This window comes from Podarcis pityusensis, assembly GCF_964106645.2.
Source record: "Podarcis pityusensis genome assembly, chromosome: 3".
Taxonomy (NCBI): domain Eukaryota; kingdom Metazoa; phylum Chordata; class Lepidosauria; order Squamata; family Lacertidae; genus Podarcis; species Podarcis pityusensis.
Genome location: NC_138026.1, coordinates 14,543,306 through 14,594,603, shown reverse-complemented (window position 1 = coordinate 14,594,603; position 51,298 = coordinate 14,543,306). Strand labels below are relative to the sequence as shown.

The following is a 51,298-nucleotide window of genomic DNA, read 5'->3' as shown; positions in this document are numbered from 1 at the left end:
CATGTTTTGAATTTTGATAGTCCTGGGGGCACACATAACACAAGATGGCTGCTGCAGAGTGTGGCGTAACACAAAATGGCTGCCATAGGGAGCAGGACAGAACCCAAAATGAGAGAGACTACCACCCCAAGTGACCGTTTGCTTACAGTGGGAAATCATCTGTGTCCAGCTGGTCCTCATTATGAAGGTCTCTCACATATACACTCTGACTAATCCTATTGGTGTCTATGACCATCATGGAGCATTCCTCAGTACCAGGAACAATAGACAAAGCAACCACACCACGCTCATTTCACATGAATCACTAGGTACCTCCACACTTTACCTCATAACATCCTAGGAGGGCTAGAGACTTACTTTTTCAAAATGAGAGCTCAGTCTTCATGGGTCCATGGTGCCTGCAGGTGCTGGATTTGGGTTAACTTATCTTTCTATGGCAACTTCTTATCACTTTCAAATATCAATAGTGATGCTAGCTGAATGAACTGACTGTCCCACGATGACCCAGTTCAACTTCATGGTCTTCCAAAAGGACAGATGAAATTAAGTGTCAATACAGTGATGCACCCTGAGGACTTTAATGGGTGTCTGTAGAAAGGGGGACAGGGCAGAAACAATTCAATGTTGAGTTTTAATTGTTGTAATTCACCCTATTACATTAGGGAAAGGGCATGTAATAAATGGAATAATAATAATAATAATAATAATAATAATAATAATATAAGCATAACATATATTTCAGAATTGATCATAGGTTATTTGATTATAGGTAAAAATCAGATTAGGGATATGTGCCTGTCCTGGAAATTTGATGTCCCTCTTGCTTCCTTCCACAATAATAATTAGCAGCCATCTTAAGGTCAGCTTTTTAAAAAAGAGGAACAGGATAGAAATTGCATTAGGCAATCTGCCTTAGGTTATGAGAAAGCATACAGAGCAAAAGTTTAAACAGCATTCTTTGTAAATAATTCATAAGCAAAGACAAGCTTAAAATGAACTCCTATTGAAGAGGAAATTTAATGGTCACTTTAATTCATGTTTATAACACATCATTTCCCTGCCAGCTCAGTGTAGATGGTCCTTGATGCATGGAGGTCTGCTTATAAAAAATGTGTATATATATATATATATATATATGTATTAAAAAATATGGAAGAACAATGGCGCTGTAACACCGAGAAAGCAAGGAGCTAACCTTCCTTGCCTTTGATTGCAGATCTCCCTGGCTATTCCTCCCATCTACTTTCATAGGGTTTCATCCAATCCTGGATTTTCCTTAATGTGAAGCACTTCTGCTTGTACGAGAGAGAGCACCCAGTGTCCACTGATCCCTCTTAATCACTGCAGCCTCTGTCTCACCTAAAAGGTGGTTCCTGCGGGTTGGGGGACCCTCTGGATAAGAAGGCATAGAGGACTTGCAGTAGGTAGACAGGACCGAGGACAATTTGGTGCCTAGGATGTCCCTATTTTCATTGGAGAAATGTTGGAGGATATGTGCCTGCGCATTTCACTAGTGCACAGCCACCGTTGTATAAATCCTTGATTTCCAATGCTCAAAGATGTAGGGCAGGAAGTAAGGATAGGGATTTGGAAGATCTCTGGGACTGCAAGTGAATGCATGAGTGCATGTGTGGCATCCTGGGTGTGACATGTGACATCATGCTGGGTCATAAGGAAAGGGTTAAATGAGTGTGAAGTGATTGGCAAGTGGGAACCCAAGGGGAGGAGTTAGAGTTAGATTTAGTGTTGTTAAGGAGTCAGTCGGGTTGTTAGAGAAGAGAGAGGGAGGATAAATAAGTCTGTGGGTTAGGATAGTTTGATGTGAGAGAGTGAGAGAATCTGTTAAGAGGAGTCAGATAGACAGTTGGGATAATCAGTTAGAAGTTATTAGGAAGGTATTGGCCGGTAAAGAAATTAAGATTAAGAAACTGACAAGAAAAATTATCTGAAACCATAAACTTGTTAATGCTTATAAAATAAACTTGTTTATTTGGTTTAATATTAACAACTGTCTGGACTCCGTGTGTACCCGAGAGAAACGGGTTGGTGGCAGCGAGGAAGCAATCACAGTGGTGGCACAGGGATCAATAGACTGTCAAACGTCCGGGGACCCTGTGTGATCACCACAGCATGGTGTTAGGCAGCAAGCCTATACCCACTTACATGGGAGTAAGCCCCGTTGATTTCTGTAGAACTTCCTTCTGTACCATGTCTTCATAATACCTCACAGACGACCAGAATGTTAAGCAGATCTGTGCAAGAAACCATTTCAAAGCTGCAGCAGGCCACAGCTTTTGAGTCACCAGGTTCTGACATGTAACTTTTGCCAAGGGCGCAATTGCTGAAGGACATGCTTTCTTGCTCCTTTTGCTTACACAGGGCCTTGCCCAGATGGGCGTCTGTGGGGGTGGGCGAAAGCTTTCTCCCTATGGAAAATAAACATTGCACCTCTGCAAGGCACTAGCCCTTCAGGAATACAAGTCCCATTTCCAACTGTGAGCCACTTCTTGCTATAAGGGGCCTTTATTTTAGAGAGAGGAGTGGTGGTGATACTTGGTAGTGAAAATAAACATTGGAAAGATGAGGCTTCTACATGTGGCCCATCCAAGCAAATTCCAGGCAAAGAGAGCAGTGTTACATTCTGAACAAACAACACACTTGGTTGTTGTCATTTCTTTCAATTTATTATGTTCTCTTTTCTGTATTATCTACCATTCATTAAAGTAGAGCTATTCATTATTGTAATCTGACTCTTTTTTTTTTTTAACACAATGATTCAAACATTTAATTAATTGACTACCCTTCTAAATGTTCTGAAATAGAAATTTGATTTGGCAATGCCCATTGCTCACTTCTGTGCTCCGGGGTGCGGTAACGTTGATCAAGCCTAAAACTGAAAAAAGAAAAAGTGGAGGTGTGGGGAATGGAATTGACGATACGGTTTTACATTCTGGTCGCGAGGCAAAACAAACAAGTTTTGTGACTTTCCCGGTTGGGACGGGTCTATTTTTGGTCTGGATGTGGGAAAATGTGACCAAACTCTATTCTGGGTAAATTGCTTCACATGGCATTGAGTTGCCAGTGCCCAGGGAGTTTGCTGGAATAAGAAAGGACAACTGAAGCCAGAACTTTGTTAATATTTACAGCCTAAGACATTACGATACCTGAGACAGAGAAGCAAATGTCACACTCAGACATCCCTGCGCACCTGAGGTAGAACACCACATACGCCTTTATCTGGCATTAAAAATAAGAAATATCTATCCTTTTTGCTGGCCTTTCACGATGATCTAATCTCAGCTTAATAAACAGATATAAATTAGCTTCACATATCCACACATGCCTACTTTGTTCCTTCACATGAGTGGGTAAATGTGAGATGGGAAGCCACAATTAGCCATCACATCCTGCTATATCCAAATCAGGAACTATGGCTAATGGCTTCCAAACATGACACAGAAGCCAGATTTTAAACTATGTCTTTATACACTGGCTTGTTTGAAAGCCATTAACCATAGCTTCCCAGTTCAACATAATGGAAACCTATGGTTAGCTGTGGCTTCCTGACTTGTTTTCTTGCTTGCAGGACTAAGTGGCTGCATATGGGAGCAACACAGGCAACTGCCTTTTACAGAGTCAGACACTGGCTGGCAGCAGCTCTCCAGGGTTTCAGACATGGGACATTTTAATCTTCCTGGAGATGCCAGGATTTAACCTGGCACCCTGCAGGCAAAGCAGATGCCCTACCCTTGAGCTATGGTAATATATATAACTGCTTATTAAACTGAGATTTGCTTGTCCAAATGAGGCTAATGACTAGGCCAAGTCCAATAATGAATGTCAAGGATATGGGACTTGTTTATTGTTGGTTGGTTGGTTGGTTGGTTGGTTGGTTGGTTGTTAAGCATATGCGTGATTTTTCTGATTACAAAACTGCTCATCACAAATAAAGTAATAACGATACACTGAAAACATAACACGATAAAATAACCCTAAGAGCAAAATATTATAACCAAACAAAATGTAAACAGAATCTAAATGAAGCAGCTGTTCCTGTTAGACACAGCAGCAGAGATTAATGGTACAGTCAACACAGAAATGGTAAAAAATATTTTAAAAAACAGGTCGCAGCAACCCATCCATAGTCCTGGAGACCACAAAAGCCTTAAGTGGGCATTTAAATGACACAAATGTAGGTTCCATCCTGGGGAGGGCATTCCAGATGTGGCAGCAACACAGAAAGGGCCTTTTCTCTGCTTGCCACATGCCTGATATTTGGAAGGCTGAGGCACCCAGAGAAAGACCTCCGATGAATATCTTAAAAAACTGGACAGCTACAGGAGAAGGCCTTAACCTCAGAGGTGTCCATCACAGGCCCCACTCAGCTCTTTGTTATGGTACGTGTGCTGTGTTATGAACTCTGTGGCTGCCACTCTTCCCGTTAGCCAAAGAGTCACAGCAGTTGGGTCCATCACACACTCCTTTGTGGCAAAGGTTTCCTTTCCAAATAATCTGCCATACGGTCTTGGTCAGTGCTGGGACCATCTTCCAACAACCTTGTTTTGCAGGTCTCTAATACTTCCATGTTGCCTATTTTCATTTATTTATCAAAAACCGATTTTAGACAATGGTTTCACTACAAAAATGAAATTAAAAGCAAGTCAAATAGCAAGAAACAAATGTAGCAAGCGGGCTTTAGGAGTTTAACATATTTAAGGTATTTAAAATGAATTGTCATTTTTCATTGTTTTGCCTGGCACCTAGAGAACAGCTGGTGCCAAGACATACCTTACTGGGAGAGGTATTCAGTAGCTGAGGTGCCACTACCAAAACAGCCCTGTTCCCTGGAGATACAAGCGTCACCTTTCCAAAAGAGATCATGTTTGGAGAAGGGCATCAGTCAATGATTTTAGTGTGCAGACAGACTGATATGGGAGGAGGCAATCCTTCAAGTAATCTGGTGCTTTAAAGGTAAGTACCAGCACTTTGAATTGGACCCAGAAGCAAGTAGACGGCCAGTGAAGTTCTGTCAAAACAGGTGAGATACACAAGGAGAGAGAGCAGAGACTTTGGCTGCTGCATTGCGGGCTATCTAAAGCCTCTGAACCCCTTTTCAAAGGCGGCTCTATGTATAACACGTTGCATTAAGCCAGACAGGATGTTACCAGAGCATGGATAACTGTGGCCAGATGGAGAAAAGAAGACAGTGGAATTGTGGCAGAGCTTGGATTTGAGCACCATGTGTCTCTCCTCATTATGCCACATGGCCAATGGCTTGCAGGATCAAAGAACAGTTAATGAAATATATTTCTTGAGGTGATGGCAGTCATCTGCAGGGGGCAGATGACTGCCATCACCTAAAGTTCTTAATAATTTCTGACTGGGGAGGGACAGTGTACATACTTGGCAGATCCTTCTGGCTGGATTAAAGAATCCTGATCTGTGGCTCCATGTGCTTTTACTCATTAAATCACACTTTGATGCTCTTTATATACAAAAATAAGATGAATCAATGCAGGTGGCTGCTTCTGCTGCTGCCCTGAAACCTTTTGCAGCATTTTGAAGGTGGCATTTGGGTTTTGTGCAAGGCATGCTTATCCATCCTGTGCCTTGAACAGGAGATCAGGATGCACGTTTGCTCCACTGTAAAGTGGCAGCGGGGGGGGGGGGGCATCAGCTGATTGGACAAAAGAAGGCCATGCGAATTCTCCCATCTTCAATCTGTTCACCAAAACCATTTTGAAGTCTGATGCATCCCAGTCTGTGCCTGCTCTTTTATATAGCATGCTAATACCTCTGTTTACTGACTTTAAAGAAACAGTTTAGATCATTTGGCAACCGTTCATGATGGCCAGAAGCCAGCCTCTTAGTACAAGTTCAGTGCTGTAAAAATGTAAACAGTTCCAAATGGGTAACAGCTGGAAGACTGGGGATGTAAGAAGTGGATCTCTATTAGCTCACGGAAATGGGGTGAGGGTTGTATGGATGATGACTTTGTTCCACACAGGTTGGCCACATGTCTCGCTTTGCATGCTTTTCATATGTCCTCCGTACTTGCCCAACTGAAGTTTGGTTTAAAGATAAGCAAACATAAGAGTGGGGAGGCCTAGAAGTTGCGCATCAACAATGAGCACCCAGAGAGCAGGCTGAGGAGACACACAGGTCTCTTGCTGATAGTCTTGCCCACTAGGTACCCTGTTTCTATTTAAACCCCACTCTCTATTTCTAAATATGCACGTATTAACTTTGTTGTTCAGTCATTTAGTCGTGTCCGACTCTTCGTGAATTAGCATGCCCAAAATTTATACAAATCCATGCCCTCTTTTTCATTGATGCTTTTCCTCTTTCTTGGCAATGCAAAAGCGGCCACCCTAGTTCCACATCTGGAGTTTTCAAATATTTGTCATCCCCCATTGCCATGCTGGACAGAAGTGCTGTGTGTAATAAACCATATGCTAGATTTTGGTGGACAATTATGGTAGTAGAAAATCGCTTACGCTTTGCTTGTGTGATGGACTACATATGAGTCAAACCAACATGTCCTGCTTACAGAATGCCTTTCAGTTGTCCATAATAGGTATACTTCGGAAGTAGCTAGATATTGCCCAAAATGCCAAAAAACGGACTTCCAATACAGTGAAGGAAATGAAGCCCAAATTTTTATCACTTATGTATTACTTTGTAACCAGATCCTTGAATCCAGGTTTGATTGTCCCATCACAACCATTCCACCATCTTCTGTTCCCAGAATCTAGCCGCTGGTCATCTCCTTACTGGGCTCTTTCCTCCACACTTGTTGATCCGCTGAGCCTGAATCCTCTCAGCATTCAGATGTCCCTTCTCATGCTGCTGATTTAACAGATGCCTGGCTGTTCCATGTTAGTTACCCTAGAGCAGAATCGGGGAGGCTGTAGTCTTCCAGATGTTGGACTACAACTCTCATACTATTGGGCCATTGGCTATGTTGGAGTCCAACATCATCTGGAAAGCCACTGGCTGCTCATCCATGCTCAGTATACAGCATGACTGTAGAGTCCCTGAGATTATAGCCAATGGGTCTGGGATGACCCATTGGGCCAATGGGTCTGGGATGATGGGAGCTGCAGTTCAGCAACAAGCAGAGAGCCAAAGCTTCCCTGCACCTGCTCTACACCCATAGATCTTACTCTCTTTGTTTATCCCTTATTGGTCTTACAAAGCAGGAGCCTGTTCCCCTAAGGTGCTTTGAAAACGCCATCTTCCCATACATTCATTCTGCCAAAGTGCTGTGCCTTCCCTCAACCAAGTGCTCTTATAAAGATACTTGTCAATAAGATCTGTCCTCATCTTAAAGCAATTATTTCACCCTAAAGGTTTTGTATAGACATCAGACTTCCACTCTAAATACGCAGTGCATTTAGGAAAATAAGAATGGAAGCAGTCGTTCTCTCCATTTAACTTCTCTGGCATGGATTGGGGGGGGGGGGCATTGCATTAAAAAAAAAACCCTGAATGAGACTGTTCATTCATACGCAATAAGGAGAGCTGGAGACTGTATTTATTTTGTCCATTTAGATTTTAATCTTCGGCAAGCCACATGAGATGGCGCTCATCCAAGGCTCTAGTTCCCCTTGGAGCACATTTGTAGAAGCCGTTTGCAGAAGGATGGCTCATAAAACACTAAACAGCATAATATATCTGATAAAAGAAACCACCACCCCTGCCACTATTTCCTAGTGGGAAGAAATATTAAACCTCCCTCCTCCTGCCCTCAAGCACTTCCCATCCTACCTTCAGCCATTGCGGCGCTGGTCGCTTGCAATGGTTGCATTGCACTGAAAAGGAGACAGATAGGGTGGTGCTCCTGTTGACATTTCTAGAATAGTCACCACAGCATCGGCATGGCATTTATTGAGCATACCTGTGCCAAAACGTTGGACAAGAGGCGCAACAAGAATCTCTACCAAAGGGTCCACTGTTTGAGATCAAGTTGCTGGCGGGACCAACGTTTATGTTAACAGTTTTGATCTTAGAGCCAAATGTGACTGGGGAAACCAGAGCAGGAGGAACAAGCTTGCTCCATCTTCCATGTGACAACCATTGAGATATTTGAAGGTGGCTATCATATCTCCTCTCAGTCTCCTCTTTTCCAGGCTAAACATACCCAGTTCCTTCAACCATTCCTCATAAGGCTTGGTTTCCAGACCCTTAATCATCTTGGTTGCCTTCCCCTGCACACATTCCAGTTTGTCAATATCCTTCTTGAATTGTGAAGCTGTAAGTTAAAGAAGCTGTCCCTAACTGCTATGAAAAACTGTGCAAAAATGTTTTGAAGGTACCATGTGGCTGAGAGATCGTGACACAGAGATGTTGGTATTTCCAAATGGCAGGGGTGGGGAATCTGGGCCTCTCCAGAGAATGATGGACAGAAACTCCCATCAGTTCAACAACATCTGGAGGGCCACAGGCTCTCCATCCCTGCCATTGGACATGTGGATGTTATTGCAGGGCAACAGATGTGAAATAACTGTGTGACTAAAGGATGAGTTGTATGAATCTCTTTTCTTTTTGATAGAGACATTTTAAAAAACCCTTGATGAAACATTCTAGTCTGGATCCAAAGGGCTGATGCCCTTGTAAAGGAATTAAGAAAGTCATTCTCCAATGGGATGTTCAATCTTGAATGTGTTTTTTTCAGCTGATGTGTGATTTTCTTTGAAGACCGGGCAGCTGTAATGGAAATGCTAGGACCTTTAAAGAACATGGAGTTCTCTGCAGGACAAGCTGTGTCCGGGCTTTTTCTGATAGCTCAGAGAAAATCCAAAACTATTTATGCCTCTTTTTCTTTTTCTTTTTCTTGCACCAACTCAAATATAGCAACAAGAAAATGCCACATAACTCATGAAGTAAAGGCTGGCTTGTGCCAAGGGTAATATTTGCATTTGGGAAACATGACCCAGATTGTATGAAGCAGTAGCCTCCGCACGGCCTCCGAGGTTTCTTTTGGCTGGATGTTTATGTGGACAGTCTTTGCTGTTCATTCATTTAATGGCTGAGAGGCAGCTGAGTGTTTTTACATGAAGAAACTGGAATACCTCAGCTTTTACTATTTTGAACCACGCTGAATGCTGTCTTCACTGCGGCACTGGGGGAAATGTGGCAAAGCGAACACAGGGCTCCCAAGGTCCAGAAACAGTGAAACTGATGTGCTGGGCTCTGGGCAAACAAGTGCCCCTTGTGTTCTGTGGTTCTCAGCTTGGTTTTCCAGTGGGCTGAGCTCCACTGACAACTCTGTTCTGAGGCCTTACTCTGATGCATTTGTTTCCCTTGAGGGCTGCCAGGATTCAGTTGAAGAAGAAGAAAAAAAGAGTGGCATGATATGGCCTCTGACATTTAAATGATGCAATGCCCTTTAATAAGAAACTGATGTGTATCTTAAGAAGGCGGTCATGCATGAGGCAAAATCCTTGTTGGCACATGCATGTCCGGTGGGGGTGGGGTGGGGTGGAGGAGAGCGCCAGCAGGAAGAGGCAAGAGGTGTGTAATCCCCAAATTGTAAAACAAAATGGAGAGTTCTGCTGGGTTTTGATTCTGAGTTCCCTGACTTCCAGACTCAGCTCAGCCATAGAAGCACATGGAAAGCATGTTCTCCACCAATAACTTTAACAATTGCAAAACTGTGCTTCTCCAGTGATCTTCCAAGGGGAACCAAACCAAGCTAAGTTCTGTCTCTAAAACTGTTCACCTCTTCTGTAACAATATGGCAACTTGCCTAAACGCCTTAGTATTGAGAATAGGGCTTTTATCTTCTTGATTTTAACTATCGGTATTGAGATCCCTGCTTCTTGGGAGAAAAGCAATGACAAACCTTGACAGCATCTTAAAAAGCAGAGACATCACCTTGCCAAAAAGGTCCGTATAGTTAAAGCTATGGTTTTCCCAGTAGTGATGTATGGAAGTGAGAGCTGGACCATAAAAGAAGGCCGAAGAATTGATGCTTTTGAATTATGGTGCTGGAGGAGATTCTTGAGAGTCCCATGGACTGCAAGAAGATCAAACCTATCCATTCGGAAAGAAATCAGCCCTGAGTGCTCACTGGAAGGACAGATCCTGAAGCTGAGACTCCAATACTTTGGCCACCTCATGAGAAGAGAAGACTCCCTGGAAAAGACCCTGATGTTGGGAAAGATGGAGGGCACAAGGAGAAGGGGACGACAGAGTACGAGATGGTTGGACAGTGTTCTTGAAGCTACCAGCATGAGTTTGACCAAACTGCGGGAGGCAGTGGAAGACAGGAGTGCCTGGCGTGCTCTGGTCCATGGGGTCACGAAGAGTCAGACACGACTAAACGACTAAACAACAACAAAATTGAGATCCCTTACTAGGGGTGGGGTGGGGGTGAGGCTGGTGAGGAAGGGAGCTGGACTTCCAGTTGTCACCCCATCAGCTGAGTGTTTGTTTCAGATTTGCACTGCTTTTTAGTGCCAGTCTTTCTGCATTGTACAGGAGTACAGAGAACTGCATTCTGAGGAAGACCCACAATAAGAGTGCACATGAATTCTGACATGAATATTACATTGTCTGAAGGTTTTTAGTAATGTTGCAATGTTCCCTGGGCTTTATTGTTTTTGCTGGTGCTCTCGCCAGGGCCATAAATGGAGAAGTTATTTTGCTTCCTTAAATGAAATTCCATGTGGCTTCTGTGCCAGCTTTGTTCTCCTCACGTTCGTGTATGTTTACTCGACTCCTTTGTTCCAGATGGGTTTCTCCACACTGGTGTAAACTTGCCAAAAAATCATCAGAGGACACTGATCCTCAAAATGCCCAAATTCTCAAGAATGCAGCCCCTGGGGCCAGGAATGATTTCATCAAAAGTGACTTTCCAGCCACTCTGAAACCTTTCATGTCTCTTGTGAAATCTGCCATCTTCAGGCAAACAAATCAAGAGCCAGATGATTGTCAGAAATGCTCAGATACTTCAGCAACTTAAAGCCCCTCTGATTTTATCAAAGCAGACAGAGTGCTGTTACTACACTTATTAGGTATGAAGCTGGTAGAAAGACAGGCGTGAGTTTGACTGGCTGTCAGCTCCCTGACAGCAGCAGCCACTTTTCATTGTCTCAAAGTAATAATCAAAATAGGTAAGTATTCGGGAGTTTTGGGGGACCAAAGGCACTTTGTGACCCTTCTAAGCTTCGGACAAATTTTTACTGCAGTTTGTATCCGTGCTTAAAAGCACAGTAGGTGCCACGAGAATTTATTTTTTGCCAAACTACAAGAGGGAAATTGGATTTTACTAGGGAGGCATTAATATTATTGGACTTTGCTTTCTGTAACTTAAGGTAGGAATTTGGCCTTGTAAGGAACAATTCGGCATAAAAAGAGAAGGAATGGATCTTCTCAGTTATGGATTTTCTCAGTTTTTCACCCTCTTGGCTTGGCATCCTGTGCAGGGGAACTGCCTACACTGCCCTAAATCCGGCGCTAGAAAAGGAAGCCACACAGCAGATCCTATGCACAAAAAAATGGCATATCATGGAGAAGATGTGAGAATCGATCTACTTGACATCAACTGGCCTTTCTGGTATAAAGTCCGCCAACCCAGACACAGGTTAACCAACTAGGTCAGCTTTCCCCAATGTGGCCCTCCAGATATTTCAGTACTATAGTTCCCATCATCCTTGACCATTGGCTCTACCAGCTGGGGCTGCTGGGAGTTCTAGATCAACTGATTCTAACAATTGTGGCACAATCAGCACATCTGGGATAAGAAGGGCCCACTGAACCTAGAAAAACCAAGGGCAATTTTGAGACAGCTAAACACACCACCGTCATGAGTATGGCATTTGCAGGCTGACACAGAGATACTACAGAATGTGGAACTGCAGCAATTTTGTGGCAGATTAAAACATCTGCTGCTAGAAGGTTGCACATGTTAAGAAAGCAAAGGTGTAAATCCCATTCTTCTGACAGCAGCAGATTTTGGTTTTGTGCTAGACTCAGTGGGATTTCAATCAAGTCCTCTTGGAACTGTCAAGCCCAATTCCAAGGTTGCTGCTACTGCAAATTTTCCTATATTGCTGCTTTTCTTTATCTCTTCCATTTCCAATTTCTCTTTGGACCAGCATTTTCCAATATGGAGGCGGCTAGTTCAGACAAAGCAAAAAGCAGCAAGAAAATTGTTGCCTTGTCTTGTATCAGCTACATTATAATAGTTGGTACCTTCCACATATACGTAGGTGGAATCTACACACCTGAAAATGCTTTTTATAAAAAGTTATGAAAAAGACATTGGATTTGGCATAGCTCACTGTTGCCATCTAGTGTCACATTTGTATATTGCACTTTACAACACATTTAAATGTTTTGTTTGCAGCTGTATAGCTGAGTCCCTAGTTGCTTCTCAGTAATCTTTCCACCTCAGAGGTGGCCCACCAGAAGCTGTTGAACTGCGACTCCCACCATCCCTGATAATTGCCCATGCTGGCTGAGGCTGATGGGAATGGGAGTCCAACAACACTTGGAGAACTGCAGGTCCTTTGGTGGCCCTGATGCTAAAGAAGGGCTTGAGCCACTTGTCTGGATTCCTAGAATGGCTGGAATGTGTGACGACAGAGTTTATAATTTAGACTTATTCCTTTAGTATCAAGATTGTGAGGTAATGTGAGGGCTTGTCCTAAAGTCCCAGGCAGCTTCAAAGGCAGAGAGCAGAATTTCCCAAACTTTGTCTTCAGCTGTTTTGGGACTACAATTCCCATAACCCCTGACCACTGGTCCTGCTAGCTAGGGATGATGGGAGTTGTAGTGCAAAACAGCTGGAGACCCAAGTTTGGGAAACCCTGACCTAGAGGTTGTTACATGGGTTTGTCTTGGAGGAAAGGTGATGAACTTTTGGCCCTCAAGCAGCCATGGACAATGGCCAAGGATAATAGATATCATAGCACACTAACATCTGGAGGGCCACAGGTTCCTCACCCCATCTTAGAGACTCTGCGGAACAAAGTCATTCCAACATATTTCTCTAGTGCAGTGTTTCTCAGACATGGGTCTCTCACTGCTGTTAGACTACAACTCCCAACATGCCCTAGCTAGCAGGACCAGTGGTCAGGGATGATGAGAGTTGTAGTCCAACCACAGCTGGAGACACAAGTTTGAGAAACACTGCTCTAGTTTGTCTGTGGACCCAGAATCACTCACCCAAGGTGCCCAGGGTGCCAGAATTGCAGAAAAAGGAGTTGACTGAATCATTACAGCAGATAACATAGCAGCTGAGCTTTTTCTTATCCAGACATGTGTTTTCCTCTGCTTCAAAGGAGAGCTTGTACAGATGAAACTGGGCCTCTCTAGCCATGCTAACTAATGAAGGCAAGGAGAGCAACTGAGCTGTTCTGACTTTCCAGATGTGGCTTGTCGAGTGCTCAGGGGTTTCACTATCAATGGCCCGGCTTCCATGTTTCAAGAGTAGAGCCAGGGCTTTGTTTTGGGCTTCTCCAGCAGGTAACAGGACATTCTCCAGTAGGTAGTTACAAAAAGGGGGGGGGGGCACAATGTAAGGCACAAACACAACCAACCAAACACTTTGCTGTTCACCCTTTTTGATGCTATTTTCCCCCAGTGTGGTGTAGTGGTTAAGAGCGGTAGTCTCGTAATCTGGGGAATGGGGTTCGCGTCTCCACTCCTTGGGCTAGTCACACTTGGGCTAGTCACACTTCGACCTCCGACCTTGGGCTAGTCACACTTCTCTGAAGTCTCTCAGCCCCACTCACCTCACAGAGTGTTTGTTGTGGGGGAGGAAGGGAAAGGAGAATGTTAGCCGCTTTTAGACTCCTTAAAGGGAGTGAAAGGCGGGATATCAAATCCAAACTCTTTTCTTCTTCTTCTTCTTCTTCTTCTTCTTCTTCTTCTTCTTCTTCTTCTTCTTCTTCTTCTCCTTCTCCTCCTCCTCCTCCTCCTCCTCCTCCTCCTCCTCCTCCTCCTTCTTCTTCTTCTTCTTCTTCTTCTTCTTCTTCTTCGCAAACATCTTCCACAAGCAGAAACAAGGCACACAATGCAGAACAGCAACACACTTAAAAGAATGCCACGAGGAAGAATTTAGCGCCCAGCAGTCTCCTTTTCATGACCCTCCTCATTCTCCCACCTCCATTGATGTCTCCCATGATTCTGGAGGGTAGGCCCAGCCCAATGTTTCAGGATATGGCACTTTCCAAAAAAGAAACAAGGAAACATTTTCCATTCTTTCCTTTTTCTTTTTGGCACCAGTAGTTGTAAATTATTTCCAGGGACAACAAATCTGCTTCAGGAAAACAAGCGAACGAAAACAAGTGTCACCATCCTCATGAAAATAGTCATGAGATCAACCACATAATGCAGATGAGAAGCAAGGGAAGGTGGAAACCAATTGCCTTTTCAGAGTTTTACGGTGTTCTGTTCTTTAAAAAAAACAAAAACAAACCATCCTATTGGAGTAAACCCATTAAAATCAATGGATCTCATGCGTTGTACTTTACCTGAGTATAATTAATGATGGATTATCACCCGGTATCCTGCAGAAAAGTGTGCTCCTTTCCTGCTACTAATGTTTCTATAGCCCTTTCCACCCAGACATATCCCTTTCAAGCATGGTGGAGCAAAGCAAAGACTTTTTGTAAACTTGGCAAAGAGTTCTGCCTTGTCACAGAGTCCTTTGCAGTGTAGCTTTCTTTGCTGTAAACATATTTCAACAAAGCAGAGTGTTTTGTTCTGTGCTAGAGCCTTTCCTCCTTACAGGAGGGGAGGGGTTGCCCCTCCTCAGACTCACCCCTCTTCGAGTGGGTGGAGTCTAATGTTCCGTGGTCCAATGCCTAAGCCAATACCTTCTCACATGCTGTAATCAATAAAGTTGTGGCCTTTACCTTACCCATTAACCTTACATTCTGTGTCCACGTGTCTTTATTCCCCAAGCGGGGATCGGGTCCTCGAATCACAACAAACAGCTCTAGGACAATGTATCTCCAGACTGTCACAACTTTGCTTGAGGGATTCAAGAGTGTACTTCATTGGAAATTTAGGTTTGTGCCATTAAAGTTCTCTGTTGCCCTAGCACAACGAATTCACTTACAGAACAAAACAAAACAAAACTTTTGTAGTTAGGAAAGTGACAGGGAAGTGCTCTGAAAAGTGCGAGGTGAAATAATGATTATTGGGAAGATCTATAAACACTCCACAAGCAGATCATGATGAATGCTTATTGTTGTATAATCTCCCCACAAAACAAAGGCTCAGTAAAGATCACACATAGTCAAATTTCTGCATAAGTTTTGCCCCATCAAATCAGGATAAATGCTTAATACATAGGCTGGCAGGAGGTGCCCTATGAGAAATTCTCAGCAATCGTAGCTGGAATGAGCAGCCTTTATGGTGATGATTTTGCTTATCACCTTGAAAAATTCAAATGCAACTTAACAGCCTCAGGGCTTGAAAGGCTGATTGACTATAAAGCATTTCATAACTGACCCAATGAAATCAAACTCTAGGCTTTATCCCTGCCAGCTGCCACTTCTCCTTTCTGCTCTGAAGCTCCCTTGTTGGTTTGAGTAAAGAACTCAGCTTGCTCTGCCGGTTAGAGCAGGGGTCAGAAAACTTTTTGAGCAGGGGGCCAATCCACTATCCCTCAGACCTTGTGGGGGGCTGGACTAAATTTTTTTGGGGGGGAAATGAACGAATTCCTACATCCAAATAACCCAGAGATGCATTTTAAATAAAAGCACATATTCTACTCATGTAAAAACACGCTGATTCCCGGACCGTCCGTGGGCCGGATTTAGAAGGTGATTTGGCTGGATCCGGCCCCCGGGCCTTAGTTTGCCTACCCATGGGTTAAAGTGTGGTGCTGATAATACCAAGGTTTGCAAGTTCAATCCCCAAATGGGACAGCTACATCTTCCTGCATCGCATTGAGTTGATCCTCAGGGTCCCTTCCAACTCTATAATTCTATGAAAATGAGGTGCCCATTTATGTTGGTGTGCCAAAGTCTCTTTGCTTCCTCTAGGCAGGTTCCTTCTCCTTAGGGAAAGGCTGTAGCTCAGTGGTGAAGCATCTGCATTTCCAGGCAGAGCCAGGAATGTCACATGGTGCCTTAAGGAGCCCTTCATTGCGACTGGCTGGCTTGGTTTGGAATATAGGGCTCCAAAGTGTAAGGGATGGACAGTGTCCAATTTCCCCAAGAAAAGTGGCTTTTCCTTGCCTCCTCCTAAATATCAAAAATGTTTAAATAGCTCCCAAAGGCCATCTTTTCTATGCATTTCCAAATGCAGGATGTATGAAGAAGCAGGTCTGGAAAATACGCTGCAATATTGGATACAAATTCACTACATACTGACTGCTGGAACACACACTTAGAAATGAGGCATAGGCCGAAGGGTATTCAAGTAACTGATTTTTTATTTTAAAAAAAGATTTAGGAACCTTTGTCTTTTTTTAAAATAAAGGACACCTGGTATCTGAACCTGTCAATGGTATATAATAAAGCATAAGCAATCACTGTGACCGGGGAGCTGTTGGTGTTTGTGTCAAGCTCTGCCCGATTTTGCTACCTGTACAGTACTTACTGTACACAGCGCGGGTGGCGTTATGGGTTAAACCACAGAGCCTAGGACTTGCTGATCAGAAGGTCGGCGGTTCGAATCCCCATGATGGGGTGAGCTCCCGTTGCTCGGTCCTTGCTCCTGCCAACCAAGCAGTTTGAAAGCACGTCAAGTGCAAGTAGATAAATAGGTACCGCTCTGGCGGGAAGGTAAACGGCGTTTCCGTGCGCCGCTCTGGTTTGCCAGAAGCGACTTAGTCATGCTGGCCACATGACCCGGAAGCTCCCTCGGCCAATAAAGTGAGATGAGCGCCGCAACCCCAGAGTCATCCGCGACTGGACCTAATGGTCAGGGGTCCCTTTACCTTTACCTTTTACAGTACTTACAGCCTGCATAGAGAAGATGTCAAGGAAAGGTGTCAATCCTTTTCAGCTCTGGCCATCTTGAAAGTTCAAAGCAGACCATGGTTTTGTCCTGCTCTTGCCTGGCAGAAGGTGGAAAAAGGCAATGAGGTGCAATTGGTTAAGTCCTGCCTGCTCAGAGTGGACCCATCACTCCATTGATCTCAATGGGTTTGCTCAAAGGCGTCCCATCCCGTTTCGCCACCTGAGGAGAAACAGGAAAGTGCTGCCCTGCATGTCCATCTGGTACCCGCCCCACCAAAACTTCATTTCCCGGGGTTCCAGGACGTCAGATTCTGGGTTCGGGAGAGATTTCGCAGCCCCATGAAGCTCTTGTGAGATTTCCCTGGAACCCACAAACCGCTGCTGCCACTTCTCCAGCAGAGGCAGCAGTGCCCCTTGGATTCAGCCGCCTGAGGTGGCTGCCTCAGTCTGCCTCATGGATGGGCCAGCTGTGGGGCTAACTCCAAGTAGGGCTTGGTTGGAGACACCGCACTGTGTCACATTGATTGTGTTCAGAGGAATCACATAAACCCTTTTAAGGGAGAAAATAGCATTCTGTGGGGCTGGCTAGAATGTTACGAACCTGTTGTATGTGTGATGTTGTTTTGAAAAGGCTGTTTAAGAGTCAAAGCTGGGTGTCTTCATCCCTGGCTTGTCATTTGAAGCGCTGCCGTGGAATCCAAGTTTTTGAAACTGTGACTAAATACCAGTCTTCTGTGAAGTACAAAGAGCATCATCTCACCTACCTGGTGGATTTTCCATGTGTTCCTAACAATCGTACTGTCTGGGAGTGAGCTGAAGAGTGAAAGACTGAGGGATTTCCTGCCTTTATTTACAGATCTGTGGGCATGCACATGCACTAGTAATTACCCAGTCAGTCCCTTAATTTGCCTTGTACCGTGTGGGTGCAGTCTAACGGAAACTGCCTGAGCAACTTTCCACTGAAAAATTATAACCAGATATATGTTTGGAGGGAGAATGCCACACATTTTTATCATCTTCTGTACAATTGGAGGGTGGAGTAGGGGGAGGGGATTGTAATAGGTCCCCTCCCCCGCCTTACATGCTGAGGAATGTCTTCCATGGCTATGTTTTTACAGCTACTGGCATTTTTCCCTTGTGCCCTACTTGCCCCCACCTTTATGTTATTGCAAATGCAGCTGAACAGGTCTGTGTCCTCTGATGGCAGCGTTAGGTTTGCAGTGATGTATGTGCCTCAAATCTACTTCCAAACTTCATCTCTTTTCTCTTTATGGCCACAGTTCCAGGGCCCACAGCCCAGGGGCCACTTAAAGTCATGGGTTTGAAGAGGTTTAAGTACGTCCAACTCAAGTGTTGGCTTGTGGCCTGTGTGCAAGCAATCCCTACCCCCTGCACACACACAACTATCCATTTTTGGCTTGGTGCGATGTTATCCGTCTTCGTAATGGAACATGATAATTGCAGTACCCATTTTGAGCAGACCCAAGGGCACAGACTTATGACAAGGGCGAAAATGTACGTGCTGAGATGTAAGGAAATGGACATTTCAATGCTAATATTTTATAAAAATAAATTGGTGAGGCATGCCAGGAAATAGCCTGGAAGTAACTTGCTCATCTTCTGGGCTTTCCACCATACTATGAATCACTTGTTTACTTCACTCAACAGAAATGCAGCTGTATTCCTCAGCTATAGGCTGTACACTGTAATTGAGATGGGAGAGTGACCAGGCGCAAGGCCTGTACAGTGGTGCCCCGCAAGATGAATGCCTCGCAAGATGGAAAACCCGCTAGACGAAAGGGTTTTCCGTTTTGGAGGTGCTTCGCAAAACGAATTTCCTATGTGCTTGCTTCGCAAGACGAAAATGTCTTGCGAGTTCCTGCGGTTTTTTTTTTCCCTCCCCCCCCCCTTTTTCCCAAGCCGCTAAGCCGCTTATCAGCTGATCCGCTAAGCCCGCTAATACTGTAGCGCTAATCCACTAAACCGCTAATGGGCTTGCTTCGCAAGACGAAAAAACCCGCAAGACGAAGAGACTCGCGGAACGGATTCTTTTCGTCTTGCGAGGCACCACTGTACCTCAGTAGCAGGGCCTCTGCTTTCCATCCAGAATGTTCTGGGCTTAATCCCTGGTGTCTCCAGATGGGGTTGAGACTCCTGCCAGAAAACCTGGAGAGCTGCTACTAGTCCGTGCACGTAATACTGAAATTTGGCAGGTTTCATCCCCTCAAAAGGGTCCAAGAAGCCTGCAAATTTCATCTACTTCTGCCTCAATTTTTTTTTTAAAAAAGGTATAGATTTTTCCTTATATTTTTTGTTTGACGGTGGCCAGCACAAAGCGCTATTTGTCCGTAAGTTGGTAGGCTCTGTCCACTCAGGAGGGGCTACTATGTCTGCAGATTCCATCCAATTTTACTAAGAAGAGGAAATATAGCCATTTTTTAAATTTCCCCGTAACAGTGAATGGGGGAGGCATGAAACTTTACTTCTCCAAATCAGGATTCAAATGTGCACCAAACTGGGCAGGATTTGAAGCACTTCAGACCAAATCAGGCTGTTTTTCTGAGAACTGAATTGGGGTGTGAACTGAATCTTGCAGACAGTGCACGACCTGCCCCCCCCCCTCACCCAAGTTTGCACAACATTTTTGTGGCAAGCATTTCTGAGAGATTACTCACACCAGTTGGGAGGCAAGGTAATATTTGAATCCTACCTCCATTTTTTGGCATCAGCTCGAACTTCTGAATAATCCTCTGCAACATCCGCTTGCCCTTCCTTTGTTCCTGGCTAATGTGTTGCTTTCTCTATGGTTTCAATTCAATAGTTGCTGGTCTAACCTAAATGCTGTAAGCACACAGGTGGCTGAACCTTGGCTCAGTGCAGCTCACACATGTTCACAGTGAATGTTCTTGGGCCATAGATACCCAAGCTCCCCCTGTCCTCCCCAGTGCTCTTTTTCCACCATTCTTTGACAACAGAGCAGTCATAAGGCAAACCTGCGCTGAAGAGGCAGACCTCTTGTAAGTTATGTACTGTGCAGTTCCCCCCCACACACAGAACACATAACTGATGTCTCTGTGGGTTGCTCAATGCTAGGCGTTATGGTTTTCTGATTAGGGACACACCATGTTATGTTAAGGAAGATCTAATTACATTATACACACACACACTTCATTATTTACAAAATCAAACTGTAGCCATCAATGGACTGCTCCAAGCTGGAGCCAGAAGTAAAATTGGACCCTGCTCTGTCACAGTTGTCAATGGGATACTAAAACTAGCAGGCTATAAAATTCATTTTTTCCCCAAGCAAAAACAATAACATTATTATTATTATTTTAAAATGCTATTCCTGAAGACCACAGAGGGAGAAATATTTTTCCTTCTGATCTGTTCCAGGGCTGCTGCTGGGAAAAGCTGTAGTGAGCCTGAAAACATATTGTTGTGGTCTGCCAAAGTGTTTCTAGCCTTGGCAGGTCTGAAGCAATGGGATTTTAATGAATGAGGTGAGAGACAAATTCTAAAATAATTCCCTCCCATCACCTTGACAAGTCTTGTGGCAGTGGCTAATATTAATGTTTTCTTAGACCTCGCTGTGGAAGCTACATTTAAATTTTCCTTATTTTTCATTCTTGGTCACAGAAACAAGTGAATCTGTTCCCAAACTCCTGGTAAGGAACGTATTAGCCTTATGGAATGTATTAGCATATACAAAAATTGTTTTAAGATGCTTTTACTAGAAGACACTGTCGGTGGGTCGCCTGCTCACTCTTTCTGGCATCCCTCCTTCACCTGCTCAGGCCTTCTTCATGGAGCCATAAGCATTCCTTCACATTTCTTCCCTGTTGTATTTAACATCCACATAATGAGAATGCAAATTAACAGATGTTTCATCATGGCTTTATTGATAAACCTGGATTTGTGCACCAGATCTCTATGGAACACGATTGTCCCTTTCAGAAAGTCCCTTTGCTTGCCACTTTTAACTCTGCCAAATTCATGTTAGCTGCAGTTTAATAAATACGCTACAAAAGAATGCAGTAAAGTTATAACACTCCATCCCTTTACTGATTATTTTAAAAAAACTTTGTTAAAGAATAGACTTTCTTTCGTAAAATACTATGCATTTATTTGGTATATGGCCAAATGACTTGGTATAGACTCAAGAATAAATAACAACAAGGGCATATTTTAAGAACAAATCTCTTTACAGTATGTTCCTTCAGAAGATGAGTTTGAACAAACAGCAAGGGTATCACATGAAGTCTGCTTTAAATTGTTCTCCCATGGCTGATTCATTCATGTTAGCAAGGCATGATGCGTGTGCAAGGGCAGTAAAGTGGACTGGGCCATATTCCTTTTGCTGTTGTAGAGTTTGCCTGTGTAAACATAGACAAGTGCACTTAAATTCACTGTAGGATTCAGTAGGCTTGAGAGTTCTCAAGTTGGTTGGATTGGGACTTGCTCTGCAGTGGCATGGATAAAATGTTCCCTGCCCTCCTAACAAAGCCACTACTACAGTCATACCTCGGGTTAAATATGCTTCAGGTTGAGCGCTTCCGGGTTGTACTCCACGGCAACCTGGAAGTAACAGAACGTGTTACTTCTGGGTTTCGCCGCTCGCGCATGTGCAGACGGTCAAAATGACGTCATGTGCGTGTGTGGAAGAAGGGAATCACGACCCACACAGGCGCGGGTTACGTTCGCTTCAGGATCCGAACGGGGATCTGGAAAGGATCCTGTTCATATCCAGAGGTACCACTGTACAGAGAAGAAATTAAAGTGGCTTCTACATGGAGACTGTGTATCATGTATACAGACCCTCTGGGAGTGAAAGCTCATAGAATCAGCAACTGTGGTTGTTTATGAATAAACTGAACACGGGAACACATTGGTCATAACATGAATCAGACCCTAATGCTGATGCGCAAACTTGCCTTCAACCCAGAAATGCATTTCTGACACTTTTCCAATTAACTGATCCGGTTATGTGTGTGTTTTTAACTGCAACTCCCAGTTTTTAAGATACCGCCCACATTTTTGCTTTATGCACAGCGGGTAAGCCTGCTCCAAGTTGCTTAAGGTTATTTTGCTTAGGGCTGCTTTACACATTGTGCAGGATCAATCAAAGTTAGTCAACAAAATGGGCATTCAAAAGGGAGGTGCAGCCAGTTCTGGGTCCCAGAAAAATATGGCTATACAATAGGTGAGTTTGCTGTGTTTACATCCTTGTAATAAGGCGGTGTGTGAAGAAGACTTTGAGGGACTTTAACTATCCATGCAGCTCCTCCCTCCCCAGGCCTTATCCTTGAGTGGTGGCACAAAATAATATCTGTAATGAAAATGTGCTTTACTTCTGCTCACATCCCTGGAGCTATTAAGAGCTCTTAGTAACTGGACCCCTGCCAAGCTAAATTGCAAGGCAAGTATAACTCCAAAATGGGAATGAAGAGAGTTTTGCTTTGTCTATTGTATCTACCAGCTTCATTCCTCCTCTTGAATAATTACTGCCCTTCCCTTTTAAAAAAACCTCTTTCTTTTTCTTAAATATGTCTAAATATTTTCATCAATATATCTCTAAGGAAATTATGCTGCATTTGTATTAAATAACTTATGTATGGAAACTGTTTAATAATGATCTGGTTAGAGTCCTTGGCTTTGATTTAGTAAAAATATTTCAGAGGTACTTGTACACTTTGCAGAATAAGGGATATTTGATTGCGTCAGCCACACTTTAGGTATCACAGTCTTTTACTCACCAGAGTCAATCACACAGACGTAGTATTTGACACAAATCAAAGTCCCTGACTTCTGCACAGGCACAATGGCAGTGGATGCTGATATTTCTCCCTGCTGTTCTGAACAAAAGTAGTACCATCAGATGCAGTTCTCAGATGCATTAGATGGATAACCCATCAGCAAAAGCCCCATAACTGGGGTTTGCAGTTGAGAAACGGACTCTTGAGTTCTGTTGCCTCAACCACTGAAAGCTGAGCTTTTCCCATACAGATTAAAAAATGATAGCCCAGTCCTTACTTGAGCATGATTTTAAAAACACAAAACCTTACATTGGTGCAGAATGCATAACATTATATAAATGTCTATTTGCACAGGGGTCCATATGCAATTTCTATATGCATATATAAATAACACACTTATGAAAAAATGTGTATTCTATACAACTATATACAGTTAGTTGGGGTGGGTGGAGGAATGGGACATTAAATCTGTACGCTGAGAGTTTCTTTGATTTGGGGTCCTGTAGACCAACCGCCCGTGTTCCACAGACTCTGATAGAAGTTGGCTTCTTTCCTCCGCCTTCTCAGTACTCTCTTGCTTCCTGAAATTGTCTGTAATAGTCCTCCTCTGAAGGGTTCTCTGTACATTTCTGACCATTATTAGGAGGCCTGGCTTCATTATAGCGGCTCCAGTCCCCTTTGCAAATGATCCAAGGCAAGATGTCCACTTTGTAATGTAGTTCGGCGGAGAATTCTATGCTGATCAGGTTTGGGGTGCCTGCTCCTTTGCCCCTTGTGATCAGCTGCATGATGTCATCGTAGCAACAGTGCTGTGCAGCCAGGGTGGTACTTTCCAAGGACAGCATGGACCGGATGCAATAGCGAGCGGTCGGCTTATAGATCTCCAGTTTTTCCTTTGGCCCACTCGCATCTTTCCAGCGAAAGTTTTTCCGCTTAAGCCGGTCGTAGATATCGGCCGTGCTGTAGGCAACCTCTGTGGGATACGTGCAAGGGCAAGCAGGGAGGTCGTTGACCACTTTGTGCATGTACTTCTTTAAGAATTCACTCTTGCAGCTCATCCACCTTTCACAGCTGTCAGTATCTGGACAGTAGAAAAGGGACACAAGGAGAACTTGACTGTGTTTCAGAGATGACAAAAATGCAGGATTTTGACAGTATTTAGCTAACATCACACTCTGGTAGTCAAGGGTTTGCTTTGTGTTCTATCACAAAATCAATTCCAATATTATTTTAAAAATGTTTTAAGGCCCTGGAAAACATGCAACAACAACAATTTTTTTATTATTTATACCCTGCCCATCAAACATTAAAAACTTCCCTAAATAGGGCTGCCTTCAGATGTCTTCTAAAAGTCAGATAGTTGTTTATTTCCTTGACATCTGATGGGAGGGTGTGCCACAGGGTGGGCGCCACTACTGAGAAGGCCCTCTGCCTGGTTCCCTGTAACCTCACTTCTCGTAGTGAGGGAACAAGCAGAAGACCTTTGGAGGAGGACGTCAGTGTCTGGGCCGTTTAGGGCTTTAAAGGTCAGAACCAACACTTTGAATTGTACCAGTTTCACTGTCAACGTGTGATATGTCAATATGTCAGCCTTTCCCTATGGAGTGTGCATCTTGTCAGAAGAAAAGACATTATGATTATGATTATTATTATTATTATTAAAATGATTATAGTGAGTAAAAGTAAATATGAAAAGAAAAGATCAGAAAAGGGAAAAAGAAAAATGATAATTTTTTTTAAAGCAGAGGAAAACAGCAATAACATAATAACCATAACATATAATTAATGTTACCAAACTATATAGTATATATGTCAATGGACTCATGGGTCACTATGGTTTTCATAAATACGTTCCAAATATCATTTAAATTTGTCCATGTATAATCTTTGTCTGAAAGCAATCCATTCACGTGTTGCAAGAGTTGTCGTATCATCTATCCATTGACCAAAGGGGGCTGTATTTTTGCCCTTCCATATATCAATATCAATCTTTTGAAAATATACTGTGCATTCTTTAGCTACACTAAAGCTGAAGTGAGTGCATTGTAGTGCACCTAGTTTTCATGAGGTTCCCTTATGATTAAAAAATAAAATGTGGGTTAAAATTTGGCAGAGCACTGCCCCCCCCGCCTCTGTGAGGGCCTCTTCAATGCAGCTGCACAGAGACACTGGAACTATAATCTTAACGGATGATATTGAAACAGCTCCTTTATAACTGAAGCCATAAGTGGCTCACATTCCAGACTTGTAATATGTGGGGAGACAGCAAGATATCTGTGCAAATCAGGATATGACACTAGCAGAACACTCATGAATGATGAAGTGAGGATCTGCATCTGGAATAAAGAACAGAGTCAAACCTTTGTGCAAGTTTTAAGAAAATCCTCAGCCTTGCTCCAAGCAATGCTTTCGCATCCCATAAACAATGCTCCGGATTAACCATGTCTTGGCCAGTATGGACAGATTTTGGAGTGCTACCTGTTGGTTGCAGAGTCACCCTGAACATATTATGTGCAGCTGTCGTATTCAAGTTTTTGCCTTTTGTCCTTGAATAACGAACTTGCAATGATTCAAGAAGGCTGTGGCACAGCTGGAAGCAGAAACGTTTAGTCCAACATTTTTCCTTTAGAAAGCCCACTGGGAATGGCTGCTGAACAATGTTCCCTCACAGCACCTTCTCAGAAGTGTCCTAGGGGGAAACTGTCACACAGATTGAAGTCTGCCTGTATCATTTAGCTCTGAAGGAAGAGAACCCTCTGCTCCTTTCTGCTTACCGACTTCGAAGAGCTTTGTGGCATTGAATTCTTCGCTTCCTGCGAGCAAACTCACTTCTGTGGCTGCTGTCCTGAAGGTGTCTTCAATCCCTGAAGAAAGCAGGGTATATAAATATATTTTTTCAGTAACGGCACATAATACAAGGCAGTAAAGAAACTAGGCTTGCATTAGTATCCCACTGATTTCTTATGTTCCTATAAACATTCATGCCGTCATTGTTACTTTTAGTTTATTGGATTTCTTAACCACTTGTCACCATGAGGTCCCAGGGGAAGGTTACAACAGCAATATAAAAATACAATATTAAAATTGGTTAAAGCTCTTGCTTTCGATTCAGAGAGAATGAGAAAGAACCTAAGAGAATGAAAATTACTTCTGAGCCTCAGCAGTCTTGCACTTTAATACAAAGGTCAAAACAAATGTCCTCCCACCCCTCTCTGACACCATCCCCTCTCTCAAATATTTTAATATTGACTTGAGATGAATACCTGATACTACTCGCTGGTGCCATTAAGTACCTTCTGAATGGTTATGTTTCTCTGAACATCACAGCAATCGCTTATAACTGCCAGCGACTGGAAACTTAAGTCGCAAGACAGTTTTTCATTATTTTCTGCTTGCAGTGCCAGCAAACGAGTGCTGAGCAGAGGAGTTTTCGACTGCTACGCAAGCAGATTTTTATTTTATTTTTACAAAAAACAGGATGTACTACATACTGGTGTTGCAGGCTGATGAAGACAATGTGACTGACAGACACGGTGGTGCAAATATTTGGGCTATTAATAAATCCAGACCTTAAGAAACCACCCCAACATGAGAGGAACGACGACGACAACAACAACAACAACAACAACAAATGCCTGCAGATATTCTCTCAGCTGTGCAGGAACATCTTATCTGGGGCCATGTTTAAATGACCTAACCACACGAGCAGAGAATGAACCACCTGATTCCACACACCCCCTTCAGCTCCAGCTGGGTCAGGTGGAAGCAACTTGTAAACAAAGTTTACATTGTTTGGAAAATGTATTTGGACAACAAAGGCAATCCTCTGTCTGAAAGATGCTGCTCTGTTGAGCTAGGTGCCTCTATGCCAAGCCGATATTAGCAGCACCTTTGAGACCGGGCCTTGCCTTTCCCCCCCCTCAAACATGCATCACACAGACGCAGAGTCTAGGGCTGGTCAATTTAAACTGCACTGTCTAAGGAGGTTGACTTAGGGATGCCATTTTTACGCCTCTATTCCTGTTAACAGAAAGGGGAGATGAGGGGCGGTGGGCGGACCAAAAAATCAAGGTTGCTATCCCATAAAAAACAACCAAGGGGAACAAATTCCTTAAATAAAGCAAAGATGGCACTTTCTATGTAGCCTAAAACTATGTGCATTCCACAACGCACATCCTCAAATTGGCATGTCAGCATCACACATGACAGTTCTGGAGAAGTATCAGCAAATTATCTTTGTAAGTTGAAGACACAGTTATTTGTTCAGACGAGCTTTCCCTTGCCGTTGTTCCAGACACGCACCCTCCCTACAAGTTATGGAAAGTTTGTTGAGCAAGATACCCAAGAACCCACCATGAAGGTAAAACTCACGGCAGTTTAGTTTTTGCCCTTGGCATTTCCAAATTCTCAGTGGAGTTCTAATGAGGGTGAGGGTTCATTCTCTCTGGCAAATCCTTGGGCAATTTCTACTGTGTCGTCATGCTCCTTCCAAGGAAACAAACATGGCGCCGTCAGTGCCAGCTGTCAGGCGCCAGGTTGAGACACTCCGTGTTGCCCAGGCATTGGGTTATTAATCTGGAACATACTCTGGTATGAATTTGGCCTTTTTTGTGGTGCTCACCATTTAGGTCAGGGGAATGATTTCTTCTTTTCATACCATTGTTTGAATTTCTGTTTATTGCATCTTGGGTTTTATTTTGCATCTGGTTTTTAACTGATAGTTTTTAATGCTGTTTGTAGTTTTATGGATCTGTATGTTGCTCTGAGACAATTTATTTGAAATAATAAAGCAATGAAATAATAATAGTAGTATGATTAATGAATATGCTTTTAAAAAAATAGTGCTAATGCTCTCTCCACAAGTAAGAATTCCCTGAAGATCTCAAAGTGTTTTCTAGTTGCACTTTTGCATCTAAATACAGGCCGTGTTGGAGGGATGAATGAGAAATATCAGGGAAGGGCTCCATTGCCTAAGTTAAAGTATAGTTACCAGCATGTTCACATCTGAGTGAAGGGCCTCCCTGACCCCACTAGTGATGTGTGTGCAAGAGTCATAGTTTATCCAAGGTACCACATCCAAGGCATTAGGCTTTGAACTGCTACGGCTGTCTTGATCATCTCATTTTGCATATTGCTCTCTTTCTTTACACTTTGAAACCTGATGTCACTGCAAAAACACCAAAGCATCTTATTCTCTTAGCACTTATCTTTTTAAGCAATACAATAATGGTAAATGCAATTAGAACTTCAGAAGGCAGGATACTCTTATTTCCTATAGTACCCCATCTAGTGCATCTCGCAAGAAATGCAGGTCTCTCTTGCCTACATCTCTGTAGGCTCTGTTGAAATCTGAGGCACACAGCATGAGCAGTGCTCCTGAAGGCCCTTTAGAAAGGAAAAGCATCTGGCTCTGCCTTGAAGGCACAACAAAGCTGATAATTTCAGATATGGGGAAGCATCTCCTCCTATTATTTTAATATGATACTTTTTACCAGCGAAGGGTTGCAAGCAGTTGTGCTGTTCAGGTTAATGCAATTAAGCGGAGCCTAACCTGGACAGTTGGGCCTGTCACATGTCCTTGATTCGGTGGCTGTGCAGGCATAGCCACAGGTTCTGGTGCGCTTCTGATTGCCGTTGCCACAGGTTATACTACAAATAGACCAGGGGCTCCAGTCTCCTTCCCCGTCTATGTAATCTGCAAGGGAGGAACAAGACAAAACAGGAGAGAACTAGCTGGTAAACAAGTAAATGTTTGATTATAAAAGTAGAAATGGCAAAAAAACAATACGTGTTGCTATCTGAGGACTGGCTCGGATATTAAGTGGTGTCTTCAACAAAACATTTGCTGCTGTTCACAATGCGAGTCAGCATTGCCTTTTCTTGGGATACTCTATCCTATCGCTTCCCTCCCCAGTTTTCCATTCCATGCTCACTGAACGTGCTCAGACCTTAGCGAGCTGATTTGGCTTCCCCTTCCTTCCCCACAAAGTTTATGTGTGCTTCTGCAAATTCTGGGGTTCACTCGAGCCGGCTGATACTTCCCTCTCCTGTGTAAGTGGATGTGCTTTGGCTACACGATAGTCAGAGAAGATCGGTATCAGTGCATAGTATATATTATCTAAACCTCAGGGAATCAGTTAATCTGAAATAACTGAAACACAATTCCTTTTCTCTCTCACCTGTGCCCCTGACCCTCTCTTCCCTCTTATTATCTTTGGTGCCCAGTCACTCTCCGTAGTGGTGGGTGCCCTCCCAACACCTGCTTCCCTGTTAGTGCAGCGCCGGGTGGTGGCGAAGTTGTGCAGATGCACAAGACTGGTCCCACCGGTGCCCCTGCGTGTTCCCTACCTCATGCCACCCTCCCCCAACCAAGTCCAGGTAAGAAGCAGGAATGCTGGTGTTGAAAGTACCTACTCCTGCCCCCTGTGGCTCTGCCCCACCTCACATTTCCACTGCTGATGGTTCCTCACCTGCAGAGCACTGCTACCAACCTGAGGTGCTACAAACAAGGGATTCAGAAGGCTCACTCACCATACTCTGGCTGTGCCTTTGAGTCAAATGTCCGGTGACTAGGTGCGTGACTTTCCCACCCGCCACCAACGGGGTTCAGGAAGTTGCTGTCTTCGGTTGTGCTGTCATACTTGTAATCCTGGTCCCCGCTACTCATGCGGGTGACCGTGGGTGCTGATCTCTGCCACCAGTTCCTCCAGTCTGGTGATGGGACAGGCCAGCTGGGTTTGCTGCCTTCCTTTCGGAGATCCTTCTCTGGTTCAGAATCTGGCCCATCAACAACTTCTATAGTCACCTGGAGAATTCGAGACAGCAGGCAAATAAGAATTCAGGTCTCTACAGCTCTGTCCCAAACACCAATCCAAGAAAGAAAGAAAAATATGTTGACATGCCAGTGAAAGATTTTGTCAAGCCAAGACAAAAGGCATGTGCCATCTGGAACTTGCAAGGGAGGGGAAAAGGAATCCATATACATCCTTGGATCCCGAAGGCCTTACGAGTCAAACGTTTTGGCTCCTGAACGCCACAAACCTGGAAGTGAGTGTTCCGGTTTGCGAATGTTCTTTGGAACCCGAACGTCCGAGGTGACTTCCATGGCTTCCAATTGGCTGCAGAAGCTTCCTGCAGCCAATTGAAAGCTGCGCCTTGGCTTCTGGAATGGATTCTGTTCAACTTCCGAGGTACCACTGTGTGTGTGTGTGTGTGTGTGTGTGTGTGTGTATGCAACAAACAGAAAGGATGTCTGCCGTCTTCTGTCAGACTGGTCCTCAGTTAGTGGAAGAAGTAGATTAGGCCCAGGGAGGTTTGTACTACTAGCATCACCAATATTGACTTTTTTGTTTGGGTTTCCTTTTAAAGAGGAGAAGAGGCAGAGAGCAAAGGTTCAAAGAAGGACAGAGGTGCCACAGGACACTTTGTTCTTGTTTATGCCGCATAGAATTAACGTGCTCTGGAAATGTGAGAAACGGTGACTTAAAAACTGGAGGAAGAGGAGCGTTCACAAAAACAGAAGCAGCGAGGTATCGGAATCCAAGCCCAAGAGCTCCTCACAGTTGGTACACATTTAAATAGGCTGGGAAACCGAAAGGGGGGAAAAAAGAACATCACACAGAAAAAAAATTTGGCAGCCAAATTATTGGCTCGACACATGACTTCACTTTGTTTCGAAGGAAAAGAAAGTGAAGCTGTTGCACCCTGAATAGCCTTGCACTGCTGGCATGACCGCATGAGCTGGCATGTGTCAAATCAATGGGCGATCAACAAAAGAGCTTTTCACCAAGAACGAAGAAAATCTCTGATCCCCAAGGAAATATGTTACTGGCTTTAAAAAAAAAAGCACCTCATTTTCAAGGACTTCCTGTGAATTCGTTTACTTGAGTGCAGTGGTGCATTTGGCTGCTGATTTGGCAACGGAGTTTAAAAAAGCATCCGTAGCACAAAAGTAACAGCTGCTTGGGTTACCCTTTTCAAATGTCTCCTTGTCTTGCTAATACTGAAACAATTGCACAAATGGAAAAGGGGCTGAATGAAAATATTTCATTTCTGGGAAAGATTGAGCCAAATAATGAGTAAACAGACAGGCACTGTATTCATTTCAACTGGCACTAGGTAGAACAAGTCTCGAAATTTTGTGCAAGGCTATTGTCCATGACTGACTGCTGTCTTGTATTGCAAACATTTAAAAAACAACTTACCTACCTTTATTATAAGAAAGTCCAAGGAAGTGTTTATTTTTAAGTGTACATGTGGGGGAACGGTAGAATAAGTTATACATGTCTACCTGAAAATCTTCTGTATATGGTTGTATCCCATGTTCGTTATTGTTCTCCTCAGAGTATACCCACTGAAATTAATATATGCAGGTTACTCGTTTTTTATTTAATTTCAGTGGGTCCACTCAATGGATAGAACTAACATTGGGTGCAACTCATAGCAGATTCTGACATTAAACCAGTGACATATACAAAGTGATGTGCCATTTTCAGGCAAACAATTCTGCTCTAAAATATTGCAAATGTTCTGACTGATGATTTTGGAGGAACTTGCTCGAAGTCTAGTGTTTGTTTCAAGTTATGAGTTTTGTCCCTGTTCCACAGTTCAGTGGTTTATTTCCATTCAAGCTAATGTTTATCCATAAGGTTTTGTTTTCTGGGCTCATTTCAACATTTGAACCAGTCCTCTTATACAATATTCTAGGCAAAGATGGTCCAAACTATTTCAAAGAAGCTATGTGAGTGTTTCAGCACCACACGTTTACTGTTTAATTGCAGCAAAACATCTTCAGTCAGATGAATAAAGTTCCAAAAAACTTGTGCCAGACATCTCCACATTTACTTCAACTTTAAATGCATGACCTTTGTTGCAGGGTTTGCTAAGATACTGGTCTGTAGGTATTTTGCTTTATGTTGATAATATGTTTTATCATATTGACACCAACAATATACCTTTTGAACAGAATAATCCATCTGTTTGAACAGATCAATCAATCCATTCACCAATCACCTTAGCTGTATGGCAAATGGAAACCTGGGGGAAGAAAAACTCCTTTCTTACATTTCTTGGTTTCCATGTGGCTTGTAGGTTTCGTGAATGAAATTGTACCTTTGTTAGACGCTGTTTATTCCATGATTCAAGTAAGAGCCTAAATAGGAAAGAAGAGTTTTTTACCTGGATGTTTGGGTTTTGCCCATTGATGTCTGCTTTTGAGAGGTCAGGAAAGTTTGGGAGATCCAGAAGGAATGGCCTCGGCCCATCTCTTTGCAAAGCTGTATGCCCATTCTCTTGCCTGAATCGCTGCTTGGTGAATGATTTGTGCGCGACATGGTGGTCAGGATAATCCCGTCTGTCCTCAGGGTTTAGTGTAAAGCTGGCTTCAGGTGATGGAAGACCATCTGTGTGGAGGGCATCCTGGGGGCAAGAAGCAAACACCAAGATTACACACAGCAAATAAGAAAGATGGACAAGAGTTAGCAGAACACAGTGGGTTGGTTTACATGTCACAGTTACGCTTAATAACTATGCTTTAAAGGTGTGGTGGTACACTGGCAAAAATGGTGTTCACTTTGCTTCTCCCCCACTCTAACAATGGTTTGCTCCTGGATTGCCACTTGCCATTTGCCTGGGGGAACCCTAAGCCAAACCACGGGTTAGCTCCCTGTAGGAGCAGGAGATGAGCAAAGCAGTCGTGAGTTTAGCCCCATGCACAAACGTTTTGCACGTTCACTTTTAAGCCACGCGATTCCCCCTCATTTTATCATCACAACAGCTTTGTCAGGTAGCTTGGACTGCAAGACAGTAATTGATTACCCAATGAGCATCGCAACTCAGGGGCTTTTCGCACTGACCATTTATAGTCACTGTTTGATTCAACATTTTAAAGACTTGACTTTGTAGCTGATACAAATGTTAAGAGAGTGAGTGCAGGGTTTTCCTTTCCATGGTCATAGTAAGCTTTGCCCAAACTGAGAAAAGTTCAGTGGTTACATTCACACGCCTAAAGTGTCCTTGCGTTCCTCTAGCCATTAAATATCAGCATGCTGAGGGGGTCAGCCCTTTTTAATTTATTTATTTTTAATGCCTAGTACCCCAGAATATTGACCTTGTGGAAGTACAGTGGTACCTCAGGTTAAGTACTTACCGTATTTTTCGCCCTATAGGACGCACTTTTTCCCCTCCAAAAATGAAGGGGAAATGTGTGTGCGTCCTATGGGGTGAATGCAGGCTTTCGCTGAAGCCTGGAGAGCGAGAGGCGTCGGTGCGCACCGACACCTCTCGCTCTCCAGGCTCCAGGAAGCTATCTGCAAGCCTTGCGCACCCGGAGGATGCCCCGTGCTTCGCGCAGGTGTCCGCAAGCCTTGCGCGCCTGGGGGGAGATCCTGGCTTGCGGGTGGCAGCCTGCAGCGCGGAGCATGGGGCGCCCTCCAGAGGACGCCCCGTGCTTTGCGCAGGTGTCCGCAAGCCTTGCGTGCCCGGGGGAACTCCCCCCGAGCGCGCATGGCTTGCGGGCGGCAGCCTGCAGCGCGGAGCACGGGGCGCCTTCCAGAGGACGCCCCGTGCTTCGTGCAGGTGTCTGCAGCCTGCCGCCCGGCGCGTGGGGCGCCCTGAAGCAGAGCGCCCCTCACGCCGGGCAGACATCGGCCAGCCCCACAAGCTCGGGAGACAACGGGGAGGCGCAGCGCCGCCATCCCACTGTTCCCCGACCTGGTTTTGGGGGGGAAATAAAGGTAAAAATTTTTTCGTTTATTTCCCCCCCAAAAAAGTAGGTGCATCCTATGGGACGGAGCGTCCGATGGAACGAAAAATACGGTAATTCGTTCCAGAGGTCCGTTCTTAACCTGAAACTGTTCTTAACCTGAAGCACCACTATAGCTAATGGGGGCCTCCTGCTGCTGCCGCGCCACCGGAGCACAATTTCTGTTCTCATGCTGAAGCAAAGTTCTTAACCTGAAGCACTATTTCTGGGTTAGCGGAGTCTGTAACCTGAAGCATATGTAACCCGAGGTACCACTGTATAGGAAATCGGAAGAGGAAGTACGCTTCTGGCAAACCCGGTTTTTGTGGCAAAATTTTGTCTGCAGCTAATGACTGTTGTCATGCATCAGATGTTGACTCAGTACCATCATCTCTATCTGCCACAACTCTCCTCTGAACTCAGCTCTCAAACCGACAGCTCGCAGTGGTCCAAGGGAAGCAGCACGAAACGGACGCCTTCCAAACTATTGCCGCTGACCCCCACCACCCTTCACACAAAGAACAGGCCAATGCTTGTCCCCATGCCACACAACTAAAAATATTGAGGATCCATTCTGGATCTTTCACCAAGTTGGATTCCTTACGGTATAAGAAGCAGCAGATTTCCAGGTACATTATTCTGGAATACTAGCTGGAATATACATGCTGACGTCATGCAGCAATGTGTCAAAAAATCTGAAAAACTCAGCAACCATTATGCTATAAAAATGGAAAGTGTAGAAAGGCCCTAAATAAGATTTTCCACCTGGATGTCACAGGTCCTAGTCTGAGACTCTAGCCACTACTCCACACTGAGGTCTGGAGCGAGTCGTTAACTGCTATATCTAGATAATCTCCTTTTCAGGTTGACTTCAAGTGGGTCTTCAATTCTTGCAACATGGTAGAAAAACCCTGCAGCTTTAAAAGCATGCAGCTTCTCAGAGCTGTCTGTAGTTTCCAGCAGGCAGCTGCTCTCTGCTCTTTGCCTCTCCTCCTGCCCCCTCCCCAAGATCATTCACCATCTCCTTGCTAAATATATTTGTGTATCCATCGCCTGTCAAATGGTGTTTCCCTTAGTGTCTTGAAAGCATTTTGTCGACATGGCTCACAAGGAACAAGGATTTCACCAGAGATTCAGAGACCAAAAAACATCTTGTGCTTAAATAGATTGCCTCTCCCAGGATGAACCTTGCCTTTTCAAATATAACGCTTGCCCACTGCGTCCTCCTGGAGCTTTAACTTCTGACTGTAACAGAAGGGTGTTATATTTGAAAAAGTAGGGTCACCTTGGGAGAGGCAATCTATTTAAACAAAAGATGTTTGGGGCTCTTGTTTATAGAAGCAAATGCCCTGGGTGTCAAGGGAATTGCACCTGTGGTCTCTTTCCTTCATTTGTGAAAGTGTCAATGGCATTTGCCAGAGTTCAGCTCAGAAACAATCTCTGTGAGCTTGGTAATGCTCGCCTCAAAAGGAGATGTGAGCATTCAAAACCCCAAATTCTTCTCTGGTTGCTGTATATCAATCGTATGTTGTCAACTGCAAGTTGGTTTTCACTTTATGTGGCAAAGGTGCTCAAAGTATATTCATTGGGCCTTCCTGGTATATGTTCCCTCCATGTGTGCCCACAAAAAGCATGCTCCCATCTCAGTGTTTGATGCTCCAGACACCCAGTTTATGCTGCAAGCACCCTTGTTACGTAGAATGAGAATCAGCGTTTAGCGTTTTGAACGATACAGTCTGGAATACCCTACGCCAAAGGATAAATGGACATAAATCTGACCTCAGGAATCACGAGACAGAGAAACCAGTAGGAGAACACTTTAGTCTCCCAGGACATTCTATACAAGATCTCAAAGTAGCTGTCTTATTACAAAAGAACTTCAGAAATAGACTGGAAAGAGAAGTTGCTGTATTACAACTTACTACCAAACTTAAAACCATGGAGAGACCTGGTCTGAATAGAGACATTGGATTCTTATCTCATTATACATGATGAAGCTATTTTTAGCCATCTCACCCCTTGCTTTTCCCTGTAAGACCAATTCCAGTTGTTAACAGTCGTCAACAAGTTTACCACACCTATCAGCCAATCACCCATTCCCACCACCCTTCTGAGTAATACCCCTCCCCACCCTCTCACTATATATAAGGGTCTGGTGACTTCTGTTTCAGTGTATCTGAAGAAGTGTGCATGCACACGAAAGCTCATACCAATGACAAACTTAGTTGGTCTCTGAGGTGCTACTGGAAGGAATTTTTTTATTTTGTTTCGAGTCTGGAGTATGTAAAGCGTGGGAACTACCAGGAATGCTAATGGTTATTCAGAATAATTTCTGAGAACAAAACAACATTGTCTTTAATAAGCATCTGACTATTTAAGGCCTAGAATTAGCTGGACTGTGAAACTAATAACATGCCTAGTTCTCAAATGTTGCTGACACTAAACTATCTGAACCAGTGTTTTCTTCTGTGCTATGTAGCCTAAGCTGGTGGGTTTGAGAGGCCCGTGGGGTGAAAGAAATGTCTTGATGCCTTTATGTAACTAGTAAAGCACCTAGTGTACAATGCAAGTTTCCACAGCACCTGGTTTATAATTAAAAATGATAAACGCAAGAGACTCCAGGCTGAAATTGTACAAAAACTATATGACAGACGCCGCACAATCTCTTCCTGCAAGAAGCAAGGAAGCATGCAGAAATAAAGTTCTGCTACACATTAGAAGCCTCTCTCTTTGAAACTAATGAATGCAGCTTCATTTCGACATTGTTCAAGCCCTAATACTCCTCTCGGCCTATGCGCTATTGTTACAACATCAAAGACCCACTGCTGGCTCAGATACAGTCAATATGAAAAGAGATGGCCCCCTAAATTTACTGCTTGACTGCGTTCTCTTTTAAACGGATAGCACCGTGGTCCTCTTTCAAAGAGGTATCGCAGACATAGATCTTCTTTATAGGACATCATGTACAATAAAGCAGAGCTATAACTTTGTAAAAAAGAGAAAGAAAGAAACTAACAACATGAAGCACCTTTAAAGAATCCCCATGAGGTGAACATTCCTTATAGAAATATCTCTGTGGTTACCAGTTTTTAAAATGCTTGGTACACTCTGGCCATAGTTCAAAGCTCTTTGATGATATATCATTGTTCAACTGACTAACTGAATTATATTTTAGCTAGGCTATAACTTCACATGTTTTACGCTCTGAAAATTATATATATTTAAACTTGATTGCCCCAAACATTAGGAATGTAGCAAAATAGCAATACTTCTTGCTGGGTTCTTCACCATAGATAGGTTCCCATAAATCTACCCACTTCAGAAAAAGATTTCTCCCTCCCCCCAAAATGAATGCTTCATTGCGACTTATCTAATTGAACTAAAAAATAATAAATGCAGGGGGCGGGGGAAATCCACATCTCTATTAAAACTATTTTGTTTCCAGTCTTGAGTAGTGGATGTTTTGAAGGCTACTTGGTTCAAATAAAGCCTAAGATCAGTTACACATTATGCTGCCAGAACCTAAATCTCCATTCACTATGGGAAATTTAATCCATCCTTGTTACGGAGCTATTTTAGCATTTGCAGATGCTACAGCAATGTTAAAAATGGGGGCTAGAACATGCTTCAAGGGCCATGGAAGAGGCACATGCAGGAACAGGAAAGCCAATAAAAACAGGAAGAGGGTCCCGCTCACCTCCATTAGCACCATAGGGTGTAGGCAGCTGTGCTGGTTCACTTGGGAAAAATAATTATCTAAAAATCACGGTCGGGCAATGCCTCCATGAGGCCCAACTAAAATGGTACAAGGTAAGTGAGCAAGAATTCATCTTCTCCAGAGCTCTTCCTTAAGCTGGATGTTATGCAAAGCGGGATGTGGGGGACATGGAAGAGCAATGGAGATCTTACATTGCCATGATGTAAGAGTGAAGACAGGTGGAGCATTTCCAGGTGAGGTGGGCGTGGCTTTGCTGCCCTGTAGGCAAGTGCATTTGAGTGCAGTAAATGGTATGGAAGGCACCACACTTAAGAGTGCCCGAGACAAATGAGAAACACACAATAGTATGATGTCTCGTGCTACCCTTGGGAAGAAAAGCTTGAGAAGAAAACCAACCAACCAAAAATCCTGAGAGAGCGCTACTGGCTGACTGGCAGTGGGGGTGGGTGTAAAAAAAATATCAGGTGCTTAAAATGATTTTTTGTGGGTTTTTTTTAAAGATACCTTATGAAGAATAAGATACTGCTCTTCTGCCCTGATGAACCAAATTTCATAGAATTCCTTCAAATTTAGTTTGTAGTAGTTTGTGTCTCAACAGCAGGATCATCCAATAGACATTGGAACTGGCACAGCCAATTAAGCCCTAGATCTCCTATGGCGAGACTGACTTGCTCAATAGAAATGGAAGCCTCCTTGTTCTAAAAATCACATAATCTGGACAAGCTAATTTTCTCCCAGGAGAAAGATGATTGTCCACAAGCTCATATCCCTAACCTATTAGGCTATTATCATTTACATAAGCACTACGATAATAACACTATACAATTTACACAATAATGTATGGGAATATCGTATATTGCTCTTTTTTGTATATTTTCATTTTTATATGTATCTTTGTGTGTGTTTTTTCCTCTCCTCCCGTTTCCTTCTTTTTCCCCTGTATCACTTTATTTCTTTTAACTGAAATCACCTTAATAAAATATAAATATTTTTTAAAGTTTATATCCCTAACCTGCAGGGGTGGCAGTCTAGTGGCAGGAGTGGTGAACAAGCGTGAGAAAGAGAGTGGGCTGCACAATTCACAATTCAGTTTTATAAGTGGGTTCCAGTCTAAAAATGACTTGTGATATTGTGATGCCCTTGAAACAATGTGCTGCTTGCACTAGTAAAAGTGCAATACTTTTCCAGTCAGAGCCAAATGTAGTCTTCAGAGAGGATATACAGATACATTGGCTCCAGAACAGAAGTGAATTGTAATTAATATGTGCAGCACATACTGCAGGAGTCCTCTCAAAACCTCTCCCGCTAAGACAGGAATATACAAATACAAGTGGGGTGGGGCTTGTTTCTTCAGTAGGAAGACAGAGCTCAAACACAGATCCCCTCCAAATCTTCATCTATCGTTACAGTATTCAAATGCCATCCTAAGAGTTAAGCATCGATACCAGTAGCAAATAATACATGTAATGTCTAAACAAGATTTGCACAGGCCTTTCACATTCATGCAGCCCAAATAGCTTTAAAAGCATCTCCAAGTAAAACAATATGGGACGTCCATTTATCTAGCTGGTTCATATTTTGTTGGGAGGAAGAGAATTTTGTGAAGCAACATGCAATGATATCCGTAGACATGAGTTTGAGCCAGGCATGCTTGGCTTAGCTGACACATCAAAGAACTCCAGGAAAGGAAGTAATCTTCTAATTCTTCAGCACATGCAAAATAGCCGCAGGTTTACAGCAGGTGAAACCCACAAACAGGAAATACCCAAAATACCCCCTGGGTTTTGAGTCAGCTCCAGTATTTGCTTCCAGGCAACTCAATATGAAAAAGAGGAAAGAGTTGGTTTATTTTTAAGAATATTTCTAAACCACCAGCTCATAAAATATATCAAGGCGGTATACAATAAAACCATTAAAACATGTGTTCTCTGCACACATACTCCACACAATTCCGCCCATGGATTCCACTCTTGAGGTTCATAAGAAGCCGTTTCTATTCTAATGTTGTTCTCAACAAAATCTACACAGGGGAACTTACATACTGGGTGGATGTGTCATTAATTTTCACATGCTACTACTCTAAAAATTAAACAGCTACATATATTAGCAATTTTGTTCAATGCTGTTAATACTAAAAACTGAAAGTAACCTATTGTGGCTTCATTCCAGGGAGGGCTAATTACCAAGGAAAAGATGCCAATCGAGAACATGACTTGCTATTCTCCAAGACACAACTTATCTACCTGCAGGGATGAAATACTTTCCTTAATCTCTTGCAAATTGTCCCTCCCTTGGAAGTGTATCATTGCAGCCTTAGCCTTTGTGAAATGAAAGCTGGATATATACAGGGAAAGAAGAACAGGAAGAGGCCCCGGCAAACAGTCTTAAAAAACAAAAGTGCTCTTTGTTTTAAAATATAATGTGCTTAGACCCTATTTTACAAAATGCCAAAACCCACAAAACAACAACTTTAAATGTTACCAGAAGATAGTCTGCATGTAGTTATGCATAAATGAAAAATTACCCATCAGTATTGCACAAAACTGCCAGTAGGGTAGAATAAACTTCCAAAAAGTGTTATTAGTCATCTGCTGTTTCTGAGATGTTTATACCTGAAATTGAAGTTGGGCTGTCATTTTCTGACTTCTTAGTCCAATACTTCTTCTTCTTCTTTTAAGCATCACTGGGCATGTTTGTGCTAGAGAGACGTTTTTAGGATTAATCATGACATTCCTGCATTGCTTGGCAGATCTTTGTGCCCTTGTTCCAAAGAAGCAGTCCGCTTGTTCTTGTAACAGAACGGCATCATGACACGACTTAGATCAGAAGTTTTAAGACATCGTACCTTCGTAGAACTCCTTTTGCGTCACCAAATAGTCTGCAGAACTCATCTATTGGAGAAGATCCTGGAAGCACCTGCCATCACCCAAGTTAACAGGGAGCTCACTGCCCTGTATTGGATGGATGGATGGATGGGCAGTGGCAAGCAAGCTGACTTTAAGGATCCATTGGCGAGCTTCCAAGGAACCTCCAGGTTCTCCTGCATGCAGCTCAAAAGCCACAGGTTTATATAATATGGCCATAAATAAGAGTAGCTTCAGAAGTTACTGAAGAAAAGGTACCGGGAGGATGAATAGTCAATTCCCCATTCAGCTCACAGTGCTTCTTATAGCTGATTTTGTCTGTAGATATGGATACAGTGATTGTACATTCAGCTGGTGGATCTTCACCACAAACAACTATGTCTGCTATAAGGCACTGAGAAAATGCACAGGAGTGCGCAACAGTTAGATTTTGGCATCAGAGGACAGGACCTCTTTTATAAAAAAGATCTTGTACATGCCTAGATGCTTCAGGCACGTAATAAATATTTTACATCATTAGAGCCTGCTCTAAATACCTCAAGGAACAGACCTCCAAAGCACGTCTCAGCTGATGAATTTCAAATGTTTGCAACCCATTGTCTTAATGGAAAACACAAGGAAGCGTGGGCGAGATCGTTCCTTTGTGTTTCATGGAAACTGGCAAGCCTCTGACTCTTCTGCCCTGGTGAGCCAGGTGGCCTTGGGTGAAGGACGTCTCAGTGGCCTGGCCTGAATGGTTTCCTACTGTAGAAAATAACCGAGATCTCAGAGACTAATGGGCTGATCGTCTTGGCTCAATACATCTGAGAAGGATAATGGTGAAGTTAAGGAGGAAGTAGACTAAGGCTAATCTGGTTGCAGCAACAGGAACAGAAGTTCTAGTATCCATTAGATTCAGCAAAGAAGTCCCATTCCTTTGGTTGAAGAACTGCATTGCTAAATTCAGAAAAGTGCATATTTCCAAGGACGGGTGCGTTTTGGTCTGCATATTGTTTCACAAAGTGCAAATTAGGTAACTTCACCTAGAAATGAAAACTGAATCAAATTTCTCTCCAGACCTTCTAGAGATACACCAGTGGTGAAACCCTGCTGTGGTTCACAAGTCATCTCACACTGCAATGGTTTCCCCCTGAGCAAGCATTATGTTTAAACCATTCCTCCCCAGAACTCTTTTGCTCCTTGGAAATAAAGGGCAAATTCTTATTAGAACCAACCAAGCTTTAGGTAAGCAGATATTGCTCATTAGGAAGAAGTCAGGCATGCTGAACAACAGTTATAAACTAGGATTGCAAACCAGCAGCAAACCTCAGGAATGGCTCCTCCTGTTTCCTGCCCTGCTGACAAATTCTCCTCTATTCCATCATCAGCCTTAAATGAGGTTGCGCTAACTAGGTCCCTCTTAACCAGGACATGCAGACACACTTCAGACTCTTCCATCAAGCTCTAAGTCAGTGATAACCATGGTTCCTTTGATGAAGGTACCATAATAAATCATAGTTCAGTGTTAGAAGGGAGGCAGGGGGAGAAATTCATGCTGGAGAGGTGAAGGACTGCTGAGGAACATGTGCCCATTCTGAAGGACTAGATAAAAATATGTATAGTTTTATTCTTTGTAGATGCAGAAAAACACTTGCATTCCTAAGAGACCTGAAGATATCAGTCAAAACCTGCAACATAATATAGTGGAACCTCGGTTGTCAAATGTAATCCATTCCAGAAGACCGTTCGACTTCCAAAACATTTGACAACTGAGGCGCAATTGCCGGTCAGCAAAATCCATTGAAAAAATGGGGAAACACGCCTTGGAAGCCGTTCGACTTCTGAGGCATGTTTGAAAACGGAAGCATTCACTTCTGGGTTGCTGGCGTTTGAAAGCCGAAACGTTCAACTTCCAAAGCATTCAACAACCAAGGTTCCACTGTACTTTTATTTGCTTCAAATGCATAGTAGTGACAGTGTATACCTTTAAAAAAAAAATTCAGCCTGCATCTCCTTAAAAAACAGAGCTTGAAAGAGGATGCGCTGTCATTGACTAAGCCGCTTCTGGCGAAACCAGAGCAGCGCACGGAAACGCCATTTACCTTCCTGCCGGAGCGGTACCTATTTATCTATTTGCACTTTGACTAGGTTGGCAGGAGCTGGGACCGAACAACGGGAACTCACCCGTCACGGGGATTCGAACCGCCAACCTTCCAATCAGCAAGTCCAAGGCTCAGTGGTTTACACCACAGCGCCACCCGTGTCCCATGTACAGGGATAATGTCTGCCTAATGTCAACAGGTAGGGAGTTCCAAAGCACACACTAAAGGAACGACTCCTTACAAGCTTGGAACAAGCTCTGTGTGGTGTGCAACTTCCACAGACTGAAGTGACTGAATCAGCATATATAAGGGCTCCATACTGTCCCAATTCCTGGGATTAAAATGGAGACTTGGCATTCCAGAACAGAACGCCCACTCACTCATCTGTCATTTGTGTGTCAGAATGCATCACTGGAGAACGAGCGAGGACATTTTTGTCCCTGGAATTCCAAACAGGGTGTGAGAGAACAAAATGTAGTAACAATTTATGCCAGGGTAGACTGGGTTGCCAGATATCCTTTTTTTTTTTTTTTTTAAAGGCAGGAATTCCTCAGTTATTGGTCATCGGGTGAGACTTTTGGGTGAGTCTCCAAGACTGGCAGCTGTGGGTACTAGAGGCAAAATAGCAAAGATGCTTTGCAGGAGTTTCAGATGGGCCCCCAAAGTAGGTCAAAATTTTGTTGGTATTCACTGCCCGAGCTGGTTTAAGAGTAAGACTGCCCACCACACAAACCAGAATCAAGGCAGCTTTTTAAAAACAGGTATATATAACTTGTACAAAAAGACATCTTTTTGATATTTATGTCTGGTTCTTCTAGCAGTAAAGTGGCAAATAAGAACTGGGGAAATGCCCATTTAGTGTTGGCTAAGAAGTTTTTAAAAAAATGCCTCCCATGATCGCCCAAGGGCGCACTTTGTGCGTGTTTCTACTTCATTGCTCTCTAGTCTCATTGCTTATTTACTTGGCTACCTGATGTTTGAATCTGGCCACAATGAGCAAGTAGTGAGGGCAGGGAGAGGAAAGGGAACAGGTTGCCACGGTGACCACCCTCAAGCAGGATGATAGGGTGCTGCCTAATAGAACCCTTTCAAAGGGGGGGGGGGCATCCTCTGGGCCCCGTAGGTTTCACCATTCCCAATGTCAGACAGTCAGGGTTGGTGATGGTGGCGAAGCTCCCTCAGTTCACAATTTGGAGGGCTGGCAAAGAGGGGCTTGGATGATATCAGATAATAGTTTTATTGGTTGTGTTTGCCATAATTGGTTTTAATGTTTATATTGTGTTTGTAAGTCACTTTGGGTCACTACTGTGAGGAAAGTGGCATAATAATAATAATAATAATAATAATAATAATAATAATAATATCATCCAGTTCTTGGAGCCCAGGTAGCATGTAATCTGTGCTATTTTTCTAGAAAAAGAGGTGCTGGAACTCACCATGAACACCTCCCTTGTTCTCTTATAACGGCCATAGCACCTACCTGTGAGGTGCCAAAACTGAGTTCCGGCTGAAAAAAAGCCCTGCTCTTAATCGCATTTATGGTGCCCTGTACTTCCTTCTGGGTGTTGGGGCAAAATATTTTGTTTCGCAGGAACTTCAGAGTGGATTTGATCTGCATGTTTTCAGCTCAGCACTGGCTATGAAAGGAGAAAAGCAGCAGAGAGAGCCATAGAGCAGGGCTGTGGCTTTATCATCAGAGGCCCTTTCTCTAGGTACTCCTGCTGCCAGAGCTTTAGCGGGTAGTGATGACTAGGGAGAAGGACCTTTTCCTATGGTGGTACCTCAGCTTTGGGATACTTTCCTGGCATCTTGCCTAATAAGTTTTAGGTAAGACTATTTCAACTGCCCAGGCCTTAGAATTATTAGTTACCATGTTGCTGCTGGCTAAGAAATTTGTGGCTTGTTTGTTTCTTTGCTTTTTAAAACTGCTATTATTGTTTAGGACTTTGATTTTGGTAGCGACTGTATTTTAATTGTTGTTGTTACTGCTGTTCTGCCTGCTTTGTCAGCTGCATTGAAAATCTGTATGATAAAATACATACTTTTAAGTCGTCGTCCCCAGATAAATAGATGCTCAGCTTTTCTGAACAGATGGAGGGAGTTTGTGCTAAAGAGGGAGATGTCTTCACATTTTGTCAGTTGTATTGGATTCTATCCAATGGTGTCGCTTAGCTAACAGTAAGGCATCCATCACTAGGAAAGCAATTTCCAATGATTCCCCTCCTAAATGTGCTCCAGAGGATGGGGGGGGGGGGAAGCCTCCAGAGCAGATTTAGGGAAGCACAGGGGCAACAGAGGAGGAATCACTGAAAATTGCTTTCCTTCTTCTGGTGACTGAAGCCTTCAGAGGAGAACAACTGTTGAATACAACCCATTGTTTTTAACTAATGATGTAAGCTACATAGAGAGGGCTCAGAGACAGAATAAAATAGTCCTATGAATATATATTTTTTCTAAAGTGTCTCATTAAGTGGTTGCATGTATTTTGTCTACACAGAGATCCTGCATTCTGTCCATTTGGTTAGGTCATCTTTACAGCCGTATTTTCTCCATAATTTGTATTTACATCATCATCACAATCTATTTCCTACGTTAAATCATCACTATACAAATGAGAGTTCTGACACTTTTAACGTCTCTTTATTTTTCTTCCAGTGCTCAGAAGAAGCCAGCCATGGGTGTGTTACATGCAAAGTCATAAACCATGTCAGAATTATATTCCTCAGGCGAAGAGAAAAGCACAAATATCTGCTCCTAGTATCCTCTTAATCTTTCTCTGTTGTGAAACTAGTAGCCTTAATAATAATAATAATAATAATAATAATAATAATAATATATTTATACCCTACCCATCTGACTGGGTTTCCCCAGCCACTCTGGGCAGCTCCCAACAGAATATTAAAAACATGATAAAACATCAAACCATTATAAACTTCCCTAAACAGGGTTGCCTTCAGATGTCTTCTAAAAGTCAGATAGTTGTTTATTTCATTGACATCTGATGGGGGGGGGGCGTTTCCTACTCCTACAACAGAGCAAGGCATCTACAGTTCTCACACTGGGATGGATTAGAATAAAAAGATTTACTAGGAGTCATATTCTAGGAGTAGCCTCCTGGGATTCAGATATCAAGGTCCTCCCCCCCAAAGGTTCCTTCCACTTTGCATTTTGATTGTGGAGGCCAAATTTAAAGGACAGCCCCTCTGTTTCCCCTGGAGTTGTCTCATCCAGCAGCAGTTGCCCAGCAGAGCTAATATTAAAGTTGCCAAACATGCCTTGAAACACCAGTTGGCTGGTGATTTGCTGATTGATATTATAACCTCATTTACTATGCAGTTATTTGGGAGTGAGCTCCATTGAACACAGGGGAGCTGACTTTTGAGCAACCATAACCCCATAAGCGATCATAACCTGAGAAGCATTGGGCTGCAAAAGTCAAGACATTCCTGAGGTTGCAAACAATGACACTGTGGGCGCACCCTGAAAACAAGAAGCTCTGGAGCATTTCTTAGCACCTGCCACCCCTTCGCAAAACCCCTCAGAAATGCTGCAAGAGGTACATAATCCCAAATGATATGGAAACCAAACTGTCTGCAATAATAGATGCAGATATTTGCCAGCCAGCTAAAACCATCAGCCACCTGATTTACTACTGTTTGTTTACAGAACATCCAATAAATCTCCTTTTCCATGCAAGTTTCTTTCCTTTTTTTAAAGGAATATTCCTAAAGAATGCAGGATAGATTTAAGAGAATTCAGAATCATCCCTGGAAATATTAGAAAACTGGGAGCTAGCAAACATTTCAAAGGCCCCAAAGCATCAGTTTACTTGTGCTTTGAAATGTACAGCGGAGGCAGGTTACTATAATTTTGGCTAGAGAATAAGTAAATTTGCAACTTATGTTTCCATCTGTTTAAATGCTTAGTGCGACATCTGATATACTCTTTGCCTTTAATGTCTGCAGGATTCTGCTCTCCCAAATCCCAGAGCTGCAAAATCAATTGAGTTAGGAAGTATATAACTTTGTATTGCTACACATGGCAGAATCTATGAAAAAGATCTACTGAAGCTCTTGCTCTGCAGTGTTTCTCAAATGCAGAAACTTAATTTAACAGATCGTTTTATGAGGAATGGTGAGATTTCATGAAATCAGCAGTCCGTATACAAACACATAAGCCGCTGTTAAACAGAATCTGCCTTTTGCCTTATTTTTTTTAATTTAAAATACCAGATAAGTCACTCCCACCCCCTCAATTCAGTAGCATATAAATAACTCCGCTGGGAATTAGTTTCACCTAGATTTTCATTTGCCCAGCTGTTTCCCTCATTATGTTACTGGCCTGTAAAGAGAGGCAAATTCAGGGTTATTCCAGTGGTACCAAACGCCTCATAAAACAACAACAAAATCCTTCTCAGATTTACTGTTCTACAGAAGGCACTTCAGGGTCCCACAAGGAAAGAAAGCATCATTCATATAAAGAAAGTTATAGCTAGGCATCTTGAAGATATTGTTGGCAAGAGTGAAAGTTGTTCTACAAGGACAGCCTACAAAAAATGGGTCAAATGATGGCTCTTGTCAGTCAGAACGCAGTCCAGCGGCCCTCCAGATGTTGCTGGACTACAGCTCCCATAATCTCTCACCACTGGCCATCCTGGCTGGGGCTTATGGGAGTTGGAGTCAGCAGGTTCCCCAGTTCTGGCTTTCTTCTTACATCGTTCAAGCTCTCTCCTAACAAACCCTCTTTCTCCCTCTTCATTTTGGCTGTGGTGGTGGGGATTTTGTATCTGCTTGGCCTCCCTGGAGCAACTTTAGGCTGGACTAACAAAAGGAAGCAGCTTAAAATAGGAATTCAGCTGTTGGGCAGCCCAGCAGAACCCTCCCTAAGTGTCAACATTCCCCATATATTTCTTTCCCATGTCTCTTCATGCAGAAGGGAATCCTAAATTTGGTTTCATGCTTTAAAGCTGCACTGAGGTTAAGTCCATTCAGCTATTTCAACCTCCTGCAAGCAGGCAGGGCTTTTACGTCCTTACAAACAAGGGGAAGCTCCCATTTTAATACCCTAATTTCAAGTTGCAGCCATGCACGTTTAGATTAATAAGCACCCTCACAGAAACACCAGTTGTGGAAACTATGCAGCCTTCTATTAAGAAGAAGCTGGGAGGGGGTGTGTGGAGAGAGAGAAAGGTACTTTTCCCCAATACGCAGGACGAGGCTGTCATTGTCCCAGCACATTATACCGTTCTGAAGGCTGAAACTTTGCAACATAAATGTGGCCTTCCTGCATCCCATCTGCACAAACTCAGCCACACCTAACCGGAATTTGAAAAAAGTAAAATGAGGACAGCATTTATTGGTTTCAAAGGAGGGGCGAGATCAACCTGAATGGGGAGAACTTAAAACTAGCTTGCTCCTAGATGAAGCACACATTATTAGTTTAGAAAACACTGAATCGTCCACATGGTTTTTGAGGCTGGTTTTTAAAATGTCATAAACTATCCTGAAACTGTAAGGACTGGAAAGAAATCAAAATAGTAAAGTATCTGGGCTGTGCAATTTCCAAAATTCCCTATCCACAGATGTATGGAGAGACTATAATAAAAAGAGAAATTCTCACCACAGTATCTATGCAGCACCTGTCACTCACACAGGTGACTCCTACTTCCTGCCCTGAGATCTTCGGATAAAAGGTGGTATACAAATCCGATAAATATAAATCAATTTTCCTTGGGCCATGCCCGCTTCTCCAGACCGCATTTCTCACCAGCCCTGCTCTGTGCTCCTACAAGTGCTTTCGCCTGGCTGGAACTGTGAAAATGCCTTTTGCTTATGTGGATGGAGCCTCTGAACAGATGGAATGTGGTCTGCTGTACTGCTTTGCCCACCTTTGCCCCTGGGCATGCCCACCAATGGCATGTGGCCCCTGGAAAGTTCCCCAAGAGGGAATGTGGCCCTTAACATTGTGGCTAAAAATCTAACTACAAACCAGTTAGTCCCCATCTTGAATCTTGCTACTGCCATGAATTTACTAGCTGGCCATAGGTTCTCATTCTCTCTCTCTTTCTCTCTGACATCTGAAACATGGCAACACCGGCCAACCTCACAGGGGTGTTGTAAGGAGGACAAGATATTTATTGGAAGCCCTCTGAACCCCCGTGCAGTAGAACTGTTAAACACTATCAGAAAATGCTAAGAAGCATTACTATAAATCCATGCAAATGATAATTATCTTATGGTCCACACACTAGTCCACTTTTCCACTCCATTCTTCCTTAGCATTTCCCACAATGTTTCCAGTTCAGTAGAGAGGAGCAGGCTAGTTCTAGAATTTGGGATGGAGCACACCTGCTGTCACCCAGAATATTTGCAAGAATATTACTATTATTGTTGTGGGCAGAGGGATATATTCTATTCTTCAGACTCCCAAGTCCACACTGGTTTAGAGATGCTCATAGGACATGTGAAAAATATATAGGCCTATCATACCTGGACTGGGAAAAGGACTTGGCAGGATGTGTGTTCATGCAAGTTTAAATACAACACAGGGGAAAGACAGGCAACATTCACTGGAGATGTGGATGGGGAGGAGCATAGAGCACACCATGCTGGGTAGCGGGCTGAAACAACCTCTCATGCAACAGTGTAATGGCGATTGGTGTTTGAATGATGCAGCAAGTATTTTAAAGTGGTGCAGATGAATGGGTTGAGATCCGCTGCAGGATGCACAACATGTTGGGGCCAGCATGAGAAGATCAGGATCAAGACCTGGTGTCTCTGCTCCAGCAGGTAGGCTGTAAAAACTGGGGACCTAGCAAAAGGGGTAGGTCCCCAAAGCCTATGCATGTAGGTTCCATCCAGACCTTTGGAAGAACATGTGGAAGTCTGGAGCAGAGACCTCACACATGATCCTACTCCTCTTCATGCAGGCACTGAAAGAATGAAAGGAGCCAAATGTACAAGTTATAAAGCAGAAATGCGGAACCTCCAGATCAGGGGTCAGCAACCTTTTTCAGCCGTGGTCCGGTCCACCGTCCCTCAGACCATGTGGTGGGCTGGACTATATTTTTGGGGGGGAAATGAACGAATTCCTATGCCCCACAAATAACCCAGAGATGCATTTTAAATAAAAGGACACATTCTACTCATGTCAAAACACACTGATTCCCGGACCGTCCGCGGGCCGGATTGAGAAGGCAATTGGACCGCATCCGGTCCCCGGGCCTTAGTTTGCCTACCACTGCTCCAGATGATGAGCCTCATCAGCACCAGCCAGCATGGCCAATGGCCAGGGGTGCTGGGAGTTAAGAGTACAGCAAAATCTGGAGGACCAACCCCGTCTTCTAAAACGATGGTGGAAATAGCCTGAAATCACACACGGGATACACTGCAAGGCATTTTTTTCAGGACTCCTGTTTGCTGTGTGCACTCGCTGCATTTCTGTTGCGCTGAGATTTTAATCCATGCTCACACAACGCTATCCAAACTGCCAAGTCCTTGAACCATTCCTAATTAACTCTAGTCAAAGTGCGAACACTTAGCTGCCAGGGGGGTGGGGGGCGGCAACTTCTTTGTGCTCTAAAGCGGCAACATGAACACACCCTTAGTTAAGCCAAAAGAACATAATTTATTGAAAAACACAAGCTTTGCATGCGGACGTTCTTGAGTTCCATCCCCAGGATCTCTAATTAAGAGAAGCACAGAACACATTTGTATTTCTTTGGAGGTTTGTTCCACCTGGCTCAGTACAGTATTGTTTATGTGGAGGGCAGAGCCTCTCTGGGGTTTCAGGCAAGGGAAGTCATTCCCAGTCCTACCTGGAGATGCTGAGGACCAAATTTGGGAACTTTGGCATCCAGAGTGTCTGCTCCTCCAAGAAGACGAGAAGGAATGGGCAAGACCTTTCTCCCCCCAAGACAATGAAGAGCCAGTCCCAGTCCGGGGGAGCCTAATAAGCTGCCTTACTGTGTCACGACCACTGGATCCATCTAGCTTAGCACTGTCTACATGACTGGCAGCAGCTCTCCTGTGTTTCAGACGGGGAGGGGGCATCCCAACCAATGCCAGGGGCTGAACATGGGCCCTTCTGCATGCAAAGTAGATGCTCTGTCATTGAGCTACAACCCTTCTTTTCCCTGCAGTGTTTCTCAAATTTGGTCCTCAGTTGTTGTTGGACTACAACTCCCATCATCCCTGACCACTGGTCCTACTTGCTAGGGATTATAGTTGTAGTCCAATAACAGCTTGGGAACCAGGTGAGAGAAACACTAACTGAACTAACAACCTGGTAGCTCCGGTTAATAGAACATGAGACTCTTAATCTCAGGGTTGTGGGTTGAGTTCTACACTGGGTGAAAGATTACAGGGGTTGGACTAGATGACCCTGGGGTGCCTTCTATGAGCAACTTCAACCATCGTTGCACCAACATATGCAGCGATCCCAGTGGGTGGAAGTAAAAGAAGAGAACGGGCTAGGGGAGCGAATCAAGAGGGTGGCTAGCAGAGGGACGCCTCGGTTCCTTGGTAAATCCTCTCCCTTCCCACCCCAGAATGTAAACCCGCAACTTTCGCCGGTAACGGCGGAGGCTGCTGCAAGGGGGCTCGCTCACCGGTTGGCGCTGGCTGTGGTTTCCCGTGGCGGCGTCGGGCTCGCTGCCCCGCAGCACCGTGATGTGCAAGGTGAGCAGGAGGAGTCCCAGCAGCAGGAGTAGCTCGGCCGCCAGGCGCACCATCCTCTTGCAGCGGGCGGCTTTAGGGCTCCGCGACGGCGACGGCACAGCAGCGGCAGCAGCGAGAGGAGGAGCCGCGGCGGCAGGAGCAGCAGCAGCAGCAGCAGGAGCCCCGGCCGCGCCGGCGGCGTCTAGTGGGGCAGCAGCCGGATTCCCTGCGCCGCTCTCGGGATCAACCGGGCCGGCAGACGACGACGACGGGGAGCAGGAGGAGCACCGCCACCACCCCGGCGGAGCCACTTCGGGGCGGGAGGCGGCTTCCGAGGCGGCGGCGCGAGGAGGCTGCGGGCGCCCGCCCGACGGCAGCGGGGCCGTGGCAGGGAGAGGGTCCGGCTGCAGGGGGCGCTGCTCTCGCTGCTCCTCTGGCAGCCCGGCGCCCGCATGGGGTCGCGCCCGCCGGCAGGAGCGCACCGGGTGGCAGCTGCCGCCGGCCTCTCGCCCGCCCACCGCCGCCTCGTCGGGCCCCGAGCGCGCTTCCGAAG

At 44.0% G+C, this 51,298-nt stretch overlaps 1 protein-coding gene across 1 annotated transcript; it reads right to left on the bottom strand.

Moving 5' to 3' along the window:
- Positions 1-20,809: 20,809 nt before the first annotated feature.
- On the bottom strand, positions 20,810-51,015 carry ISM1 (isthmin 1). Its single transcript, XM_080999208.1, has 6 exons — positions 50,697-51,015; positions 31,862-32,101; positions 29,216-29,489; positions 28,236-28,379; positions 25,459-25,548; positions 20,810-23,765 (listed from the first exon to the last, which is right to left on the bottom strand). The coding sequence occupies exons 1-6, from the start codon at positions 50,817-50,819 to the stop codon at positions 23,248-23,250; spliced, it is 1,389 nt and encodes a 462-aa protein (XP_080855334.1). The 5' UTR covers positions 50,820-51,015; the 3' UTR covers positions 20,810-23,247.
- Between the last annotated feature and the right edge of the window lie 283 nt (positions 51,016-51,298).

Bases quoted from the DNA above. Each gene is read 5' to 3' on its own strand.
- ISM1 (XM_080999208.1), bottom strand. From the start codon at position 50,819: ATGGTGCGCCTGGCGGCCGAGCTACTCCTGCTGCTGGGACTCCTCCTG. The intron at 25,549-28,235 runs GTTAGGCTCCGC...TGCTTTCTTCAG, and splicing joins TGACAGGCCCAACTGTCCAG to GGATTGAAGACACCTTCAGG. The intron at 23,766-25,458 runs GTAAGCAGAAAG...TCTACTGTCCAG, and splicing joins CACAAAGCTCTTCGAAGTCG to ATACTGACAGCTGTGAAAGG.